The sequence below is a fragment of the Hydra vulgaris genome, chromosome 02 (assembly GCF_038396675.1).
Source record: "Hydra vulgaris chromosome 02, alternate assembly HydraT2T_AEP".
Lineage (NCBI taxonomy): Eukaryota > Metazoa > Cnidaria > Hydrozoa > Anthoathecata > Hydridae > Hydra > Hydra vulgaris.
The window spans coordinates 5,164,016-5,236,104 of record NC_088921.1 but is presented as its reverse complement, the minus strand read 5'-3'; the positions used below and the strand labels follow the sequence as shown (position 1 = coordinate 5,236,104).

The 72,089-nt window shown below is 28.7% G+C and overlaps 3 protein-coding genes across 3 annotated transcripts; 2 read left to right on the top strand and 1 right to left on the bottom strand.

Annotated features, from left to right (window-relative positions):
- The first annotated feature begins 28,188 nt into the window (after positions 1-28,188).
- Positions 28,189-29,001, top strand: LOC136075752 (ATP-dependent DNA helicase pif1-like). Its single transcript, XM_065789187.1, has one exon. It carries the CDS (start codon positions 28,189-28,191, stop codon positions 28,999-29,001), a length of 813 nt encoding a protein of 270 aa, XP_065645259.1.
- Positions 29,002-29,063: 62 nt separating this feature from the next.
- Positions 29,064-29,429, top strand: LOC136075751 (ATP-dependent DNA helicase PIF1-like). Its single transcript, XM_065789186.1, has one exon. It carries the CDS (start codon positions 29,064-29,066, stop codon positions 29,427-29,429), a length of 366 nt encoding a protein of 121 aa, XP_065645258.1.
- Positions 29,430-37,823: 8,394 nt separating this feature from the next.
- On the bottom strand, positions 37,824-57,685 carry LOC136075750 (uncharacterized). The gene is made up of 5 exons (XM_065789185.1): positions 57,130-57,685; positions 56,673-56,824; positions 40,500-40,710; positions 40,059-40,324; positions 37,824-39,986 (listed from the first exon to the last, which is right to left on the bottom strand). The coding sequence occupies exons 1-5, from the start codon at positions 57,683-57,685 to the stop codon at positions 37,824-37,826; spliced, it is 3,348 nt and encodes a 1,115-aa protein (XP_065645257.1).
- Positions 57,686-72,089: the final 14,404 nt, after the last annotated feature.

Here is a 72,089-nt window from a genome sequence, read left to right as displayed (position 1 = left end):
AAGGAAAGAAAAATGCTTTTAGATTTGTTTAAAAAATTATTTAAAAAGATTACCTAGCTGCTCAACCCACCCAGTGGGGTAAGTTGCAATAAAGAAATAATGCATTTCTGTGACTACCACTAACTCTTTTATAAAACTAAAATAAACATACATATGTATATATATATATATATATATATATATATATATATATATATATATATATATATATATATATATATATATATATATATATATATATATACAAACGTACTTACTTACTAGGCCGGATCATAACTTAAAAAAATTTGGAAAATTTCTTCGGGAATTTCCAGTAATTGGCTCTCAAATACGCTGAATGCAATGCTGCAAACCGTTTTTCGCTACTACTTTGCTATACTTTGTATTTTTACCTTTGAAGTTTTCAAATAAATTAACTTAAAAACGCTCATTTGTTACATAATTTATTGATTGAATTTATAATAAAGTTCAAATTATTTGAACATTCAAAACAATATATCATTAGCAAACGTTGATTAGAAACATTACTTAAATGCTCTTAAAGTAAGATTTTGTGTCAAAGTGAGGCATCAACTTGCGGCGCTCCAGTTGAACGCGAATATAGCCTTCACGATTTTCATGACCATAAACTTTGGATGCTGATTCAGTCACAATTTTAATCACACGTTCAACACTTTGATTGTGACATGGAAATGGCTCAATGTCAATAACTATGTCTTCAACTGACGAATACCATGCCAATATTTGTACAGTTGGAATATGTTTTGTCAGAACAGGTTCTAAGCGGGGCTGTGTTTGCCAGTCAATCAGTTCTTCATAACTAGTCGCTTGAAATCGTATTTCAGGGAGTTGAAATTTTCGATTTGGTATGTCATCTTCACGAGCACGAAGAATTCTCTTCAACGCAAGCTTACGGATCACTTGACGGTTGTCTTTGAGCATAGCCAGAATAATGCTCTCGATATGAGCCGGATATTGCGCTTCAAAACTTGCTGAACAATTATTCGATAACGCACAGGAAGAAATCGTGATGTTTCTATCATTTTATAATAGTGTGGAGCAGCATTCCAGCAGTTTGAATGTTTCTTAATGTCAAACCAAACAACCGCATATGAATTCACAATAAATTTAGCCAAAAGTATTAGTTCATTTGATGGATCTTCAGTAGATATATAGAGGCATAGAACACGGTTTGCTAGTGTCAACCACCTTGCATGGTTTAGTCGCCCAGGTGTTCTAGAATTAAATCTATCTGGTACAACACCTGTCTTCACCGCATTAACAATTTCGAAAAAGTACAGTTGATCACTGCTTAACAACTGCTTAGTGCATGTAATAGGTTCACTAACAAATATGGCAAAGCTGACTATGGGTTTCTGGACAGACATTGAAATAGACTTGCCAATTGGTCCATTAAATGAATGGGGTCCAGTTGTTGCACCATCTAAGGAGTGAAAAAGATGTCGCAAAGGAAGCTCGTTCAGATGTAAAAGACAAATGGACCAGTGCAGTGGTCAACCAAGTTCAATTTCCATTCTGCGTATAACTCCATTGTTTAAACCAGTATTAACGTTAGTTGAATCAGAACCAATACAAACAAGGTTCGTGCAATCAACAGTATCAATTATTGAATCTGCAATGGATTTGGCTGATCCACTTGTTGGCGTACAATGATCAACATACTTTGAATTTGGCTCTGATAAAATAGAAATATGTTCCGCAGAAATCACAGTCTGCCTATCCCCCTCAAGTTTTAAAGTCTGATCTTTCCTTCCATCAAAATACAATCCAGTAATTCTACAATCATCATTTTTACAGGATGTTCTCATTAGTTTTTGTTCTCTGCGATTTTGATTCCGATCCACTAGCCCCATATGTTCTATACCAAAGACAACCAGAGTTGCTGATACAATCGCGGCAACTGCTTTATCTGATATGCCAAAACCATCTGCTTGTAGAGCAATATTTTTTAAACAACGGTTTTTCAGACGAGTAGATGTGACTTCGGTATCGACATCTGATACGGAAGGGGAATAAGTATTGGTGTCAGAATTGTTGTCTGTTTCATTATCTGATTCATTATCAGATGCTTCAACGACTCTGGCACACTTAACTGCAGTCTCTACCTGTGATAATGAAAAGGATTTTCGTTTTAAACGCCTCTCAGCACGTGCGGATTCCTTCTTGTCGATTCCAGCTATTCTGCCAACACGTATAGTGCGTTGATCAGTTAGGAAGTCATGCTCAATTGCTGGCACCTTCAGAACCATTGGACAGCAACAAGACGAAAGTTCTTTGCATTTACACGAACAAATGTCAAACAATGTGTCAAGATCTTTTTCTATTTCATCTTGTTTGACTGTTGCAGACTTTGATCGAATCACTTTCTGAACATTGCCTATGTACTTCTCCAGCTGTAATTCTATGCCTCGAAGACAAATTCTAAAAAAAAGTTAGTTTATGATCCGGCCTAATATATATATATATATATATATATATATATATATATATATATATATATATATATATATATATATATATATATATATATATATATATATATATATATATATATATATATATATATATATATATATATATATATATATATATATATATATATTTATATATATTTCTAAGAGTAATACTAGCGAACTTTTTGTCGCCGTAAATAACGACGTTAAACTTTTATCTCACTTGAATCTTAAATAATATATATAAATAAATATATAGCATAGTTTTTTTTTGTGTGTGTGTAAATCATGTTTTGAATACTTTAAAAAAATCACCAATATTTTTAATAAAGTTTCATTCTCCTAAAAAAACTTCTCAAGAATAAAAAAGTTCAAATATACGAAATGCTCATATTTGTGAATCCCCTCCCCCCCCCCTCATTCCCCACAACCTCTACAACAAAAGAATGTTTGGTATCTTTACTGCGTAGAGTATGAGCGTGTCATTATTTTTTAATGAAATTTAACAGGTACATAGAAAATAGATATATAAAATTGACTAAAAAGTTAGAAAAAAAATCCATCATGTCTTCAATGTCAATTCACTTCCAGAACAGGAACGAAGTTTTTAGTAGCAATGAATTCACCAAAAACGTTAATAACTGCAAAACAAAAACAAATTGCAATTAACTTACAATACTCTACTTTTAAAATATTATTTTAAAAGTAGAGTATTTATTATTAAGTCAATCTAAAATTCTAAAAAAAATACAAAAAAAATCCTTATGCCACCTATTTTGAGCACGCGGTGAAAAAATGGTAACAAATGTTATTTTTAAAATCGGTGCCGTAAATTGCAGATACGCATGTACCAAAATATTGCACTGTTATTTTTTGTTCTTGCGTATATTGGCCTCTTAGAATCGGCCTCTAAAATGTAAAATACACGGCCGTATAATATAGTTGGCCATGTTTTTGTAATGATGTTTACAACCATTTATATTGTTTTTATATTTACATATGTTGTTCATATTGTTTACAGTTTTGCTTATGTAAAAGATTCTTTTAATAATTTTTTGCTTTTATATTTTTAAATTTTTTTTAAGGTTCCGATGATAAGATCTTAGTAATTTTCATTCGAAAACCTAGTTCCTTCTTTTCAGAGACCTAATTTACACTGTTATCACACATTAAAAATATATATTTGCAAAAGGCTTCTAATAGTTTATTTTATTGTATCACAACTTACATTGTAAACTAAAAAAAAAAAAAATATTTGTAACTTATAATTTTTAAATTTATAAATTTATAAATTTAAAAAAAAAAATTTCTAATTCATTATTTTTAGCTTACTAAAAACTCTTTAGTAAATACACTTTAATGGCATAAATAGAAAAAGGGCAGGGGAGAACGTGCTACACTTCGCTTACCTCGGCCAACAGTCCAGTAAACTTAACAAAATTAAAAAAATAAAGTCTATAAATTACGTCAAGCTATTAGGGGAAAACCGAAACTTGTTACAACTATATATATATATACATATATATACATATATATACATATATATATATATATATATATATATATATATATATATATATATATATATATGTGTGTGTGTATGTATATATATAAATATATATATATATATATATATATATATATATATATATTCCTAAAGATTCAGCAATGGTGAAATATTTAATATATATATATATATATATATATATATATATATATATATATATATATATTTATATATATATATATATATATATATATATATATATATATATATATATATATATATATATATATTATTACAAGTAATTAATTTTGTAATTACCATATATAGTACAAATCACTACAGTGATTAAAATTGTATTAGTTTGAATATGAAATTAAGCTTTAGTGCTTGTATTTATATATTTTTTTCTGTTTGTAGCTGCGGACTCAAATGAGAAGTCAATAAAAGTGCGTATTGGAAGCTTTTTAGCACAATCTAGTGATCGAGACGGAGGTCGTAAACGGCGACACGAAAGAGACGATTTTCGAAATGAAAATTCACAATCCATGGATAACAGTGTCTCTGAAATAAATAAAGCTTTTAAAATGTAGTATTTTATATTTTTATTTATCTACATATTATTTGTTTTATATTGTATTACTTTTTATTTAGTTCATTACAGTTTTTTTTATTATTTACAAATAACAAATTTCATTCAGTTTTCGTAAAATTTGTATAATCTTAATTTTTTATATAAAAAAAAAACTGATCTTGATATTAGGTGACCATAAGATAATATATTTAATTATAATAATTAAAATATCTGCTCCTATTATACAATTTAAAGTATATATACTCTAAATATATTATCTAATGTTCACCTCGTATAAAGACCAATATTTCGCTAATAATGCTAAAATCGCTAAAAAAAATTAAGATTGGACCAATTTTACAAAGGTATATAGGTTAATATCGTTAGAATGTTTGCGTTTTATTGTGCCAATATTGCGCCAATATATAAAATTATTATTGGCCATATAAATATATAAGCAATGTAGGCCAATATTGTTAAAATGTTCAATATTGACACAAATATAGCGTCAATATTGCTTGCTACATGGGTTACTATCCAATTCTATTTATTTAACCATAAAATTAAAAATTATAAACTTAATTATAATTTATAAATTTAAGTTTGATGTTACTTATATAGTTAAAAACTTGTCAATGGACAATAATAAACAAATAAAATAAAAAAATTTTAAGACGAGGAAATACTGGAGTAAACTACAATAACACAAGTAACAAAAAAAAAAAATAGGAACGTAATAACTATAATATATTTTATTATTTTAAAAAATCGAAAACTTTACAATAAATTTTTGAGAAACAGAAGTGAAGATAATGAAAAAATATACAGAAAATATAAACGGTTTTTCGAAAATCTTCTCATAAAAGCTAAAAAAAACTATTATAGTAAAGAGCTTACAAAAAACAAATTGTTTGTAAAAAAAACATGGGATGTAATTAATAATATAATGGGAAGAAACAAAATAACTACGGCTTTACTGCCTCAAAAAATAAATATCAATAAAACTGTTATTTATTGCCCTTTGAAAATCTCGAATGAGTTAAATAAATACTTTACAAACATTATCTCAAACCTTGCTAAAAAAATGATAACCACACCCAACTCATTTCAATTATATCTTAAATCGTTAAATGACGTAATACTTCACGATAGCAACTTTTCTCTTAAAGAATATGAAACAGCCTTTTCTTTTCTTAAAAAAGATAAATCACCTGGCTTTGATGACATTTCTAGTAATATAGTTATTTTAAACAAAAATTACATTTCCAGACCTTTGATCTATATTATAAATCGAACAGTCAATGAATGGTTTAAGGCTAATAAACCATTCATTGACATTACTTAATATGCTGTCCCTCAATGTAGATAAAACAAAGTATACTCTATTCCATAAAAAATCACAACAGGAAAACCTTCCCTCAAAATTACCAGATTTTACTTACACTACCCCAAGCCGCATTAGCATAGTTTAGATGGCAATGAATAAAAGAGTGGTAAAGCTGAAATAAAGTATGTTTATTTAGCATGCTTCTTATTTTAAATAGTATTCCTATACTTTTGGAAATTTTAGAGGATAAGTTTTCAATGTGTTTTTTCCATGTCAGATTTTCATCAATAAAAACCCCATTGCTTTATTTACTATTCCAATATTACATGAGCTAGTACTCAACCAACAAAACTTAAAAAAAATTTTCTCTACAAAAACATGCATGCAGACTTATATATAAGAAAAAAAAATATGAACATGCAAAACCACTAATGAAAGATATGCAAATGATGAGTATATATGAAGTTAATATTTACCAACACTTAATTTTCATGTATAAATATAATAACAGCCTGATTCCGAAAACCTTTAATAATAAATTTGCAAAAAATGTTAACAATAATTACTCACTTAGAATAAATCAATGGAATACTTATAAATTGCCTAGAATTAGGAGCAAGTATTCTGAATATGGAATAGCATACCGTGCCCCGAAATTATGGAACACATTTTAAAAAACTAAACATTTAAATACGGTAAAATCACTAAACTCCTTTAAGTTTTTAATAAAAAATGAAATTTTTAAACATTATATATAATTTTTTAATTATTCTTAATTTTTTTTGTTTTTTTGTGTTTGATTGTCTCTTAAATTTTATCTTTAAAATAATTTGTCAGTATTTATAAATGACTATTGTTAAAATTATATTGATACTATTTACTTTCTTTCTTTAAGTGTAAATATTTATGAAAGATCTTTATCTTTTTATTATATTGAAATTGTGCATTGTATTTTTAACAATCTTATCCTATTTTAAACTTGTAAAGCCCACATAGGGGCTCTATGAAAAGATTGTGGTGACTTTAGTCATCCATATCTTCTTTGAGCCCCTGCCTGTTTTTTTATAAATCAACATTTTTTTTTTGTATGTAAATTTTTCTTTGTAATTATATTTTCTTATTATACAAACAGTATATATATTTAAAAAAAAAAAAAAAATTAAGATGAGTGAGAAAAAAATGTACGAAAAAACAGAGCCTGGGTTTGCGGGAGGTGCAGTCGCACTAGGTGGAAATTTTTGGCGGGGCAGAAAACTAATTCCAAATCATTGTATTATTTCATTACTTAAGTATAATTAGTTATTGTAGACATATAATTTTTGCTTCTGTGTCACAATAAACTACTTTAGCTTCTGCGTCAAATAGAAATGAGGGGAGGGTGGGGGTAAGTTGATTTCAAAAACAAGTTGTAGAAAGTAAATACAATGTATGTATGAATGAATGTATAAATGAATGTATGTGACATCGCATCAATTAACTTGCAATTTTACCCTTTATCCAGATTTCATTGCATTCCATCAAGCTAAATAACTTCAACGATTTCGTTATGTTAATTTTTTTTTTTTTTTTTTTGATTAAGGTTTTACAATAAATTGTGTAGGCATAAACTGCCTGTCAACCTAATTATATAATACTTGACAATTACAGAGTTTGTATAACTAATAGAAAATAAAATGTGGATTAGTTGTAGAGAAGCCATTCATTTTTTAGATGATTGTCTAGAAGCAGTTTAAACGTTTTTAGAGATAACGCTGATACAATGTGATAAGGAAGAGAGTTCCATTTATTTATTATTCTTAGAGAAAAAAATTTCATACGTAAATTTAATCGCAAAGATTGTTTTTTTAGTTTATATATATGACCACGAGTAATAAATTTACTATTTCAAAAAGACTTCTGTCACTATTGTTGTTTTTGCACCATTTGTAGACGTTGATTAGGTCTGCACGAAGTAGCCTGTATTTTACAGTTGTCATAATTTAACGCCAACAATCTTTGTTCATACGGTAGATCCTGTAATCCATTGATGCGTTTCGAAGCTCTTCTTAACACATTTTCTAGTTGCCGTTTGTCTTTAAGAAGTCCAGGGTTACAGATTGATCCACAGTATTCTAGGTGAGGGCGGACTAGTGCTGAAAATATTTTTTTGAAGAATAATAAGTCTGGATATGATGTAAATGTTCTATTTATTATTCCTATTATTTGTGTGGCTTTGTTTGTTCATTACATTTAGATATTTTTTATTTATATATTTTAGTAAACTTCTCTTTAAGTTTTTGTTTAATTATATATTCTTAAGTATATATTAAATATCAAATTGCTATATAAAATATAATTAACTTTAAACAATATTTTTGTTATTTTGTTATGTTTTTTTAGTTTTTCTTATATTACTGAGATTAAATTTTAGTTGTAAATAAAATAAACATGTTGGCTTTCTACATAAATGAAACTCATTTTTTAAATGTGAAACGTATTTTTGGTTTCAAACATGTAAGTTTTTTCTACGTAAAACTTTTTTAAACCAGTAGCTTTGAAATATAATTATAAAAAATACAAATATTTCATAATTCTTAAACGGAAATTTTTCCCTTTAATAAAACGTCAAAAATTGAATACAAAAATCACATTTCAAGCAGAATCTTTAATGGATAATTTAAAAAGTTCCAACATGATCTTTTACAGCAAACTCATAAATATTCTTTGAAAGCTGCTTACCTGCAAATCTGTCTGAAGATATTTTTGTCACTACCAGTGACAGTTGCATCTAGTGAAAGAAGTTTTATTAAGTTAAAGATAACAAAAAACTATTAAAGGTCTTCAATGGGCAGAGACAGAGAACAAATTTGTCTATCATCAACAATTGAATCAACACTGACAAGCTCACTTAATTATAAAGATGTTATAAATGATTTCACATCAATGAAGGCCAGAAGAGTAAACTTAAAATGATATTTGAAAAATATTGAAACATTGTTAAATAAAAATTAGCTTGACCTTTTATTATTATTATTATTATTATTATTATTGTTATTTTTTTTTTTTGAGGATGAGGGAGGGGGAGCGCCAAATTTCAGTCTCACACCGGGCGTCGTTTTGGCTTGCTACGGTACTGCAAGAAAACACAAATTTAAATAATATAAATTCAGAAGGATAGAGTGAGAGAAAAAAATTTCCGTAAAAAAAAATAAAAAACGAAAAGAAAATTTGAAGGAAAAATAAATACCCTAGTTATCAAGTATAACACAAATATAAAACAAAACAAAAACAAAAAACAAATTGGCTTTTAAGATTTTATTAGCAGTTTTGAAGACATTAAAACGTATTTTGAAACATTGCGTATTTTGATGTACGTGTACAATTGTACTTTAAAACGTATTTTGAAACAATATCTTTGAAACTGCTATAAAGCTAATAATTAGTTAGTTTACTATTTAAAATATAAAGCTATAAAGCACTTTTTAAAATTTTGACAAAATATTTTTTTATATTTCAAAACTGTGCATTTATCTACGCTTCGAAGTCTTTTTTGAAACCTTTTCTCATAACTTCTTTTGTTGTTCTATTGTCTTGTTTATTTTCTTGTCTGTAAAATTGCATATCAATTGTTTATTGAAAATAGAGTAATTTTTTCCAAAGAAGATATTCAAACTTTTATCATTGACTTTGATAAAAATGAAGAAATTTTTTTTGATTTATTGAAAGGATTGAAACAAATTTAGGTTATCTTTATAAATTTGCACACATGAAAATAATGGAGTTTTGTGCATCTATTTATGCATATAATTGTTTAAGTAGCGAAGATTATAGCCAATAAAAAGTTGAAGAGTTGTTTATCAATGATTTGTAGCTTAACCAATAAAAATCAAAATAGTTTATTAAAGTTTCTAGTTAACCTGAATCCATTAAAAAAAACTTCCGAAGAATCTTCGTTTTTGTGTATAATTTTTGGTAAGTCCTTCTTACTTTGTTGCATTATTATAAGTCATTTTAGATAAAGTTTATCTATTTATCAAAAGTATAAGTTTATTAAAATCAAAAGTTTATAAACATTAAGTTCTTTTTAAAGGTGTTTTTTCTTTACTTCACTAAATAATAGTCTATTCTTTTTTATTTAGTACGTTTAACAATATAAGTAAATTCCTCTGTGTCACACATCTTATACAGTAGGAAATATAATTACCTTAATGAATGTTATTTTTTAAAAAAAAGTAAACTTTGACAAGTAATTTCAGAAGAAAATAAGTTAATATACAAAATGTTTGTGATAAATGCAAATTTAATCAAGAATTCAATAACATTAAAGAATTAAATAAATTAAAATAATTAACTTTATATGCTAAAAACTTAACGATGCATTCATACTATTCATTTTTTTAACTTTAAATGAGTATCCAAACAAATTTTTTAGTATTAAACATTTATCCAAGTAATTAAATTTTTTGACTTTTTAATATCGAGTTAAACTATCTTTATCTTTTAAGACTTCTGCAAGTCAATTTTGAATTGATTCAACTAATTTCTTTGTCGTATCTGTACTGATTTGAGTCTAAGCTTCTAGAAGTATGATCATTAGCTCTTCGTTTTGCTTTAGAAATTGTCACTTTTTTGATCCAGATTGGTGTTCAATTGCTATAAAATCTAGGCTTTGAGCCGGCATTTAAGTAACATAGTCTGCTTCTGGATAAAAAACACTTTTACTTTCTTTGAGGTATGCTTAGTGTCGCTTCTTGTCTGTGCAAATTCAAACATTTTGTACCTTTTAATGAGATTGCTGATGGTTCCTAATGTCATTGCGGTTGCTTTTTTTCATCAACCTAGATGTTTTACGTTGTCATTCTTTTGATTTTTTTAATTAAATGCCTATTAAGTCAAGAACAAAAATAAATAAATGAATAATTAAAAAGTTTTCTCAGTACAATAAAAAATGCCCAAACAACTTACCTAATTCGGCTTTAATAATGGCTTAATTGGACAAAGTTCAGGACAATTTGCAGGATTGTGCGTTCTTGGTATGATATTGATACTATTATTTACTTATATTTGGAGTAATGACAGGACGCTAGGTTAGGTAAAAGATTGCATTACTGTCGTGCGTATTCCACATTGGCAATAACTGCTTTTTAAAGCACTCTTTAATAAATTTTACTTTTTATTGTAGAATTAGTGACAAAACTTTTTGTTTACAATCGTCATTGACGTCTGGCTCGCCAAACCAAGCTTTTTAGGGGAATTTTTTTAGTTTTATGAAGTAAATATTAAAAATTAGCCTTTGCCTTTTTCTTGGAAACTCGCATATAAAAATGATGACCTGGAATTGTTTTGAAAATTAATTTCACATGAGTTTTATTCATTATGATTATACTTTTTTTTTCTATACAATAATTGTTTTAATTTTCCTGCATAACTTTTTGCAACTAAATTTTTTCAGCATTGAAATCTGGATCATTATACATTTTAAAGGACTTGATTTTATGCTTTTTCTTGATAGTCCGGACCATTTGTCTGTTAGCATTGCATTTTAGAGTCAAATCTTGCTCAGTAATGTTAGGATTTGCCATTATTTTTGGCTAAACATTAATCTTCATTTATTTGTTAAGGTTCAAAATGTTGCAGCTTCCACGCTTCTATTTGTTGTATTAAGCGTCAAATACTTGTTTAAAGTTTACAGTGCTTTTAGAACATCCAACAATTTTTAAAATCAATTTGAGAGGCAAATTAGGAATTTCCGCTTGAGCATGCAAAATTGTATCACGCACTTGTTGCTGTTTTGTTGTCATTTTATATAATAACAATAAAAAAATTTTTTTTTCAATATTTTAACTGATGTACTAATACATAAATAATTTTCTGTATTACTTTTTAGCGTCCTAATTATTAGAAATTAAAAGTGTCAATTTTACTTTACCCAACCTTTACTGTAATACATTATTGTTGTTTTAGATTTTAGACCAACTTTTTAGGTATTTTCTATGTATTTTTCATAATTTATAGTTGTTTGAAAGAATTTTTTTAGAAAATGAAACATAATTTAAAAACACCAAATTGTTTAGCACAAGGTTATATCTGTGTGTATTATTTCTTTAGAATATTTTCTTATTTCAAACAACAATCGTGTCTTTAAAAATCAATAAGGTTTATGTTTATGGCAAATGTCTCAGTAAATAGTTTTTTATAAATCTTATAGTTTTTTGTTGGTGATATTGCTTCTCGCTAAATGCTTATTTACGGTAGTCATGCTGAGTGCACCGTCCGCAAACTTAATGAAGCTAATGATCTTGTTATCCACTATGTAGCGCTTAACATCGTTGGCAATATAGTAGAGTGCCAAGCCTTGTGGTACTCCAGATGACTTGCTAGCCAGTTTAAACAAGTGACGTGACTTGACTTGCTACTAAGCCTAATGGCTAAGATCAATTGAAGTATCTGATTTTATTTGGCTTCTTACATCATTTTGATTGGTTATGGCCTGCTGTAACACTGTATTTAGTCTTAGATTCATTTCAATTGCTCATGTCTAAAGACTGAAAAAGTGATTTCATTGAGCCTAAACTTTGGTTTTATGTCATGACTAAACAAAAGAAATTTGTATTTAATGAGACAGACAAAAGAAGTTTCATTTTTTCATTTATTTTGTCTGATAATTAACAACAATCACAACTTAAAAATCAGTAAAAAACATTAAAAAATCATCTGAAAAGCTTCAGAAATTCAGACTTAATTCTTAGTCTAATTGATAAAATCAAGTGAAATATTTGTTTTTATTTGGCTATTTTGTTAAGTCCTTAAGTTGAAATTTTCTCGCCGCAGCGTAACATTGTTATCGTTATTATTATTATTATTGTTACACCATTTTGATTGGCTGTCTTAGGTCTAAACTAATTCAATTGATTTAGTTAAGGCCTGCTGTGACAGAGTATTCAGACTTAGATTTTTTTCAAATGCTCATTTCTAAAGACTATGACTTTATTGAGTCTAAGGTTTGATTTTATGAAATAACTGTAAATTAGTTTTTAATAAAACAGTACAAGAACAGTTTCATATTTTTGTATATTTTGTCTAATAATAAACAACAATTGCATAATAAATAGACAAAGACAGTAAAAAATCATTTGAAATAAGCTTCAGAAAAAAAATACATTTTTATACTAACCCCTCCGGATGTTTTAGAAACTCAACTTAAGAAAATGATACTAGATTTCACGAAGTAGCCACCAAAAGAATTTCTCCATAATATATTTGGTATACTGTACTTGATAATGACATCAAATATATTTCGCTGAAGGCTCTTTCCTTGCTTTTCTAAATAAGTTTCCCTGTTGTTTTTGAATTTATTGAGATGATATGGACTTTGACATTTTGAATCTCCTTTACCTCATATTAGTGACATTTTGTGGTTTTTTTCAAACACCTTGTTTGCTTTAGTAAGATTTATGTTTTGAAACTATAGGGTTGAGAGAGTATTGTAACAATTTATAAAAAACATTATTCTCATTAATTCTTGTTGTCATCTTGACCTTATGGCCATAAAGGATTGTATTTTAAAATTGTAGTTACCTATAATTGTGATTATCATATATACAATTACTCTTTGAGGCATCATTTTCTATGATCTTCTTGATCTGTGTTTTAAAAAAGTTACTAGCTCTGTTGCTTAGCCTCAACTTGTGAAAAAGATTTTAATGAACCTGAATTGCAGTGGTAGTAGTTTTTTCTAGGGTTTTATCAGCTGTTCTCACTAAACCTTGTTCTTGCCCTCAAAGAACTCAGTCGCATAACCAGCTTTTTCTGTGGTGTCTTTACTGTCCCAGATAACAAAGAAGTTGGAAAATTATACAATAAACTTGAAGGACCAGTAAAATAATGCCAAATTTAAATCTTTAATAATCTCTGAAGTTGTTATACATCAAGGCACTCGATAACTTTTTGACATTAGTTTTGTCCTCTTTGAGATGCACAGAATAAACCATCAGAATAGAAGGCCATTTGTTGTTTTAATTGCAAAGCAACATGGCTTTGAGCTTCTGGGATAAACCGTTTTCCACAGAGTTTTCAGCCTTATAAATATCTTGATTCTATGATCTTTGTTTTCTGTGGTTTGGCTAAGATATTAGCTCTAACCTTAGCCTCAGACAGGTTCTGGAAAAGATTTTTACGAATATATGCATTGCTTTTCAGTATTGGCAGTGTTTTTTGGAGTTCTATCTGCAGCTTTTACATTGCTCTTTCCAACAGAAAACTCACTTCTTTGTAGCCAGTTCTTACTTTAGTAGCGCATCTTAGTGTCACTATTGTCTTAGAGGCGAAAGATATTGAGAATTCGTTTGAAGGCCTTGATGGTTTAGTAGAATAATGCCATTTTCAAATGTTTGATGACCTCTAGTCATCATACATCAAGATACTCATGATCATCTAGGCGCTAGTCTTGTCCTCCCTGAGATGCACAGAAGAAGCCAACTGGATTGCCGACCAGTTGCTTTTATTGTAAACAACATGGTTTTGAGTCTCCAGAATGAACTGTCTATAAATAGGTACTATTTACTTGGCATGTGATACCCTTAGTTCTAAAAAACTTAAGAGCCATTTTCTAAAAAAACCAGGCAATGCTCAAAAGTGATATCTTTCAATCATTTTCAATTTTACATATTACGTTGTTTGTAATATTAAAAAGAAGCCTGTAAATTTTTTTTTTTAAATATTTCTAGTTCCTGAGCTATGGTCGGTCAAACTTTTGCCCTTTTAATACTTGGAAAGTCACTTTTGGGGTTTTGAGATTTTTAAACTAAGATTAAAAGCAATGAGACCACTGCACCCTAAGTTTCTTTTCATATTATGGAAGTATAGGTAATACTTTAAAAAAAAAAAATCAAATAATCTGAGGACAACCCTTCTTTTGTCTAAAAATCATAAGCTGAAATAACGCATTTTTGAATTTGGGGCCTACTTTAAATGCATTTATCTCGGAGCGTAAAAAGTGCCCGCGACTCATCTTATTCTTTTTTGAAAGAGTATCTCATTGTTATTTGAATGGTTTAAAGAAACTGAGAGGACATTGTTTACAAAAAACCTTATGAGTCATCAAAGTGTCAAAAAATGTTTTAATCAGCGTTCAATTATCAGCCATTATGGGAAATGGGAAAGGTCCGAAGATTGAAGATACAGATATTATATTACTTCATATTACAATTTTTTTAATGCAAAAAAAAAACTTAGGGGGTAATATTACATTGTTGAAATAATTTTACGTCAAAATGATGCTAAATCTGTTTTGTTTTGTTTTTCATTTATACCATTGTGGACTTGAAAAAATTTTTTTTCCAGTAAACATTTTTAACTTGATGTTTATTGAACATTTACTTCTGATTTATTCAGAACAGAGAATGAGCATTTTATGCTAATTGTAATTTAAAAAAAAAAAAACTTAGTTGAAAAAAGTGTGTCAGAGCAAGAGGTTGTTGTTGAAAATGTTTGCAAAGTTAATGATGCCAAGTGTGGACCATATCCTCGTTTCAATGAAAAAAGGTTATTCAAGATACAAGATCTGACTTTGGATGTCAAAGCAAACTTTGTAAAAATTAAAGTAAGAAATGCTCTTACAAGTTGTAAAAAAAAAAACCTTTAGTAGTGTAAAACGATTGTTGTTTAATTTCCTCAGTTTACATTGCATAATATCTAAGTTTTATGTTTTTAAGTTTTAAAGGCGCACCAAGAGACAGAATGGACAGAAAAGTCTCTTATAGAAAACTGAGGGTGCATATCACTTTCTGATAACGACTATATATGTCCTTACCATAGATTTAACTTTGGTAAGAATTTTTTTACAACCGTATTTCAACAACAACAAAATTTAATTACTAAACCTTTAAAATAAATATTTCTAATTTTGATTTTTGTCAAAATTTAATATATTGGCTGGGTTTCTCCAAAAAGATGCTGTCATCCAATGCATTAACTAAGTGCATTCTTATTCAAACTAAAACAAGTACTGCCACTAACGAAGAGTTAGTTGAGGATACAACTGATTTTGATTTTGAGCCTAAAGAAATTTTATTATCTGGAGAAAAGGTTGAAGGTGCTACATCTACTGGTAACAACCTATCAGAAGCACTCCACATCAGCCCTTTTAAGTTTCAGATAAAGAATAAAACGATAGCTGATCTCAGCAATGGAACCAAAAATAAATTACGAAGAAAATTTGAAAGAGCCAAGGTACAGCTTGCAAAGAGGATCGCTGAAGTTGTTGCCCCAGATCAGAGTGAAGACTTTATCTCAAATGTTTTAAATAGATCTTTGGAAACTTTAGACAATGATGCAGTACCTGATGATCTAAAAAAATTTGTTAAAATTTATGAAGAAAGTGACTCTATGGGTAAACATATTGTTCTGTGTTTAATTGAACATGAAAAATTTACTAAGAAGTTACTTATGAAAGTTTTTGGGTGCTCCAAATACAAGATAGACCAGGCACGAAAAATGAAGAATGCTAACTTAGGTATAACTATTCCTGTCTAAAGGAAATTACGCGAAATCAACTAGACTGGAAAAAAGCTGAACATTTTCTCGATTTCATACTTTACAGAAACCTCCTTCAAGATGTTGCATATGGAGTCACAAAAAGTAAACTTGACTCAAATGATGTATATAAAATATCTCGTGCAGTTTTGACAGCTAAAATTAGTCATACAATTGCATTTTATGATGAAGTTTGCAGAAGTGAGAACTACTTTCCTTTATCGGAAAGCAGTTTGTGGCAAATACTTCATGTTGTTAAACCATCTCAACGAAAATGTTTAGCGGGACTGGATGATATTACTGCTGCAGCTATGAATAGTTTCTCTATGTATCAAGATTTATCTTTGAAGTACCAGAATAGAGAGCTGTGTAATTTATTTGAACGCAGCAAATGATATTACAAAACTAATTTCCGGTTTAACTACATTGCGAGCTACCCTAATTCTATCTCCCACTGCACAGTGGGCCAGTAGGTGGACAAAATGGGAAAAATTTTAGTTGTTTAATCTTGAAAACCTATTTAATTTTAGTATCTACATATATTAGGAGAAATCTATTGATAATTTATTTATATTAAATCCCTTAGTTACCAGGACTCTAAGCATTTGAATATTCAGATAAAATTAAATAAAAAAAAAATTATAAATAAGTAATTAACGGTGACATCAACGTTGTGTTATATTTCAATTACATCTACGTTTTTGAAACAAAAAATTAGTACATGTTATTCTAGAGTATTTAGAGATAAGAAAAACCAATGTGTGAAATAAATTTGTCATAGCATGTTATCTCAGTTATACTTTGAAAATCACAGATTAAAAAAAAAAATTTCTTAAGAAACTTATTTTTTGCCGCACAATAACTAATAATTACCACAATTTGCCATGTGTTGTCTTATATTTATTTGAGCTATATGATGCTTCAATCGAGTTTTAATTGATTGCTCGTCCCCTTAAATCCCCGTTCAGATTTTATGTATGTTTTAACTTGGTTGCTATGGTACTAAATTTTGCATAGCAACAACTCATTTTTACATTAACGTTGTTTTAACAGTATTTTACTTGCGCTAAATACACAATATTGGGGGTATGTATTAAAATGAGATTCAGAATTCTTATGAGGTTTACTTTTTTTGGTTACTATGGATACCTTACTTTGCATAACATAGCAACAACATATTATCGGTAGTTGTTAGTAATTTAATTACTAACACTGACAGTAATTTAATTACTTTTACTTTTAATTACTAACACTTGTAGTAACTTAATTACTAACAAGTATTAGTAGTCCAGGCGGCATATATATTATAACATTTTACTTTTAAATACAAAATACTTGTTACAATAATTATTTAGATATGGTTTTGTTAAACTTAGACATTCATAATTTTCTCCAAAAAAACAATCTTAGTATTTCAAAACAAAATATTACTGAAGATATATTAAAATTTATTCAGCCAAAATTTGCTGATTTTAAAGACGTTGATTTTAGACATGCTGTTCAACGATTTGTTTACTTGTATAAAAAAAAAATGAAATCTGCAAACTATATTGTGAAAAATTTTGAAAAGAAGTTTGTGAACTGGCTTAATGAATATTTAATTGTCAGAAAAAAAGACAATGAACCAACTGCAAGTAGACGTGGTCAAAAACCAGTTGCATTTGATAATAGTTCTAATAAAACTAAAAAACGGCGTGTATCTTGTTTAATTGAATCTCATTCATCCAATGAATTATTTTTTGCTGCTAATAAAAACTTTAGAGATGAATCTGTTGTTATTGCTGCCAAGAATGTTTTAAATATATCAAATACAGATAAAGCAACTAAATATTCAGCAGACGAAGCACTGGCTTTAATAATTGATGCAAGTCTGACAAAAGCTTCCTATCAATTGATTAGAGGCGGAGCCTTGGAGAAAGAATATAACATCTACCCCGCTTACAATGATGTCAGAGATGCAAAATTGAAATGTTATCCTGCAAACATAACAGTGGAGGACTATTCAGCTTCAGTTCCTTTAAAAGATTTAATGACTCATACTTTGCAAAGAATCTGTGCAGTTCAGGAACCTGTGCTAAGGCACTTGATATTGAACGACAAAGCAATAAAAACAATGACACTAACGTGTAAGGCTGGTTTTGATGGTGCTACTGGCCAAAGCATTTATAAACAAGTTTTATCAGAACCCAACATTAACAGAGATTTAAAGCGTGAAGAATCATTATTTATTACTTGTCTTGTCCCATTGGATTTGACTGGATTTAACAACAGCAACGAAAAGGTGCCTATTTGGAGAAATCAAAAGTCGTCCTCCACAGCCTATTGTAGACCCATAAGATTTGCATACAAAATGGAATCCAAGGAATCTGTGATTGAAAAAGATCAGTACATTAAAAGTGAGATAGAAAGCTTGGGTATGATTTTATTAGAGGTTTGCGGATCTTCTATTGAAGTGAATTGTATTATTGAACTTACAATGATTGATGGGAAGGTTCAAACAATATTATCTGAAAAAAATAACTCATACCAATGCTGTTCAGTGTGTGGTGTCTCTCCAAAAAATATGAATAGTCTTGATATCCTTAATATAGATTATACTAACAGAGAGTTCAAATATGGTCTTTCCAGTCTTCATGCATGGATTCGATTTTTTGAGATTTTATTGCACATTGCATATAAAAAAGAAACAAGAAAGTGGCAAGCAAGATCTAAAGAACACAAAGAAAAGACATCTGTAGCTAAACAAAAGATTCAGACTGACTTTATGAACAAAATGGGACTTGTTGTTGATTTCCCTAAAAGTGGTGGTTCTGGAACAAGTAATGATGGCAATACCTCAAGGCGTGCTTTTGCAGCATATGAACAAACAGCTGAAATTCTGGGTATTGACCAAAACCTTATATTCAGATTTTACATTATCTTCGTAACTTTCTCTTCGGGATATGAAATAGGCTGCTTAAAGTTCAAGGATTATTGTTTTGACACTTTTAGACTATATGTGTCCCTTTATCCATGGTATTACATGGCTCAATCAGTTCACAAAGTATTGATACATGGACATGACATAATTAAAAGCCTTACATTATCCATCGGACTTATGTCAGAGGAAGCTCAAGAGGCTAGAAATAAAGACTTTAAATCTTATCGCAAAAATTTCAGCCGAAAAACATCCAGAAAAGCAACAAATACTGATCTTATCAATAGACTCCTAGTTTCCAGTGATCCTGTTATTTCATCATTGCGTAAATCAACATCACACCAAACAAATCATAAAGCATTTCCTTCAGATGTTTTACAATTACTTAAACAATCTTCAAACAATATTATTGTTTTATAGTTTTTTGATGTAATTTAAAATTGATAACGTTTTCTTGCACTATTTTTTGCTTTTATTATTCCTAAAACATTATTTACCTAAATACACAATTTTTATTCAATATAGGTGGGTCAAAAATCCGATAAGATATTTAAATATCAATTTACCACTTTGTAACTAAGGAAAGTACCCGGTAACTAAGCAATATAAGTATCCATAACAACTAAATTTAAAAAATTATCACTTTTGTAAGAAGTGTGATCTCATATCGGTACTCATGCGAAATTTAGTGAATATAGCACTTATAAAATATCTGCAGATAACAAAAGTAGGTATTTGCTAAGCAAAATATAGTTATCCATAGCAACGAAATAAAAAAATATTACCTTCATAAAAAGCGCAGACATCATGTTAGTACTCATACTAATTTTAGTGAATATAGCTCTAATATTAAATTAGTTATGAATTTTGTCCAGTAAAAGTGCATTCTGGCCCACTGTGCACTGCCCAATATTTGCTTTGAGTGATTTAACCGACAAGCAATTGCAATAGATTTCAATAGCACCTAATCATGAGATTTGTTATGAGTGTAAAAATTTAAACAAATCCTTAGTTGAGATAAAAAGATTAGCATCAAATAATTCAGCCGACGAGGATACTATTTATGATATCGAAATTGCTGAAAAAGATATCATTGATTATAAAAAACATTTAATGCGTGATTGTCAACAGAAAAAAGCCAAAATTTTTGCTTTTGAAAGTCTTGATGAAGAAACTGGATTTTGGTTGAAAGACTATTGCCAAAAAGTTCTACCATCCATATACAGGGAAGGTCAAAAAAAATATTTTGGAAAAAAGGAGATGTCACTGCATGTAGACATTTTCTTTATTAAGAAAAACAACATTTTCATAAAAAGGTGTATTTTACAGCTCTTTATAGGTGTGAGCAAGGTTTTTCGGAAACACTATCAATTGCCCAATTAGTTCTTCCGAAGTTTGAGCATGACCATTCAGGTGTTAATAAACTCTTTGCAAAACCTGACAATGCTTCATCGTACCATGGCAACTTTATAATGGAAGCTCTTGTTGAGCAAAAATAACCAAATACAGCTTCAGCGCTACGATTATAACGAACCTTATCGTGGCAAGGATCAGTGCGATTGAGAAGCTGCCGGAGCAAAGTCATTGATTTGTAGCTTTGTTGATGCTGGTAACAATTTGATGTGTGCAGAGGACATTTATACTGCTTTACATTACGGACATGGGCTGAAAAATTCTGCTGTTGGTGTTGCCACTATTAAGGGCAAAAGCAAGTTGAGTGGAACAAAAATAGCTAAAATAAGTCAGTATCATTCGTTTGAGTTCTTTCATAACTATATGACAATGTGGCGGTACTATGCAGTTGGCGATGGAGTTAAACGAGAATATTCTAATGTTAATTTTGATCTGCAAATGTTTTTAACACACCCATATAGCGATACTGACAAGAAAACAAGAGTTTTTAAAAGCAATATGAAGGAAAAGTTTCGCAAAGATAGATCACTAAATTTGTTTACCTTTTGCTCTGAGCCAATTTGTAATGGATCATTCCATACATCAGAAGAACTAGAAGAACACATGATGTCGGGAAGACACAATATCAGCACTTTAAAATCAAGAATGGAAACTTACATAGTTATCAACCAAACTCAGAACAGAAGATATTGGAAGAAGAATGTTCTGACATTAGCAAATATGTTAAAGGTTGGGCTTTACCAACACGCAGTACCTTCCGGTATAGTATGAGACAAAAAAATATATTATATAAACTCTTTATGGAAGGTGAAGTATCTGGAAAAAAGTTTAGCAGGTGCACCTTTTGATAAGAAAAGAGCTTCAAGTTTCAGAATACGTAACAACTCAGCAAATAAGATCACTATTTTCACGTTGGAGCAGGCTACAAAAAGACAACAGATTAAATGAACCAATAGATGTTGGTAGTACTAATGCGGATAACGAAGAAGAGACAGCAGAACAAGGTAATAATTTTTATGTCTACTTTCATTAATATATATTTTAATATTATTTTGTAATTATAAATATTTGTACAAGTGTTTGTATAAATATTTATATTTTTCCTTTTTATAGATCAAGAAGTATTAGCAAATGAAGAATTCGAAAAGGAATTTATAAGCATTGCCATTAATTTATCTGGTGCATGGCATGAAAACGATTGGATTGTCGTTATTTATATGGGCAATAGGTAACCCTGGATTATAAATGAGGTACTTCATTTTTATTCAATGTTTAAAATAAATGTTTTTCATTTAAATAAAAACATTTTTTTCTAAACATTATTTCATCATATTGAATGTGTCACTAAATTTAAACGAAGTTTTACTTTTGTCAAATGAGAATCAGATTTTTCAAACTATTTTTCAAATATAAAAAATCATTACTCATATTAGGTTCTCAGTGATGGTTACATGGTGAGCTGTATAAAGTATGTTTCTGCAATCAAGAAACTTTTTAAATGGCCAGCTTTTCCTGATGTTATAAAGTACAAAGACCGTGAAATCATTTGTGGAATTCTACCACCTCTACCGTTAAAACAGTCTGAAGACTATAAGCTTATGGATGATCAATTTGAAAAAGCCCAAAAGGCATTTCAAGCAACAATGCATTAAAATCAAAGATATAGGATATGTAAAACTGATTTATGACGCAAACAATGACATAATAAGATAAGGACATCATATAATATATTGATTAATTCTGCTGCTACATTCGGGTTTTTTTTTTAATTTATAAAAAATTTAACTTTTTGTGGTGGAGTTATTTCAACAATGAAATATTACCCCCTAAGTTTTTTTTTCGCATTAAAAAAATTGTAATATAAAGTAATATAATATCTGTATCTTCAATCTTGGGACCTTTCCCATTTCCAATAATGGCTGATAATTGAACGCTGATTAAAACATTTTTTGACACTTTGATGACTCATAAGTTTTTTTGTAAACAATATCCTCTCAGTTTCTTTAAACCATTCAAATAAAAATGAGATACTCTTTCAAAAAAGTGTAAGATAAGTCGCGGGCACTTTTTACGCTCCGAGATAAATGCATTTAAAGTAGGCCCCAAATTTAAAAATGTGTGATTTCAGCTTATGATTTTCAGACAAAGGAAGGGTTGACCTCAGGTTTTTTGATTTTCTTTTTTTAAAGTATTACCTATACTTCCATAATATGAAAAGAAACTTAGGGTGCAGTGGTCTCATTGCTTTTAATCTTAGTTTAAAAATCATAAAACCCCAAAAGTGACTTTCCAAGTATTAAAATGGCAAAAGTTTGACCGACCATAACTCAGGAACAAGAAATACTAAAAAAAAAAAAAATTACAGACTTCTTTTTTACCCTATTAGCATTACTGTATATAAAATTGAGCGTGATTAAAGAATATCACTTTTGAGCCGACAGTACTTTTGCCTGATTTTATCAGAAAATGGCTCTTAACAACAACGTTACAGAAACAATGGGCTTTCTGACTGAATAAGTTGTAAAACTTTTGATGTGTTTTCTCTGAATTGTGACTTATTTTTGTTCAACAAATTCGACTGTTTAAGCCTTGATACCTAAAGTTTAGCTATTACTACGTAAACCCTTGGTCTCTCATTAAATCATTGTCATTTTGACTAGGCAATTATGGCTTCATCTACTAAACTTTACCTGTTAAACTATAACTTGTACCTCAAATATCTCCTTTGCTGTTAAACTTCCTGAATTCTCTTGAAGATAGCAGATACTTCTTAGGGGGAGAAGAAGAGGTAGCTCAAGGCTGATATCAGATGAAGGAATATCTGAATAAATGATTAAGGCACAATTTTTATAATAGTGATGCTTTTATGTGATAAATAAAGCTAAAGTAGCAGTTGCTTGAATGGTTCATTGATTGTCACCAAATTTGTAGGGTTGCAAATGTCATGACTATACCACCCGTTGCATTGCATTTATAACTATTTATATAAATTTGACGACAGTAAATTTCACATATCAATTCTGGGTACAATATTTTTTTATAGTGCATCAATATATAAAAACTTTGTCACTTATGTATATAAATCACGGAAATTTAAAAAATTTACTATGTTATTAAACCAACACTGTTTTTGTTTATATTAACTTTTTGATGTTCTCTTTAATTTGCAAATGTTAACAAGAACAAAATAACAACACATGCATAAATTTGCAACTTTTTTATATCTAATATATATATAATTCAACACTGTTTTTATAAATTTAATAATAAACCATTAAACCAAAAGCGACTAGCATTGTTTTTTATAATTTTTTAAATTTAACAAGAATAATGTAACAGCATGGACATGATTGTATATAAATGCGTTAAATGTGGTACTAACATGCGTAAAAAAATAGGATGAAGAAAATTAATTAGGAAGGATTTTAATTTTTGTTCATAAATACTAAAAATGGCAATCCTGTATTTAAGATCTCCTTTTTCCCATTTTTTATTTAATTTAATATTTTTAACCCCTTTTTTATTTAATAGCGTTTTTTTTGTTGATAATAATAATTGCCAGCCACAGGGTCATATGACATATAGCCCCATGTTTGAAATCCAGTAAAATTTAGGTTATAGGACCTTATGAAACTCACTTTTTATGTAAAATGCTTTTTGTAACCCTTTTAGACAAAGTTATGCATTAGTCAATTCCATAATTTTTTTGAAAACCAAATTTTATGCAGAGTGGCTAATGAGTGGCGTTGAAGTCATATGAAAAAATTTTGTATTTTTTACTTTTTTAGATAGAAGTATTTGCGCCGCTTTTTATAATTTATGACTAAATTTATCGCAATTTTCAAGCATTAGAGCACATAAATTCTAATGCAACTTTCAGTTGTTGTTTTTTTTTCAACATCTTCGCTTCCAACAAGGTTGCAAGCAACCACTATAAGAGTTGGAATTTACTGGAGGGAAATAATAAATATTGTAGAGCAAGATAATGATTGACAGACGACTTAAAAGATTGCAAATCATATTATTCAGGAAAAGCAAGATGAAGGAAGCGAATTCCAAATAATTGGCGTTAGAGGAAAAAACTATGGGAATAAGAGTTTTTAGACCATTTAGGAACATTCTAAGAAAAAGTATGAGACTTGATTGAATGACAAATAATATGAGAATAAATTTTAGTAGATGGCAAAGAGACACTAGCTCTTAAGAGCAGTGCCCATTATAGGATTTGTACAAAAGAGAAAGAGAAGCAACATTACGATGATGTAATTATAATTGGAGCTTGGCTGCAAGAGCAAGTCTAACTATGTTTACAATGTAATTTAGCATCTTTTCTAAAAGAGAAAGGGCACCATTAGAAGATCCGCCCCAGATATGGCAACAATATTCCATACAAGTACAGACATGAGATTTCTAGAGATAAAAAATAAAATCTGGAGTAAAAAAGTGTCGAGCTCAATAAAGAAATGCATCCTTAGCAAAGGCTAATTTTGCAATAGATTTCATATACGGTTTCCAAGAAAGATTAGAAGTAAGAGTTAATCCTAAAAGATGAAGGGTAGATGACTCATTGAGTTCATTGCCGTTCATAAATATAGGAAGATCTAAATTATTGCGATAACGATTACTAAATAAAATTGAGTTTTATGTGAATTAAAGTTCACCAGAGACTGTGAACTCCACGCTGTTGCAGAAGTAAGTTACTTTTCAAGCTCAAATGCACCCTCCAAGCAATTAGAGAGTGCTGGCTTCTTATCATGACACGTATAAATAGTAGTATCATCAGTGAACAATGCCACCTTAGATGTGAGAATATCTGAAAGGTCTTTAATGTAATTTAAAAAGAGTATAGGGCCAAGGATTGGAACTTGAGGAACCCCTGAAGATACAGAATATAAAGAAGAGTGCTGTCCATCGAGGACAACTTTTATACAATGATTGGAAAGGAAGGATTCAATAATCTTAAAGATGTTACCAGATACATCGAAAGAAGAAAGCGTACGGAGAAGACCAGCATGTCAAACTCTATCAAAAGTTTTAGAAATGTCAAGAGCGATGGCTTTAACCTATTCATCTTTATCTTATGCACGATAAAACCTATCGATTATTACTGTTTGCAAATCAGCTGTAGAACAAGAAGATCGAAATTTATATTTATGATCAGAAAGTAAGTTATTAAGTTCAAGATGAGAGATTAAGTGTTAGACGGTAGTTAGACGAAATAGATCACTCTCCAGGATTTTATGAAAATACTAATAACAGATGCCGCTTTCAAGCAGGCTGGAAAACAAGACTCTGTTAAGCACTTATTCAATATTTTGTAAGTTTAGACTACAGATCCGGAGAAAACTTATGCAAGACTATAACAAGTATGCTCTCCGGATCACAAGCTGGAGAAGAGTCTAAACAGGAAATCACTTTATATACAAAAGCTGGAGTGATACGAGTGTCAAGCAATGGGTCAAATTATTTGACGACAAAATCAGGTAGAACGCAACTAGTGGAATCAAGAGATGATATTGATGAAAATTTATTAGCAAAAAATTCATCTTTTTATTTAGGTGAGGCGACAAATTCTGAACCATACAAGAGAGGAGGAATAACAGATTTGCACTTATTATTGAAACTGTTATATATTCTCCAGAAGTCACAAGAGCCTAATTTTTGTAATGAAATAGAGGATTTCATGACCTGATAATAGTGGGCTTTGGCATTAAGCAAAACTTTTATACAATGGTTTCTGGCAGTAATTAACAGACGTCTGTTTTCTGGAGAATTGTTTTGCTGATAGATATGGAAGTAACTGTTTCGATTGGATATTGCAGCAGCATAATGTAAGATAAACCATGGAGAAGAGTGAGATTTGACCTGGTATTGTCAAGAGAATAAAAAGATTTTATGTAAGCCTGAATTATATCCAGGTCAGACAGCAAATGATAGACCTGACTTGGTTATTCAAGTATTTAAACTCAAATTAAATAACCTTTTCAATGACATTTTTAGCACGGTGTATTAGGCAAATTTGTAATACATTTTCACGTTATTGAGTTTCAAAAGCGTGGTGTGCCATATATTTATATTTTACTTCACTTTGCAAATGATGATAAGCTTGAAACAGCACATGATTTTGAAAATTTAATATCTGCAGAAAATTCAGATCCGATTGTTAGTCAAGACCTTAATGACGTCGTTAAAACTTGCATGATTCACCGTCCATGTGGCATACTGAATCCATGCATAAAAGAAAGGGTGTGCAGCAAAAACTATTCTAATGGATTTAATGCTAACATAGTTGCAGTTCATAATGGTTATCCACACTATAGTCGTTGTGATAATGGTTTGGTTATTAATCTTAAAGGTAACAATGTAGATAACCGCTGGGTGGTACCTTACAATCCATATCAAAGAAAAATGAAGCTCACATTAATCTTGAAGCTTGCATGTCTGTAAAGGCTGTAAAGGGTCACGAGTGTGCCAATATTTTAATAAATGAAAAAATTAATCATGGTGAAGTAAACACTTTTTTAGATTGTCGTTATGTAAGTGCACCTGAAACATTGTGGCAAATTTTCGAGTATCCAATAAGTCATATGTCACACACTATTATACGCCTTAAAGTTCATCTACCTGAAAATCAATAAGTATATTTTAGAGAAGGAGCAGAACGAATGGACTTGCAGCTCAACGTGATATGCACCTAATGGCATGGTTTAAGTTAAATACTGAAAATGAAAAAGTACATTGCTATTCGTATGTAGACATTCCTTATCACTTTATATTTGATGATAAACATTGTTAATTGAAGGTTAGACAAAGGAGTGGTAATAAGGTGATAGTAAGAATGTATAAAGTTAATCCAACTGGAGAATTGTTTTTTCTTAGACTGTTACTTTTGCAAGTAATAGGTGCAACATCTTGGTAGGATGTGCGTACTGTTAATGGTATTGTACTTAAAACATTTCATGAAGCAAGAGTTTTCTACCATTCAGTGTCATCTTGCAACAAACCTTTGAAAGGTTTGTTGCAAGATGACACTGAATGGTAGAAAACTCTTTCTGAGGCGGTTTTAACAGGTATGCCAAAGCAAATTAAATAGTTGTTTTCAATTATTTTGACCTTTTGTGAACCTGACAATCCTTTGCATCTCTTGAATACATACTAAGCTTTTATGACGGAGGATTTCATTGACCGCTCAGTCCCTTTTCTAATAGCTGAACAAGCTACTTTTCATCAAATTGAAAAGATTATAAATCAACGTGGTAAAACGCTGCCTGATTGCAATCTGCCTGTTATTGATAAGTTTATGCGCCTAAATCTAGAAAATTTTGATGAAAATGTTCAACAATCTATTGACGAAGCCAACCAAATGAACTGTTCCTTAATGTCAATCAATTAAATGTATGTAATGTTATCCTTGCTGCACTGAATGAGCAAACAAGTGTAGAAAATCAACATTCTATATTGTTTTTCATGGATGGACCAGCTGGTAGTCGAAAAACCTTTACTAATAATTATTTGATTGCTGAAACCATTAGTAGGGGCTTTAAATCTGCTACAGCTGCATTGACAGGTATAGTAGCAACTCTACTAACAATTGGATCTACATTGCATGGCTTATTCAAACCTCCTGTTCCAATATTGGATAATAGCACATGTAATGTAACTCATAAATCTATACACGGGGATTTTTTAAGACTAGTTACTTTGCTTTTGCTTGATGAAACATCCATGATACCTATACATGACTTAAATGCAATTAATAGGTTGTTAAAAGATATTTGCAACAATAACTTTCCGTTTGGAGGAAAAATCATTCTTTTTGGTGGTGACTTCAGGCAAATTCTGCATGTTGTGAAAAGAGGACAACCAGCTGAAATAGTAGAATCGTGTATAAAATGTTCTTTGCATTGGCAATGGGTGCAGAAGTTTACATTAACTGAAAATATGAGAGTGCAAAATGGGGAAGGTGAATTTTTCCAATGGCTACAAAAACTTGGGAATGGAACTATACCAGTCAAAGAGAAGGATCCTTTTAAAGGATGCATTGAATTACCAAATCAGCGCATTATTAGAGAAAATCAATCAATTTATGAAAAGATTTTTGGAGATGCTGATCAAAATGATTATTCTAAACGCGTGGTTTTAACACCAACTAATGTTGATTCATTATCAATCAATAAAGAAGTACTTGAATGTCTGCCGGGTGAGGGCAAAATTTATTTAAGTGCTGATCGAATTAATACTGATGACCTTAATGAAAGAAATTTCCTGTTGAGTTTTTAAACAGCTTAACTCCTCTAGGTATGCTACCTCATTGTTTAAAATTGAAAATTGGTTGTGTAATTATGCTACTTAGAAATTTAGATCTCAAAGCTGGGCTATGCAATGGTACTCGAATGAAAGTTTGTGCTCTTCAAAATAGTTATATTGACGCAGAGGTTTTGACAGGTGTTTCCGGTGGTAAACGGGTTTTTATTCCTCGAATTCAGTTGGCTCCATTAGATTCTAATTTACCTTTTGTTCTGAAACGTCGTCAGTTTCCTGTCAGATCGGCATATTCAACGACAATTAATAAAAGTCAAGGTCAAACATTTGACAGAGTTGGTTTATATCTAAAAAAATGTTTTTCTCATGCGCAACTATATGTTGCATGTTCAAGAACTAGAGCATTTAACAGTTTGTTTTTCAAAATTGATAAACATCTCATTTAAGGTGTGGTAGGTGGAAAGTGTTACACAAATAATATTATATTTTCTAATGTTGTTAATTTATAGTCATTAGATTTTCATTTCGAAAATTTATTGTTTCTAGGTTGTGAGCACATTTTGTATTTATAACTTTATTTATTATTTTAATATTTTTTTTCATAGCTTTTGATAAATGTATCTGTCATTTAATATTGTTATAAAATGTGTTTATATGTGTTATATAAAACAATTTCTGTTTATAGTTGTATATATGTTAAAATTATGTTGTTTCCATGTTTTCAAAGTGGTTTCACTTGGTATTATGCTGAGCAAGATTGATAACCTTGCCAGCCAAGCGGTGTACTTATAGCAGAGGTGTAAGTTGGCAGCATTTAGTGTTAGGCGGTGTTGCTGCTTTAGAGCTAGGTTGTGTTGTCTAGCCTTTTTTTAAATATTCTGGAAACACATAATGTCTGTTAATGTTTAGCGTAATGTGTATGAGAGAGTATGCAACCTTGATCTTTAAATCTAGGACGTTTTAATGTCCTAAATTTGAAGTAATTGAATAACTAATATTGAAATTAAAGCATATATACCTTTATGTATTTATATGTTTAGTAAAAAGATAAATATAGTAAACTTAAAATTAGTTTTATAGTTTCGTCTTTCATATTTTAATTTTTTTTTTTTTTTTTAATTTATTTATTTTGCCGTTTAATAACCTTTACAATTTACAAGGTTTATAAATAAAAAAAAACTGGCGGGGCAAGTAGAAGACATTATTTTGTCTTATCACCGAGCCCCAATCGTACGTATTTACAATAGCCGGATAATATATTTATACTTTACAAACTATTTATTCAAAATTATAAATGTAAAAATAAATAACAATTAGTTTAAGAAATACTTCAAGAACAATATTCATGTTAAGAGTAATAATCAAGTTAACAAGAAAAACTGAAAAAAAGTAAAAAAGAAAATCAAAAAATAAATAAATTAATTAAAGAGCACGTATTTTCAAGAGCCACACTATATACGTACATTATACAAAGTATTTGTTGAAGAATATGAAAATAAAATTTATAACAATTTGTAATAAAGTAATATTTAAATAAAAAACAAAATATTCAAAATAAAAGAGTACTTAATTTAAAAAAAACCGTTTTAAGTATGTATATTTCTAACCAATTTAATTAAAAGTAAAATAAATAACAACTCATTAATAGTTAAGTAAAATGTTGAAAAACTAAGATTTCACCAATAACTATTAAGATTAGAGGAAACACCATAACTCAAATAATGAAAAAACTAACAAACAAAAATTGATAAATTGATAAATTCTGATACATATTTTATATAATTGATTTTTAGTTTAAAAGAGGCATTTAAAATCGGATATATTAAAATCCATATGTAATAACACCTGTTTCGATTCTTTTTTAAACTGATGTATACTAACTTTTTCCGTATTTGCAATATTAGGAAACTTTTTCCACAAATAGGGTCCACGATATTGAATTGAATATGTAATTTGTTTTGAATTATATTAAGGGACAATGTAGTTATTATTTGAAAATTTTGTCGGATATTTATGCTCTACTTTTTCAAAATAGGACTGAAATATTTTAGGAGATAGTCCCATTTTTGTTTTATACATAAACATTAAAACTTGATGTAAGTTTATTTTATAAACATTTAATGCGCCCAGTATACGCAGAAGAGGCTCGCATGGTACAATTTTATCAGCTCCAAATAATATTCTGCAGGCATGTTTTTGTTTACTGTACAACTTTTTTAATTTTGTATGATTTGTACTTGCCCATGCAATATTACAATAAATCAAATGACAATGAATGAAAGAAAAATATAAACTTTTTAAAGATTTATTATTTAGAAATGGTTTGGCCCTACATATCATGGCAATATTTTTTGATAACTTTTTCTCAATGCTTTTTATATGATCACTCCAACGTAAATGTTCATCTAATATTACGCCCAAAAAGTTAACTGAAGTTTCTCTTTTAATGTTAGCGTTATTGATTATTAGATTTGGGAGTTTAATGGGAATATTTTCTAATTTATTTATTTTATGAAATAAAATAAATTTGGTTTTCTCCACATTTAGAGACAGTTTATTACTTATAAACCATTCATTAACCTTACCCAACTCTTCGTTAGCTGTTTTAAAAAGTGTTTTAATATCTCTGTGAGAATAAAAAAGATTGGAGTCATCTGCAAAAAAAATACAGTTTAAAAAGTGTGTTGCTAGATTTAAATCATTTATATATACTAAGAATAATAAGGGTTCTAAAATAGAGCCCTGGGGGACACCACAAGTTACAGCATATGGAGTTGTTTGTTTATGCGCATATCGGATGAATTGTATTCTATTGGTCAAATAGCTTTTGAACCAAAGTAACTTATTATTTTTTACTCCATAATATTCAAGTTTTTTTATAAGTATGTTATGGTTTACAGTATCAAAATCCTTTGACAGATCAATGAAAACTCCTAATGTAAAGTAGTTAGTACTAAATGCGTTTGTTATTTGATTGACTATATCAATCACTGCATGTTCAGTGGAACATTTTTTCTTAAAACCAATTTGGTTTGTTATTTTTGCTAGATTACAGGATCAAGGGTGTAAATATTCTATTGTTATGTGTTATTGTTGTGATGTTTTGTGTTGATAGACTGTTTGGCTTACCTTCAGGTTGGTGTCTATTGTTAAAAATGAATAAACGGTAGTTTCATTATTGGAACTTACTGCTTTTATTTTTTTACTAAAAGCCAAGACAACATTTTGCTAAAAATGCAATTTATATTTTTAATTGATTTTTTTTTAATTTTTTTTTATTTTTAATCCTTTTGTACTTTGAAACAGATTTTATAGTTACTTTTTCGATAAATGTTTATATTAACTGCCATGTGAACCTCGGTTACTATAAATAGGTAAATCAATTTTGAGTCTTTATGAGGTGTTTGTTTTTGTTTTTTTATAATTTAATTTTTTTTTTTTTTTTGTTTTTTTGTTATTATGGTATCATAATTCCATTTTCTTTTTTTCTTAAGATTTACGATTAACGCATTTATACATTTTATAAAAAAAAACCTGATTTCCTTTTATTGTAAATTTTTGTCAGTTAAAATGATATAAATATATGCAATTAGTTCAATTTATTTAAAAATTTTTTTAATTTTATGCCTAATAATTTGTTGTACGTAGCTCAAGGGATGTTTTTAAAGGAGGGTCGCTACTAAAAACATACTAAAAACCATTAAAAACATTGAAAATATTGTAGTTTTGCACATTTGTCAAATATCGAGAAACTTAAATTTAATAACGGGTTTAACTAATTAATTAGCTTAGTTTGCATTTGCGACAATTTTAAAAAAAGAAAAAATTCTTATATATGTTAAATTTTTATATATACTAAAAAGAAAATATTCTTAAAAATGTAAATCATTGTTTTACATTTTATTATTTTGGTAAAAGGTCTTCATCAAAAACGTGATTACTTTAAAAAATGATTTTATTCTCCTGGACTCCATTAAGGCAAAAACTTGGAAGGGAGGTTCTTTACTAGTGTCAAAATATTTAAGAGAATTAAATTCCGATTAACAAAAAGAATTTTTAGTAAATGATAGCAAATTACCGTTTACTAAAAACTATTGAAACAAAGAGGCCATTTAAACAATGTAAAAATGGTCTGTGTTGGACAGACTAAACAAGATCCGCGTGCGGTCAGCTTAGTTTACAAACATGAAATTATGTCACGTTAAAAACTATTAACGTAACTTTTAAAAGTCAATTTAAAACATTTTTGATAGCTAAATGTGATACTACATTGTAAGTATAAATGTGATAGTATAGTAAAAAAAAACTATTTTCAGATTTTTTGGCTCATAAAATGGATTTAAGACTTAATTGATTGCGGTTAAACCGCAATAAATAACGATTGGAAGGCAATATGGCCAAGACGGAATATACGACATAAATATGAAATTTGCATTTTACTCATTCACAGAAAATGGAGTTCAGACCAATTGGCTCTTATGGACAGATACGTTTAATGCACATATTAGTAAATAAATAAAAACTTTAAATTGTGGAAAACAGCCACTATAAATTAAGTAACAGACCGATAATAACCCATATTACGGGTTGCTTTCTGCTAGTCTAAATAAATGTTTTTCGGGTGGCGTTTAGCTTTTGAAAATCGTATATCATTATATAAAGGATAGATATGGCAGCCCTTTTCATCAGCGCCATTTTGTAAAAGCTGGTATGTTAACTTTGATATACCACCATCAACAATCATTGCTAGACCTTCATCCTGTGAATACCTTTTGAATTTGAACGGATTTGTCATCTAAAATTTCTGCCATTTTTTTGGCAGTCTCGTACTTAAACTCATTCCCATGTTTTACCTTTGTTGCATGAAGTAATTCAACGCCAGATAAAGTGTTAATAACATTGTTAAGCTTTCTTTTCTTTGTTCTGTCGCATGTGTTTTTAAAGGAGCAACAGGGTTTTCCAACTTCAGTAACTGAAGGGTTTGGCGTAATGTACGTAAACTGAAAATCTTGAGCAAGCCAATTTTCATTGTTTTTTTCAAAATAAATAATATCATTGTTTGCAGCTATCCAATTTTTACGATATACTTTTTTAAAGTTTTTAAACTCAGAGGCTTTAAATTTTATTTCAACTGAAGCTAGGAGAGTTAATACTGATGAAAAAAATGATTTATCATTAGGAACTAATTTATTTTGTCTTATAAGTGTGTGAATATCACAAATTTTTATGTTATAGCTAAAATAAAAAACAAAAATAGTATTGTTTAAACAGTACAATGTGTATTGACTTGTATTAGTGAAAAAATAACATGTATTTTTATTTGGGTGAATAAAAAACATGACGTTTTAAATAAGTATTTCGATTTCAAGCGAATAATACGACTTAAAACTTGTACTTTTAAAATGTCAAATAAACTCAAAAGGGGAAATTAGAGGCATATAGTTCTAATAAGTCATAGACATGTTGCATATACTAGCTCAAGCGCTCGATATAGGTTCTCATAGATTCCCTAACTTTTCTGACACTTTTAAACAACAAGGTAAGTTTATCACACTGTTATAAACTTACCTTGTTGTTATAAAGCCAGTTTATAAATGTGTTATAAATGTTGATCTTTCCTTTATATTATTTTCGTAAAGTTATATTATTAAATAATTAAAATATAAAATCGAATTGCGCATAAACGTACTTTTTTCAAAGTTACTGTTAACTAAAGTAACGCATAAAAATAAAAAAAATTTACGCTTTTTTGTAAAAATAAAGTAATTTATAAAACATTGAACCGCAATTGATTTTTGTGGTTTTTATATAGACTATTATACTCAAACAAATTTCTTAATAAGAAAATAGAGTATTACAACTATGTTTTATGAATAGTTTTTAAAATAATAAATTTTTATTTTTGAAGTTTTGTCTATCAGCTGGCTCACTGTGCGCTGTGTAAAATTTTCACTCGACATTATTTACTTGAATAACAATGAATAAAAGTAATTTCGTTCACTAGTTTAAGTCGGTTACTTATACTCAAACTTTATTTAAACAAAATTTTTAAGAATTATTACAATGTAGAGCAGATCAATATAGCACGGCTGTTTCAAAGAGTAGTTTTGTCACTAGCGCTTAGCTTGAAAATCAAATTGAACAGAAATACTGTAATATTGTAATACTATTATAAGTAAATTTATCTTAAAAGCTTGTAGGGATTTTTGAGAGTAGATTTTATCAGCAATAAGCATGATGTATTAATCTTTATTTTATAACGTTTATGTTATTATTTACAAAAAACTGCAAAAATATGTAGGTACTTAGCTCAAGGCCACAAGCAGAACACTATAAATACAAGTTGTTACAATCTTTTCACAGTAAAGAGTATGACAGCTGTCAAACACAAAAAAATTATGTCAAAACTAAGTAGACACCCCAGTCTTGAATTTGGCTTTGTCTTTAGGTAGTGCATACAAGTTTATTACATTAAGTGCACATTAGTAAGGGTTTACAAGATTACAACATGTTCTCTCATTTAATGAGACATATTTTTAAATATGTATGCACTTAAAAGGCCAAATAGATGAGAATGAAAGTTATTATTATCTGTCTCATCTACAAGTTTTAAAAATAATTATTAATTTAAAAACAGCAACAAGTTCACAACATGTTACATCAATACTAGTTTACAACATTTATATTGTCTTGCCAATTTTGAATAACTTAGTTGTCATGATAATGTTTATTATGATTTTTTTAAGTACAAAATTGTCTGAGCAATCCTTGAATTTTATAACAGCTATTTTGTTTAAAAAATTTACTTATGATACCTTAGCAATTATAATAGAAATACTAAAACAAATCTTATATTTTATTAATTTATTAAACATATAATTTTAAACATTTGTTCAACAACCAGAGTGATAAATTATACTGCATAGAGCAACATATTAAGCATTAGAGTAAAATATATATAGTATAACACTTTATAAAGTATAAATATTTATACATTAAAGAGTGTTCATTCAATCAACCCATAATCATTTAGGTGATCACTAGGATTGTTGATAAATGTTAAAAAGTTTATCACACGATACGCTATGTCAGTATAATCTTGTAAAACTGAAATGACACATTTACAATAAATATTATCTATAGTAAATAAATAATCTATACTGTCCTACATATTAAAATAAACAGTAACTCCAAAATTTCCATTCTGAGATATTCTTAAAAAACAAAAAATGTCTTTTTGCTGTGTATTACAAATAATAATTAATTTCTCAGCGTGTTTTAGGCAAAAAAGAACACGAGTTACTGTTACTCATTTTCTGCCCTACCTATAATTTTGTAAGTAGAGTACTATATATATAATATATATATATATATATATATATATATATATATATATATATATATATATATATATATATATATATATATATATATATATATATATATACATATATACATATATATATATATATATATATATATATTTATATATAACGGGAGGTTACTAAATATCCGGACAAACTTTCATGAGCAATTACTCCTACGGTTTTTATGGTAGAGATTAAATAAAACTATCATTAAAAAGAGTTTTTAGTTATTTATTTATTTTAATTAAGTTTGTCTTCAACCAGTCTGTTTCTTCGGATTCGCGAGACCCAAAAAGTGAAAATACAAGGTTAAGGTCAATTTTTTCAGGCAAAGCTTTATTCTGGTTTGTAGTTGCTTCACGTCTTTTGCTTGTCAGTTACTCTCATACACTTTGCATTTAAAAATATAGTCCCATAAGTCCATATTAAAAATATAGGCCCATAAGTCTTCTATTGGGCACCACTCCGGTACGGCTAACGGATTGTCAACTTTTTTGATAAAATTGATGTTATGAGTCTCATATCAGTTGGTCACGGTTTTGGCATAATGCAATGACGCCAGGTCCGGCCAAAACATATAATTAACAACGGCATGATGAGCGTTGATGAATGGCACTAATCTTCTCTTTATACAATTAATTTCATAGATGGCTTTATTGAATGCAAGGCCGCTGGGGACAAAAAATGGCTTTGAAATACCTTTGTCAGAAGCGGCCAGGCAGACACGCATATATATATATATATATATATATATATATATATATATATATATATATATATATATATATATATATATATATATATATATATATATATATATATATATATATATATATATATATATATATATATATATATATATATATTTACGCTTAGTCATTTGGAATATTAATAGGTGTTAAACTTAATGCGTAATAATTACAGTTAATAGAAATGAGAAAAGGTAATAGTAATAGTAATAGTAATAGTATATGAGTTGCAAATAGGATACATATCCTATTAAAGTCATATAATGACTATAGGCAACTATCAATTGAACTGTCAAGCATTCGTTTAAATTCGTTAGTCGAGGAACAGTTAACTGTTGCATCATTGAGTGCATTCCAATGCTTAGCAACACGATTACTAAAAAAATGATATCGTGGATCGCAATTTCTGTTAAATTCGCGTACAAACTGTTCTCGTTGACCACATCGAGCTGGACGTATAATTGGTTCATTGTGCCAATTAATGATGGTAAGACCTTTTTCAATTTTAAACTTTTGAATCAAGTCACCTCTTATTCTACGATCCTCCAGTTTTTGAATTTGAAATAAGATACATCTATCTGTGTAACAAAGATGTTTGCATATAGTTGGGACTTTTGTGGATCGTCTTTGAATTTTCTCAACAATCTTTATATCTTTCATTAAATAAGGTGACCAAGCACTGATTGCATATTCCAGGTTAGGTCTGACATATGTTTTGTATAACTTAGTCCATAACATTAAATCCCTTGATATAAATGTGTTTTTTTAACATATTAAGCATTCTGTTAGCTTTATTACTAGCATGAATAACTTGATTAAAATATTTAGCATTACTTGAAACAAATATACCAAGATCTTTTTCTACATCTGATTTTTCTAAATCGTAATTTAAATAGTTGGTTGTATCTTGAAGTGAATAGTTTGAGCGTGGGTTGTTACTTGCCATATGCATAACTTTACATTTTTCTAGGTTCAGCTTTATCAACCAAACTTTTGTCCATTCAGTGATTTTATTTAAATCAATTTGAATGTCAGTGGTATCATTAGGAATATTTTTTACTCGTAGCTCATTCATTAGTTTCGAATCATCTGCATATAGTTTACTGACACATTTTAAATTGTCTGGCAAGTCATTGATGTAAATTATAAAAAGTATTGGGCCTAAAACTGAGCCGTGTGGGACACCGCTAGTAACGTGAGCCCAATCAGATACGTGTTCTCCAAGTACTACTCTCTGTTTTCTATCAGTGAGAAAGTCTTCAATCCAATCAAGAAGGTCTCCAACTATTCCATAAGCTTTAAGCTTGATGATTAATAATTTGTGAGAGATTGTGTCAAAAGCTTTTGAAAAGTCCAGATATACCACATCTACTGCATTTTTGTTAGCTAAGCATTTTGTAATATAATCATTGGATTCTAATAAGTTTGTAACACATGCTTTATTCTTTACAAAACCATGTTGAGATTGAGATATTAAATTTAGTTTTGAGAGATGATTTACAATGTCATTGGTTACTAAGCTTTCCATTAATTTACATGGAATAGATCTAAGAGAAACTGGTCTATAATTACTTGGTTCATTGGTATCACCTTTTTTAAATAGTGGAGTAACATTTGCATTGCGCCATGCATGAGGAATCGATCTTTCTGATAGTGATTTGTTGTATATAATTGTTAGAGGTAAAGATAGTACATTAGCACATTGTTTTAATATCATTGGGTGGACATTGTCCGGTCCGGTTGTTTTATTTGGATTTAAATTTTTTAATTTATTTTTGATCTCATCTATTGAAAAATGAAGGCTTGATAAACGCTCAGTTGTACGATTTGAAAGTAGTGGAGAATCTTTGTTAACTGAATTATTGTTGAAGACTGATTTGAATTGATCATTTAATGTGTCAGCAATGAATCTACCATCGGTCCCAGTAACTCCATAATTATTCCGAATTGATTTGATGCTTTGTTTGATTTTGCGTGAACTGTTAACATAACTAAACAAACGTTTGGGATTTTTTGTATCAAAAGCTAAACTATGTTCAAATTTTTTAATAGTTAATCTTTTTTGTACTTGTAAAGAAGATTTTAGTTTTTTGTATTGTTCGACAAGCTCAGGTATTTTCCACTTTGAAGATTGATTTTTACGCCATAATCTATTTTTTTTATTTATGAGGATTACAAGTGTACGATTGAGCCAAAGAGGTTTGTTTTTATTTTTACATATCACTTTTGGTACAAACATATTTGTTATGTAGTTACAATGATTCAAAAATAAGTTGTAACTCTCATTTATAGTTAAGTTGCTTAACTCTTTTAACCAGTCTATATTTTGAAAACATTTAATGATAGAATTGAAATCACTTTTATGGTAATTGTACTTGAATGTTAAATAACTAGTTTTATCTTTATTACTTGATAAATCATAATTAAATTTTAGTATCAAATGGCCTTGACTAGCTAATCCAAGTGGTGGTAAATTTTCTATGTATTTGATTCGGTCTGATGATTCAGTTATGACCAGGTCCAATATATTTTTTGGCATTTTATTTTTTTGGATGAATGTTGGAAATGTTACATTTTGAATGATGTTTATATTGTTAATAAGATCTACAACTCTAGCACCAATGCTGTTTTTATTACCATTAACTTGGACAGAACCATCTTCATACCATTTGATGTATGGAAAATTGAAATCCCCACATATGAGTATACCGGTATATATTTTTCTGTTTAACTCTATTTTTGCTGTTTGTATACTTTGAATTATTTCATCGTCAGCTTGGTTTGACCTTTCAATGTTAGTGTTATTTGATTTTTCGTCATTATAAATAATTTTTGATTTTAACGGTGGACGATAAATACAGCCAAGCTTAATAGTTTCGTTTCCATACTTGATAAGGCACCAAATTTATTCAGATTTCGTAACATTAATTGAAGAGTTTTTTATTTCAAATGATGATACATTGTCATGAACATATATTGCTACACCACCGCCATTATTTGTGTTTGAAATATTGTCGTTTCTGTTAAATTTGTGTAAATAATAATTTTCAATACTCACTAAAGAATCTTCTTTGAACCAAGTTTCATTGATAAATATAATATGAGGTTTGTACGTTGAGGCTAATAATGATAATTTATCTACTTTATCTGAATTTAATGAGGTAGCATTTGTATAAAGGCATTTTAATTGGTTATTATTTTCATCGTTTAATGTTTTTTGATTTGCTTGACATATATTGTTTTTATTACTTTTTGAAAATGTATATTTGTTAGTGTATTTTTTATGTTTTTTTGAGCATAGTATTAATCTGCCACTACTCTTATTGGGATGGGTGGTAATCAATTCGTCTAAGTTCTCCATTTATGATTCCGAAGTAGAACTTTTTTCCATTTCTCTCACCGAAGCGAAGCCTCTCTTCAGAACCATTTACTACATTAGGAAGTTCTTTATTTTTATTATTTCTTTCTTCTCTTAGTGTACGTTCAAATGCTCGCTCAGTTGGTGTCTTGTCTTTGTTTAAATATACTTTTTTGTACTTTTCGAATCTTTTTAGATTTTTTGCATTTAAAAGAACACATTTTTTAGTTTCTTGATCAAGTAATTCTACCTTCTAGTAAGGTAAAGTTTTTTAAAAGAACGCATTTTTTTAAAAGAACTTTTTAAAAGAAATTTTTTAAAAGAAATTTTTTAAAAGAAATTTTTTAAAAAGAAATTTTTTAAAAGAAACTTTTTAAAAGAAATTTTTTAAAAGAACACATTTAAAAGAACACATTTTTTAGTTTCTTGATCAAGTAATTCTAACTTCTAGTAAGGTAAAGTCATCTTTTTAATAATTACTGTTAAAACATTACTTTTTAACACCAATTTAATAAAATAACAAAGCTGATTTAATAATTATTTTAGACGATTATAACATAAACAATTAGCGATAAAAATTTTAGTATACATCAAAAGTAGGTAGCGCAAAACGGAAAATATATGCATATTTTCCGTTTTTCGCTAAGCCAAAAACCTTCTTGTTAAGCCAAAAACCTTCTTGGTTTAAATAACTTTACCAATCTATTTTTAATGCATGCTAAAAATTGCTATTGCACTAAAACTCTAATCACATAAACTGACTTTTATTAACAAGTTGTTAATAAAAAAAGACAACATTTTGACCAACGTGACATATTTTGTATAAGTTATTTATGTATATAATTATAAAGATTTCAATTCTATACATATAAAATTAATATAGAATATATCTGTATGAATAGAATGAAACTTTACAAATAATATACATACATCATATCTTATATCAATATTATAGAATATAACAGTATAAATAGAACAAAAATGTATAGATGATACACATACATCTCTTCTTATATCAATATTATGAATTTGTAATAATAAATAATGTTATATTTATCATAACAATATGAAATAATACTTTAAATTATAACAATAAATTTATAACTATAGATTTATTTGTAATGACAAAACAAATATAAGATAGGTATCTATAACTTTTTATAAATTCTAATGTAAATGTAAACTTCTTTAACCATATATTTATTTTGAATGAAGGTAAATATAAGATTATGTTATAAAATTTATATTAGAATTACTAATAGAAAAACTCGCCATTGTAATTTATTATTTTTCAAACTTAATAAACAAGTTGGTTAGCGATCTTTAACACCCGTCCGAAGTAGGTAGCAAAAATTTTTAAAATTGCAGACCTAGAATAGCTTTTTCATCGTTATGTGTACCCAAGAGAAATAACCTACTTTTGTTGAATGTTGACTACTTTTGCAAAACAACGCAACAAACAAACCTTTTAATTAAGATTTTGATTAGGCCTTAGTATTTAAAATGTATTAGTTGTTTTTAATAATAATATTTATGTTAAAATAGTAACAAATAACCTAGCAGTTACTACAAAAAAAAGTTAACTTAGTTTACATAAATACTGTAAGGCTCGTGGTAAATTCTAAGTTTAAGAAATTCAATTTTAGTCGAGTCTGATGCAGGTTTTTTATTATTTAACTTTTAATTAAAGAAATAGGTTATAAACGTTTTATAATTTATTTTTCTTTCTTAGACATCCTTATTATCAATATATTTAAAAAATTTTGTGAATATGATGGTAAATATGTTTCGTAAATATAACTTGTATATTTGATCTCTCTTTGTCCTTCTTTGTTACTCTTTAAAATATAAAGAGAAACAAAGAGAGAGAGAGAGAGAGAGAGAGAGAGAGAGAGAGAGAAAGAGCGAGAGATAACATAAATTAATATATATATATATATATATATATATATATATATATATATATATATGTATATAAATATATATATATATATATATATATATATATATATACATATATATATATATATATATATATATATATATTTATATATATAAATATATAAATATATATATATATATATATATATAAATATATATATATATATATGTATATAAATATATATATATATATATATATATATATATACATATATATATATATATATATATATATATATATATATATATATATATATATATATATATATATATATATACATACATATATATATATATATATATATATGCAATATTGGACAAAACATTTGCAACCAACAACGAACAATGCTAAAAAGTGTTCCTAATTTTACATGTCTTAAAAATGATACGAATTATACTACCACAGCAAACACTTCAGGAGTCTGGATTCATAGCATGCCATGACATGAGCAATCAGCTAAAAGATGACAGCACACAGGCAGAATTTTGTTGACAAGTGCCATTTTGCAGCGGACAAAACATGTGCAACTTTTTTGGTTTGTTTCATTTTCTTAAGTCTGGTCCGTGTCAACGTCACGAAAGTTTTTTAATAATTAAAGGAAGAATCCAGAAGTTTCCAGAAGCATGCAGAAGCTTCCAGAAGTTTCCGGAAGAAGAATCTGGAAGCATCCAGTAACATCCGAATGTATCTAGAAGCATTCCGAAGCATCCAGACGCATCTAGAGGCTTCAAGAAGCATCGAAAAGAAGCATCTAGAATCTTCCAGAACAGGTTCGCACAGGTTCATTTTACCATATAAGAGACATGTAAATCGACATGTAATTCAGTCAGTATATGGAAGTCATTCAGTCAATATTATCAAGACAGTTTATCGAAGTGAGTTTTATCAAAGTGTTTCATCCAAGAACATCAATACAAGAAGTGAAATACAACAAGTGTTTTATTACATCAATACAGTCTACATCCAACAAAGACGTTGTGTTCCACAGAGCATTATTGTATCATCACAAGGTAAATGTAACACGGTAAGCCTTGAGAAACGTGATTATTTATTTTTATTATTTTTATGACTTCAAGTGCAAAAATGGCTACCGACAGTCTTGGATTGGAACTAAAAAAGAAATTTATTGGCGATTACGTAAATGGAATGTCACAAAAAAGTATTTGTGATAAATACCGCGTGAAAAAATGGATCGTATCATGACTATGTTTCAAAATCGTTCTACGAGGAATTTGGAAGCAGATAACAAAGGTGGAAGACCACGTTCCACCACTTCTAGAGAGGATTCTATGATCGTCAGATCCGTCAAGAAGGATCCCTGGATATCGTCAGTCAAGATACAAAAGCAATTAGAGCTGCCTGTATTGGACTGAACAATTAGACAAGGTGCTGTTGAAGCCGGATTGTTTTCTTGACGCCCTGCAATAAAACTGCTGATTTCACCAAAAAACTAGAAGAAAAGACTCCTGTTTGCTACATCTCATATTGACCGGAATGTGTAGAAATGGCGAACTGTCCTGTTCAGTGATGTTCGAAGTTCAATATCATTGGGAGCGATGGCATTTGTCGTGTACGTCGACCGGCCGGAAAACGCCTCGATTTACGTTACTGCCATAAGACCGTGAAGAATGGTGGAGGCAATGTAATGGTCTGGGGGTATTTTTCTGCTAACGGCCTAGGTCCAATACATCGAAACGATGGAATAATGGACCGTTTCATGTATAAAAATATCCTGAAAGATGTTATGTTACCTCATGCTGAATGGAATATGCCAATAAAATGGGTTTTTTAGCAAGACAACGATCCGAAACACACTGCAAAAGTAGTCAAGCAGTGGTTTCAAGACAACCACCTATCGGTGATGGATTGGCCGCCTCAATCTCCGGATCTCAACCCAATCGAGAACCTGTGGGAGATCGTCAACCGCAGAATTATTCATGAAGGTGTTCGTAATAAGGATCAACTATTTGAACAAATCCAAAAGGCCTGGGCAGCGTTTCCACAAAGTTTTATTGATCACCTAATCGAATCTATGCCTCGAAGATGCAAGGCTGTGATCAACAACAATGGATTCGCCAAGAAATATTGATAGCGTAATACAGTTTGGTCAACATATTGTCGTGTTGCACTTGTTTTGTCCAGAAGGAAATCAACATTTTTTAATACTTTTGATTAATTTATTAATTTTCGTGTACAAATAATGAACTTTGGGATGAATAAAAGTTGAAGAACTTTGTCTCTAAACAGTTACATAGTTATTTCTCAAAATTGAAAAAATGCAGCACTTTTATATAAAGAAACTAAATTAGCATTATTTGGTTGCACTCGTTTTGTCCGATACTATATATATATATATATATATATATATATATATATATATATATATATATATATATATATATATATATATATATATATATATATATATATATATATATATATATATATATATATATATATATATATGTATATATTAATAAATGATCTTAGTGTGATTCTATGAACATTGAGGGGAGCGATGAAAAAGAGAATCTTTAGGAGGGCAAAACAGGAGGGCGGTAAAATGCTTATATAATTGTTTTTTTTCAACAATTTGATTTACCATCAGTAGGTATTTAAATATTTACCTCCAACATGGCTGAAGAAACCACTAATTAGAGTTGGAAGTTACTAGAAGAGAAAAAAAGAAAATTGTAGAGCAAGACAAAGATTGACAGACAACTTTAAGGATTGCAAATTAAATGAATCAGGATAGAAAGATGACGGAAACGAACTCCAAAGAATTAATGTTTGGGGAAAACATCAAGACGAATAAGAGTTTCGTCTAAGAATTTAAGATTTATAGAGATAGATAATAGCATTCAAATTTTTAAAGTGTCGAGCTCGAAAGAGATGCATTATTAGCAGATGCTAATTTTGCAATAAGTTTGATACATGGTTTCCAACATAAGTCGGAAGTAAAAATTAATCCTTGAAGTTTACCAGCCACTGTGAGCCCCATGCTATAGCAGAAGCGAGATCATTTTGAAGCTCAAATGCTCCCTCCAAATATTCAGAGAGTTTTGACTTCTTATCATGACAAGAATAAATGATACATCAGTGAACAATGCCACCTTAGGTGTAAGATTATCTGGAAGATCGTTAATAAAAATTAAAATGAGTATAGGGCCAAGGACCTAATCTGGAGGAACCCCTGAAGCTAGAATAATAAATAAGAATAAGCCAGATTTTATTAAAAGCTTAAGAAATGTAAAAAGCAATGGCCTTATCCTTCCCACCTATATTTAATGCACGATAAAACCTATCGGTTATTACTGTTAGCAAATCAGCTGTAGAACGAGAAGATTAAAATCCATATTGACAATCAGAAAGTAAGTGATTACATTCAAAGTGAGAGATTAAGTGTTTGTTAATTAAAGATTCAAAAATCTTGTTTATAATACAAAGAAGACTAATGGGACGGTAGTTAGACGAATCAGATCGCTCTCCAGAATGTTTGAAAATTGGAATAACAGATATGACACGAATATCAAGCGATGGATGAACATATTCGACGGGTATATCAAGTAGAACGCAACTAGTGGAATCAAGAAATGATGTTCATGAAAAGGTCATAGCAAACAATTCAGTTTTGTCTTTTGGTGAGATAACAAAGTCTAAACCATACAAGAGATGTGGAGTAACAGGTTTGCCCTTATTATTGATACTATTAAAGATTCAAGAAGAAGAAAGGTAAAATTTGTGGGCTTTAATGCCTGCAAAGGTACTGACACCAGAGCCAAGCTATTTAAAGTGATGGGCATTAATGTCACCGACAACAACAATATTGGCTGATGAATAAAAAGAAAGGGCTTGGTCTATACGATCTGAAATAACATCAAAATGAGTGCACCCCTGAGATGAATAAAAGTGATGTAGAACAAAAAGAAAGACAATAGAGTGAAGTGGTGCTAAATGAAAGAACATAAAGGAATAGACTGCGGATTCAAACCTAGTTTTTCGACGAATGGGTGAATATTGAGGAATGTAAATGCCCAGACCAAGCATGTGATAATTGGAATCTTTACGATTTAAACGAAGATAACCATCAACACTAAGATCACAGGATGAGACAGCTGAAATCAAATCAGTCTCACAAAGAGCAAATAGGTTTTATGAAATTTACAAGAAATGAGACTCATCAGAAGAAAAGTTACTTCGATGACAATGAATATTATTGAATGATAGGTTTAGAGAACTTGATGATGATGGTTTTATTGTTTAACAGTTTTTGGTACCTTATTCATTTTTAAATTTGTTAAAGAACTTGACTCAGAGCATAGACAGTACTCAGTACACTGTTTAACAGACCAGCAATCCCCTCATTACTAATAATAAACTCTAAGCCGTAACAAAGGGCTTCAGGTGTGGCCTTGGCAATGCACATCAAAAGTACAAACAAGGACACCATCCATACGCAACATGGCACTCTTAAGTCTTTGATATTATTCAGCGGAATATGGAATCAGCCTCTCTGAGAGTTACCACAAATTTTGGAAACCTGACAACCAGCCAGCCTTAGAACAATAAAACTGAGTTTTAGAGTTGTACCCTCATTAGGAGATATTAGATCGAGTTGCCTATTCATAAAAACAGATTCACAAGTAAAACCCATGCATTGAGTAAAGAAGATCAGCAACGAACATCCAATACTAAAAACAATGTATTATAAATACATGTGCGCTAGCCTAATAGATGAAGAAGGAATGCGATGCTGGTCAAAAGATAGAGTCTGTTTACCCTTTAAGTCTCTGCCTAGGAGGTCTTTTACATGACAGTAGTTGGATGCATTTAACATCTGCCCAAGATGTGAATTTTTATCGAGACACCATCTTTAGACTTCACAAAACCAAGAGCCCTAAGGTCAAGTATGTTTAAAGTCGTAGTTGGTATCTCCTTGCCTTTGCCTAAAAAGGCGTATGCTACTAGAAAGCGGGATTTCAGATTGTACTAGGTTAAATGTTATCCGTAGCAGGATAACCTATATATATACATATACCTGTATATATGTATATATATATATATTTATATATTTACATATATATATATATATATATATATATATATATTTACATATATATATATATACATATATATATATATATATATATATATATATATATATATATATATATATATATATATATATATATATATATATATATATATATATATATATATATATATATATATATATATATATATACAATGAAAAAGGTATGTCAAGCAAAAAAAACAATAATTGAATTTTTGAAATTTGAAAAAAGATTTATTTCTTTTAAATAAACAAAGAAATGATAAAAAAGCACTAGAGGCCTATCACTATTTTCATCAGTAGTGCTATTTTTAATGCTTTTATCAAAATTCTTTTATGTAACTGTAGAAAGTTAGATAATAGAAAAATTAAATTGCTATATTGTAACTATGAGTTACCATTGTAACATTTTTTTAAAAAAGGACGTCTCAATTAAATGTGCCATGTTTTTATTTATGTAAATGACTTTCACATGACAACAAATATTTTTCACTTTTTAGTTTAAGGAAAACAAAGAGTTGGAAAAAAGGTTCTATAGTTTTATTGTGCAATCTCTGGCATTCAAATACATAATTGTCAAATTGATCTGTAGAATTTCCTGTTCTGCAACTGGAAATATGACCATTAGTACGGTTTCTTAAGAAACCTATAATGGTAACTTATAGTTACAATATAGCAATTTAATTATTCTATTATCTAACTTTCTACAGTTACATAAAAGAATTTTGATAAAAGCATTAAACATAGCACTACTGATGAAAATAGTGAAAGGCCTCTAGTGCTTTTTTATCATTTATATGTTTATTTAAAAGAAATAAATCTTTTTTCAAATTTCAAAAATTTAATTATTGTTTTTTTTGCTTGGCCTACCTTTTTCCATTGTATTGTTTATTATCAATTTGGTAGTTTTATTTATGCTTTAATATTAATTAAAGCATAAATAAAAGACAGTAATGTCCTCCATATATTAATGATTTCATAAACAAGCCATCTGGTCCGGCAGATTTTATCTTTTTTTGCTTATGCAAAGCGTTAGTAACACCTACAATAGTAACTCTAACAGGTATGTCTAGTAATGAAGAATGCGGTAACTCCTTGAATAACAGCAACATGATTGGTTGCCTTTAAATTACTATTTTCATACACACTGTTCCAATACCTTAAAGGATTGCCATTACTGGTATTCTTTGTACATCTATCAGCTTTAATATGCTCAGCATAACTTTTACAGTACTTAAAAGGAAGATTAAATAGTGCCTGAGTATTTTTTTTTTTCACAAATAATTCTATGTTTAGGTTTTCCATCAATTACGTATTATTTGAATGCATCCCTAGTAATTAGACCCGTTAGACCAATTAGACCCACGAAATAGAAATAGGATGTTCGTCTTGTTGAAAATATGTAAAAAATGAATACCATAAGATATATAAGCTGGATATAAAGTGAATACCATGGAGTAGAATGAGTATTGACTAAATACTGAAGTAGCGGTTGTAGGAGACTCATTTATCATCAGGTGGTTATGTAGGAGGCTCATTTATCACCAAAGAAACAAATGAGATCACCAAGGAATTTTGCAAAGGAAATCACAAAAAGAATATCAGGACTTCTACAAAGAAAATCACAAAAAGAATAATCAGCTTTAGAATAGTACCTAATGTGATTATAGAATGAGCCTAAAGAAGAAGTTTGAGTGCGTACAATATTTTTATATATATAATTTATATGGTGTAGCACTTGCCGAAAGAGAAAATGATCCGATAGATGATGATAATGATCGTCATCATCATCATCATCATCTGGTTATCTTCTTTTTTGGCAAGTGCTAAGCAAAAGCTAAGTCAAAAAAATCTCTTTTTTAAAAGTATCTTTCATCCAATATTGGTGATTTTATACTTTATTATTGCTTAAACAACTAAAGTTTTCTTTAATATTGTTTTCTTGCTTCATGTTAGTTAGCACTTTTTAGTTTAGATTTACAATTAACTTTTTGGAATATTTTTGTTAGTAGTTTTAGTCTTGTTTTAAGATAAATTTCTTAGATTCTTTTTTTGTTAGTATTTTTAGTTTTATTTTGAGAATCTCTTGAACTATTTTTGCTGACAAGTTTTTATTTTAAGGTTATCATTCTACATTTTTTTTTGTTAGTATTTTTTGTTTTCATTTTGAAAATCCCTAGAATTATTTTTGTTGGCAAATTTTTATTTTAAGATTATCATCCTTGATTCTTTTTTTTGTTTGTATTTTTTAGTTTTATTTTGAGAATCTCTCGACTTATTTATGTTAGCAAGTCTTCATTTTAAGATTATCTTTTTAGATTTATTTTTGTGTTAATATTTCATAGTTTTATTTTAAGAATATCATTTTGAACTATAGTGGGAGCCCACTTCATAATTTCTAAAAAATAAGGTCCTTAAATAAAAAGGTAAAGTTTTTAAACATTAGACTAAACACTTAAACATAAGACTAAAAACTCGTGTTCAGTCTTGTGTTTAAAAACTCAAGCTTAATTTACTTAGTCGATAGGATTTAGTGGTAGAAATGGTTACGTTAACGTTACTGATAACTGCAGAAAATGTTGTATTGAATTTATTTTAATTTTAGAAATACATTATTACCCCAATAAATTATTTAATTTCGTTTTTATAATTGAAATAAAACTTGGTATTTAAACTTCTGATTAAATATTTTGACATCGATACATCATAGAAATATAGCTCACAATATATAATAGGAAGAAAATAAAATACTGAAACATTAAGAGAATAATAAAATAATCAAACAAATAAATAATGAAACATTTAGAAAAGTTAAATTTGGGCTCCTCATATTAATAACAACATATTTTCCTTAAGTTGGTGATGATTAATGTAAAATATAATATTTTTTTTTAGTTGATGCATCAACTACAAAAAGTGCTTTAATTTAAATACTAGGTAAAATGCGAAATTGAACTGCGCACCATTGGTTTATAAGTATTTTATATTGTAACAGCATTTTTAGCCGTTTTTAAACAATAATCATGACTATAAACATGACTACACTGCGCCAACCAAAACCCTCAGTCGATGTATTTACATTTACCTGAATGCTCTCTCTAATAGTCAGTAAATGCATTTACACTTAATAACATATACATTACAAATATATTCATATTTATTTGTATTAAAATTAATAATATAGTCATGGTCCTAAAAATATAATATAGTGGTTTGCACAAAAGTTCGCATTTCACTAGTTGGTACTTTGGATTTTGCCGACATCCTTATATTCAACAAATATTAAAAAATATAAGGGAGCACTTGCACCCTTAATCCGTATGCACCTTTGATCCTATAGCGTTATCTCCATTCTTACAAAACCTTTAAAAAAGGGCTGATAGCCAGCGTGTTATAGGTTTCGAATAATTATTTTACAACGGAAACCTCACTTGCCTAAGTTGCAAATCGAGCTTTAGTATTATTAATGATTTAGATAATACTAAGATTAAAAAATAAGATAAAAACTGTGTTTCTGAAACTTCAAATAAAAATTTGTGACATTTATTAGCCTTTTATCGACAACAAACTGGAAATCTGTTTTAAAACAAAAGGTGTTAATGAAGGCTATGATAAATATTATCATATATTTGAATGTCACTACAATAAAGCATTCCCAATAACAACTAAATTTATTAAAACAAAAACTCTACAAAATCCCTGGATAACACCCCCGTAATCATAAAATTTTAAAAAAAAAAGCAACGATTGTATGAGAAGTTCATTAAAAAAAGAACTTTTAAAAATGAAACAAACTATAAAAACTATAATCGTCTTTTTGTGACGATTGTAAAGCGCTCAAAAAGACTTTACTATAGTAGCCAATTACTAAGATACAAAAATGATATACAAAAAACTTGGAATATAACAAAAGAGGTTATAGGTAAAGAAGATATGAATATTAGTCGTTTACCAAAAAAACTAATTAGTAATAACTGTGAAATTATTAACGACGTAATAATTGTTTATTCGTTTAACCATGCATTTGTTACCTCAGGTCCAAGTTTAGCATCAAAAATAAATAAAATTAAACTTGCTTCAAGTCATACCTAAACTCTAATAATAATAGAATGGACAATAATATGCTAACAAAATTGCTTGATGCTATGTACTTACTTAAACCAAATAAAGGTAATGGAGTTGATGATGTAAGCAGTAATGTAGTAATTAAATCAATGTCTTATTTAAAAATTCCGCTTTTGCATATATTTACGCTCTCTTTAAAGCAAAGAATCTTTCCCGATAAACTTAAAGGTGCAAGGGTAATACCTATACTAAAATCAGGAGATGAGACTAGTGTCTCCAATTACAAGTTTATCTCCATACTATCATGCTTTTCAAAATTATTAGAACACATTATGTATAAAAGATTGTATTACTTTTTAGATGTAAACAATTTTCTCTATAGTAAGCAATTTGGATTTAAAAAGAGCCACTCTACAGATCAGGCTACTGTTCATCTTTTTCAAGATATCTTTAAATCATTTGATGAAAATAAATATACATTAGGTGTATTTATTTATCTCAGTAAGGCTTTTGACACTGTCGGTCATTACATTTTTTTAACAAAGTTAGAAAACTATGGTATTAAACATAAAAATTGCGTGGTTTAAAAGCTATTTGTCAAATAGAAAACAATAAATTTCTTATAATGAAGGTAAACAACCTATATGAACATAACATGTGGGGTTCCTCAGGGATCTATAATAGGGACACTCCTATTTCTCATTTTTATTAATGATTTAAGCAAAGCTTGTACTGAACTAGATACAATTTTATTTGCAGATGACACTACTTTATGCACATAATGATATAAATATTCTGTTTTTGTTAGTAAACAAAGAGCTATTAAATCTTACTGAATAGTTTAATGCAAACAAATTATCTCTAAATGTAACCAAAACAAAATTTTTTTTTTTCTATCGTTTTCATGACCGAGATAAAACTCCTTTGAAACTTCCAAAACTTTGTATTGCCAATCAGGAAAAAAAAAGAGAAACCACTATAAAATTTCTCGGCGTGCTTCTGGATGAAAATGTGACGTTGAGAGATCACATACATTGTCTCGAAAATACAATCTCAAGGATTATAGGCCTGCTATCCAGAGCTAAGCCTTTTTTAAATCCAACTTGCTTAAAGCTTTTATATTTCTCGTTCATTCATTGCCATCTTAATTATGCAAATATTGCTTGGTGCAGTACAAATAAAAATAAAATAAAAAACTATTTAACAAACAAAAGCATTCTATCAGAATCATTTCCAATGTGGGCCGTTATACACACTCCCAAGCATTATTTGTTAATTTAAATATAATGAATGTTTATCAATTAAATGTCTATCAAATTCTTATATTTATGTTAAAAATTAATAATAATATATCTCCTAAAATATTTTACCCATTATTCAAAATAAATCAGAATAGATATCTAACGAGATTTTCAAATAACAGTTATATTTAACCCGAAAGTTACTTTGCGGCGACCGAATTTTCAATTTCTGCTAGTGGGCCAAAATTATGAAACAAAATATTAACGAATGAACTTAAAACAATTTCTACGCTTAATGAGTTTAAGAATAAATTGAAGCAAAAACAACTGATGAACGACGTAGCGCTCAGCTTTTTCTGAAGTTTTAATGATTGCTACTGTTAAACTTACCCAATAATTAGAGGTTTGTCATTATGACAAACTTATGACAATCTTAGAAAAAAATTGTGCTACTTGTTATTGCTTAAATTAAAGTTTTTTTAAAAAAATTAAAAAAAAAAAATTATGGTTTATAAGAATTTTTCACATATTTCAAGGTATATGCTAGTGTAAAAGAAAAGCTTCAGGATTATGCGTATTTGCTTTCTTGCTTTTTTGTAATATAGTATCTTTGTACTTATCCTTTTTTTTTTCTTTTTTTTTTTAATTTTTCTCAACCAATGCAAAAAGAGAAAGTGGAAGTAGGACTTTTGGACCGATGATTTTTATTTTATTAAGTCTTTAGAAAAACGTTTTATATTATATTGTGTTACGCTTTTTAATTTTTGTTGACTTATATTTAAGATATAGACTTAGGGGCTTAGTGATAAGACCAATTATGTCTTATTCTTGCCCCTGCTATTTGTATTTATATTATGCTTTACGACTTTAATAAATTTTTTTGGCAAAAAAAAAAAATAATAAATAAATAGAATATGCAAATTCTGAAAATGATTATTTTTTTAAAAGATAGTATTTTCCAGTTTCTCGATTTTAATTCGGGGCGGGATTTATCATTCACCATCAAAGGCGGAGACTGATCTTGCTTTTTTTGGTGTTTGAGATGGAGTAAAATCCAAACATTTATATGGTTATGCTTCCATTAAATAAAGATGCTTTGCAAATGCTAAAATAAAATAAATATAAATAAAAATAATATCCAAATAAATTTAACCCCCTACCTCATATGTGAGGACAAGGAGTTTTCAAAATATTTTTATACTATTCTTAACTAAATTCAAATTCAACCATAAATTTGAAATTTCATGAAATAATCTTTTAGCGTTCAAAAATTATAGCGAGATAAAAATTGTAACCCCCTCAAATTGAGGGTGATTCAAACTTTTATTAGACATAATTTTTGAACACTAAGAGATTATTGCATATAATTTGAAATTCATTGATGAATATGTTTTTAGTTGATAAAAGAAAAAACAGATTTTGGTAATTTGTTGCCCTCACATTTGAGGTAAGGGGGAGGGTTTTTTTTTGGGGTATTTTTTTTTACCGGTAATCTTCGCAATTTTTTGTAAAGCATCTTTAAATGACGTAAGTATAAAAAGATTAATGTTTGGAGTTCCATGTATGGAAGTTATCTCTCAGGTACAGGTTCAGCCCTTGCAACAAGGGAGGGTTTGAGAGCTAAGAAATAGTTTAAAAGCTAGATGAAATTAAGACTGTTATAGTTTAGATAAATCAACAACCTTTACACAATAAAACATAGTCTAGTTACTAAGTTCTGTACAATTATATTAAAGTTATAAATATCTTAATACTTGCCTTTAAAATAAATATAGCTTCTTCGCAAGAAGGGTGTGTGAGGGGGGAGGGGGCTTACTACCTTGATTTTCCCCCTCAACGCACTCTTGATTGAAACCAAACTCAAATAATAAAAGTAAGTAAGTAAAATGCCTTACATTTTATTTTTCTTATTTAAAACTAGTATTAGATGCATGTATGTGTGTAAGGAAACAAAATGATCATTGTAAATTTATTTACATTTATTATAAACTTAAAATTGCTAAATTTGTTTATTTTGGAAAAACGCCCACAAAAGAATTTTTAAAAAACATGTTGATTTGGTACAAGATACCAGTGTAGTAAACTATTTTTATTTATTTAAAATTTATTTCTTGAAAAAAAAGGTGTAAATTGTAAAATGTAAAAAAATATTTAATTTTCTTCTGTTTCCATTCATAGTCAATTTCTTTTACTTAAAAAAACACATTCCGCGGGGCTTTTTTGCTTTTATACAATAGAGTTTAGATTTTATAAAAGGATTTTATTTTGGATTAAAGAAAAAAAAAGGAATTAAACCTAAACAATAAATTAGGAAAAACGAACCTTTTCTATTCGTCTATTATTAATAAAGTGAGTTCGGTAATGCAACCGGGGTAGTTTTTATATTGCGACAACTACTGTTTAAAACCCAAATTCCCCGCAAAAAGATTAATGTCAAAAGATAAGTAATTGCTTTTTTAGACATTTGATATGGCATATATTACATCCATCAAGAAAAATAACTTTAAGAAAATTTTATGTAACGTTTTTTTCAAAATCAAAGTCGACGATTGCACAATAATATATTGTAATAAGTTACCATGAACTCAAAAACTTAAAATCGCCATGATGATATGAAAAACCTCAAAGTTTAGGTAAGTTGATTTTTTCCGTTTATAGCTTGATTTAAAAGGAATGTATAAAAAAAACGTATCCGAATCATTTTTTGATGATCCCCATGCATATATACCTTTTTTTTTTAGATTTTTAGGTAATGCAACCTTTTTCTAATTTATATGTTTTCAAATAACATTTGGTGCCAACGGATAGAGGTTTGTATATCTTTAATTTTTCGTTTTTGGATTCTTTTTCTACTCGATGTAACATGTTGGAAGAAAAATGAAGACCTCGTCTTTTGCTGTCACGGTATTGATCGACTAAACGAAGAATTCTACCTTTGGCGTTGTCAGCATCTTCAGGAGCTATTCCACTTGTTACTCTTTCTTTTTCGTTTAGTTTTTGTTTTATACCTTCGATATAAAAACTCCAATTTTTTTTTTTGAAGTTCTCCTTGTTTTCTTAATTTTTGATAAAGTTGTTTTAACCGTCCTATTGTCGATTCGGCCAACTAAGCTTTTCCATAATTTTTAGAACTAAAATGATAAATGTTTTGTTCATAACACCATTCTTCCATTTTGTTATTAAAGAATTCTCCACCTTGATCAGTTTGTAAGTAGATAAAAGTTTTATCGTCTCTTTTAATATCTTCAAAAAAATGTTAAAAACTGCTAAGCACTTTTATGGCACTTTTTTTACAGGTCACTCTCAAATAAACTTTTTTAGACACTTCATCTACCTCAACTAAACAAATTCAGGACGATGAGGAGCGAAATTTAAATTAAAACTGTTCATTTCAGCCAAATTAGCTTGAAAATATTGACGAGGTCTATCGTATGAAAATTGACGAGTTTTGTAAACATAGGGTTTCCTAGTTGCTTGTTTTTTACCATTGACGTCGGTTGTTTTTTTAAAAAGTAAGGTCACATGTGACCAAGCTGTTATGAGACCGTTCCATTTGGCATAGATAGAACTTTCTAAAAGCGTTCTTAATTGTTCATAAAATTTTAAATCGGTTGGATTTTTTTTTTAAGTGTCAAATTGAAGCAAAACTTTTTTAATTTTAGGTGTGTCTGTCAAAGCAAACAAACGACTTTATAATTTGGTCAGTTGATCTTCTACAAGGTTATCAATAGCATCTCTCAAGACGTTGTCCGTTTCTTTAAAAAAAATTTTTTATAGGTAGTTTTTCCTCGTTCTTTATCCTCCGCCATTTTTTTCATTGATCTCGTTTCTAATGGTTTTCTTTTTAATCCTAATTTTAATCGTTCTTTTGTAGTTATGCTAGTTTCACTAACATCAGTTGAAGCACTAGCCACAGTTGGTTCTGAGGTACTAATTGTTTCAGGTAAAGCAGTAGCACCTAATAATTCGAGAGAAGTTTCTGGTGGTTCAGTAGATTCAGTTTTAATTGTTTCAGTAGTTTCTTCTTTTTTAGTTTCTATCGGTGCTAAATAGGAATCAGATGCTCATGTTCGTTGTTCCTTTTGGGGTGTAGGAATATGTAATAATGAAGAGCTTGTTAATGGATGAGTGAATAAATTTTTTTTTAAATTGGTAAGTAGTTTTAAAGATTCGGCGAAATTTTTAATATTAATAGAATCCATATCAAAAAATATTTTATAAGATAATAAAAGTGAATTTAAACGAGCAAGTTGAGAATTGTACAACCCATTATCATCAACAATTCAAGTAAACTTTTTTCTTTGATTGTGTTTTCCGTGTTGTAAAATTGATTTGAATTAGATTTAATACTTTCCAATAAACCCAACATTCCTCCTTTAGCACAAGTTTGCTCTACATCTTCTTTTAAAATGACTATATCTGTTACATCTCTAAAAGGTAATGAAGGTACATGATTGAAAAAAGTTTCAAATGTTGAAAAGAGCATATTTTTACCAATAGCTCTGATGGCTAATGCGCTCTCGTCATAACTATTTTTCATTTGATCGTAAATATCTTTATTGGATAATAAATAACTGTTGTTTTGAATATATTCTCTCAAAATGTCAAATTTAACACCTCGAAACATTTCGCCATATTGTATACATCTTTGATTAATAATGTCTTTTCTTTCTAATAATATTTCAAAAGCTCTTTTTCCAGCAAACCTTTTATCGGTTATGGATTTGCTTTCTATAAAACCAGAAGTCATGACAGAGCAAGGATCACGAAATAGAGCACCAGCGTATACACTTTCGGATGTTAATTTAGTTTCGTTTCGGAAAGGTATGTTGTATCTTTTAATAAAACTCCATAATTTGGCAAAAGTAAGTTGTCTTATTTGGTAATAATCGACTGCTATTCTCATGGTGCCTACAGAGTGAGAAGAGGTAAGTAAAGTTAAAAATTCGCTAGCGTAAAAAAAATATTATTTTGGATCGTTTATTTTTTCAAAAGCAGTGTTTGTAACATTGTTATTGATACTCGCTATGGATTCCTTTACGTCTACAACATTGGCTTGATATAAAATATAAATTTTTAAGTTGTTCAAAGTGGCTTTTTCGTTTCTTGGTTTATAAACGCGTAAAGAAATTTGATGAGATCCAAATCTATAAATGACTTGATTTTTACACATATCGATGAGATATTTAGGTAAGTTGGGGATTTTTTTTATAGCTTCGTTTTTGTAAAATTCTTGTAAAACTACGTTTGGATTGGGTGTTTCAAGAAAAATTAAAAATTTTCTAAGAGGTGTCAAAACATAAATTTTTTTATGACTCGATGGAATGGTGTTTAAAGTAGTAGAACGTGGTATAGCACTTAATGTACATTGAATAGAGGTGGGAGGCGTATTAGTTAGAGGGTTGTCGTGAATAGAAAATTTTCTTAAATTTCTCATCATTCTTAACGATTTGCTTATATTTATTTGTTTAATTTTATCATTAAATTCGCTTTGTTTATTCAAATTTAAAATGGTTTTAAAAGCGTAAGCATCACCTCCCACGTTGAGATAAGTTTTCCAATTTTCTTGATCGCTTATTAAGTTGGTAGCCAAATCACTGTTTTGCATAGTATCTAGAGGTAGTAAACTATTTAATTTTTGTTGAAAGCTAACTTCGCCAGCAATTTGATTTTTGATATTAATGCGATCTGCATAATTAAGAGAAGAAGGTAAATCATATCTCTCAATAAGCTGAGACAAATCTGATCTGTTTGAATATTCAGATTCTAGGTTTACTTCTGAGTTTTCTTGTTCATCCATTTGCAATAAATTTTTATTAAAAACATCTATGTTAAACGCATTTTTGGCCAATATTTTACGTAAAGTTTATAAAGGAGACTCGTTATAAGGTCTATATCTATTCATGTTTCATAAAAAAACAAACTATTTTGAAAATAGAGTTCTTTTTGATAATAATCAACGTCAAACTGTTGTCTTAATAAATTGATCACAGTTTTTGTAGGTTCTATAGTGTCGAATGAGATTAAGTTAATAGAATAATAATTTATAATTTCATGATAAAGTTTAAAACGAGTAGAGTTGAAATATTCTTTTAAAACGTCGTAATTGCTATAAACAAAGTCTGATATAGCTTGATTTTTATCTTTCATTTTTCTTTTATCATGAGGACTTTTCCGTTTTCGTTAAACTTTGGATAACGATATAAATATTCTTTGACAAAGAGTTTAATTTCTATACAAACGAATTCTTGAAAAGCGTTTTTTAATTGTTGTCTTTTGTGATCTGATAAAAGCTCACATTTTAACATTTTTACAGCGTTAAAATGTGTTGAAGTTTCTTTCATCCATATTTTAATTTCGTTTTCGTCAATGTCTTTTCTTCTATTCATTTTTGGGATAAAAATTTGTCCTCGAACAGACAATATTTTTCTCATGGCTTGACGTTTACTCGTTTTGTTTGTAGGATTGCATAATTCGTAATCATTTTGTAAATTTCGTAAAAATTCTTCACTTTCCCAATCATTCAGAATCAGAACTGGGTCCACTGTCTGAAGATTCGTTTAAAGATTCGTCTGAAGATTCGCACAATCCATATGGATTTTGTCTTTTAATTTCTTCGAGTAGTTGTGTTGCTCTTTCGCTTTCACTCAGTTTTCTTTTTTTTAGCGGATTTTTTTTTTCTTATTTATATCGTTTTTATCTTCTTCCTCGAGTTTATTCTTCTTCTCTTGAATATAATTAATATGATGAGATTTGAGATAATAATGATTTTTTAAGTTTTGCGCCTTGACATAAGGAAAGGATTGAAAACTGACAATTTTTTTGTTAACGCTCATGTCTTTATAATCAAAGTCCAATTTACCTTGAGCGTCTACTGTAATAAATACTCTTTGTTCTTTACTCATAATCTGTGTTCTTAAGCGTGCAACCGAACAGTTTCTTTAAAATAAAGCCAAATGTCCGTGTTGATTGGAAGTTTCTTTATTTAACAAATTGCTTATAACGTGGTCATGCATTTTGCCAATAAAAGGAAAATCATTTTTAAATATTTTTTCAATCTCGCTATTGTTATCAAAAGAAATAAAATATTTGTAATAAGAAACTAAATTGTTCCAACATTGACTGGCTTTAGAAGGGATTGAATGAAAGATGGTGTTGGTGCCTACTCCGTGTTGAGACCCACTGGAACAAGCGCTAGTATACTGTTGACTTTTTAAGCAAAAAGCAATAATATTGTCGAATAAAAGTATCGTTTTTAATAGACGATGATCACTATTTTAAATACCTAATATATCTTCTGAAAAACTAATAGCTCTCTGTATTACCGAATCTAAATTTTCTGGACTGTTAACTGTTATAATATCGTAAGCTTCCAAATTATTTTTAGAAGATTCGATAATGTTTTTCCATGTTTTGTGTTGAGATTCACTAGGTTCTCTCATTTGTACCACAAACAACATTTCAGCATCAGGAAATTTTCCACAATGTAATAGTTCTTTCGCCATGGTCGATTTTCCGCTGACGTAGGTCCTGTAATAATTGAATTTTCAGGATACACATCTTGAGTAGGTTTAAAAATATTGAATTTAACTTGCGAATTGCTTTCTTCGTCTTTGAGTTCAGTTTCTTTCGATGTTCCTTTTAAATAAAAACTGTGAAAACCTTTCTCGTTTAATATTTCAGTTATAGATCTGTCATCTTTTTTTTCTAAAGGTTGCTCTGTTAGTTTTTCGCAGACTCTACTTTTTGTTCAATAGATTTTTCTTCTTTTTCTTCCATTTTATTATTAATAAAAAAACAATAAAAAATTTTTTAATTTATATATGCTTAAAAAATTTTTTTTTACAAAAAACGGTCTAAAATAATTTTTTTAATGTCTATTCTTGGTATATTATCCATCGCATAAAGTAAATGTTCTTTTATTCTGTTGCAATTCCATATTTTCAACATTTGAAAGCATTTGAACCTTTTTCTTCAATATATTTATAATCCGAATCAATTAAATCGAGTTGAATTTTATCCACTTTCAAATATCTTTCACATGTTTTCCAATCTCAATCTTTTTGCGATTTCTATTAATAATATACTGTCAATCATTTTTCTTTATCTAAATAACAAGTAAATCGTCTTTCTAACAATTTATTTAAATATTTAAGAAAAGATTCAGTAGAACCAGTTAAAATTTTTTTGGGGATTAATTGAGTGCTGTATGGAGTAATTAAAATTATACGAGAAGTACGAGATTGTCCTGTATGTTGTAAAAATGTTTTTTTGAATTTTCCTGTAAATAAAAATGATTTAAGCCAATTTCTTTTAATTTGTTTTCAAGTTGTTGGGTTGTTAATGTCTGATTAAAAAAATTAAATTCCATTATTTTTCTTTATCTAATAGACAAGTGCAATTATAATGTATTCTATTAAAATTTTCACAATGTACACAATCCTCTGGATAACATCCTACATGACAAGCAAAACGTAAATAATCAATAAAACATTCAGTACAACAAGTTAAAAATTCTTCAGGAATTAAATCCCGTCCGTTTAGAGTGATGAGAATCAAACGCGAAGTATAAAAATCTTTTTTATTTTTAAAATAATAAACTTCGATTTCTGTATTTTCTACTAAATGAAAATTTTTAAAACCAATTTCTTTTAATTTGTTTTCAAGTTGATGAGTTGTTAATTTTTGATCAAAAAAATGAAACTCCATTTTTTTACTTATAAAAAAGTTTTTTTTACAACTATGTATTCTTTTTAATATCATATAATAAAGGCATCAAAACTTTTCGATTAAATATCGCCATGGTTTGATAACGTTCTGATTGTTTTATAATATTTTTTTCAATTTCAAGTAAATTTCGGATGTGTTCATCGCTACAAAATTTTTCCATATCGGGTAGAACTTTTAAATTAGCTTCTCGTATCGGTTGTAAAAGATAATGATCTCGACTTTCAGTCATGACTCTGTCATCAAAAACATAATTTTTTTGTTTAAACCTTTTGAAAAAATCAATAACGTGTATTTCTATTTTAACTTGTATGTAATTGACACTCATTCTATTTTGTTCAATAGGTTGTTTTTCTTTTACCACTGGAAAAGGGAGTTCTCTAAACAATCTTTTAGCTGCAAAAGTATCAAAACCGTTGACATAATTTAAAAATAAGAGTTTAGAATTGGGTACTCCTTTAGCTTTATTTTTGTAATAATTTTCTTTTTCTTCGTCTCCGTTGAAACTGTGAACGCTATTACATTTAGGTCCCATGGCAAAAGCTTGAGCAATGTAATAGGAAGGTGGTATTTCGTTTTGAAAATGATCTGTTTCTTTAGCGTAAAGAGTGGAATAGAAACAGTTATTTTTTTTATAATTGGAATAATCCATCCAATGATAACCAATTTTTGAAAAATAAATCCATTCTTCTACTTTTTCGCGAAACCTTAAGGAAAGTGTGTTGTTTCAATTTTTCTTTTGTGTATTAAAAAAACAACCAGAATCAGTATCTGTTACTACTAAATGTTTTTCAGCTCCATGACTTCTTAATACTTGACCCAATTCCCAACTACAACGTCCCACGTCGAGTTTTGCATAAGACAAAATTTGTGAAGCCACAATACGTAAAGATTTATTAATTAATTTACATTTTTCGCTGGTAGTTAAAATGAGAGCGTTTTATGATCTTTTGTTTTTAAAAGTTCAAAGACGTCTTTCATTTCTTGATGATTGTTTTCGTCGTGAAGTAAAATACTCTTTGTTTTGACATCACTAATCAAATTGAGAGGATTTTCTTTAAAATTATCGTCATACATAAAACCAGCAGACTCGTAATAGTCTAAACATACTTTTTTTCTAAAATGTCCAACTTTTATCTAGTGATCCGTTGTATAATAAATTTGAAAATGAAAAGGGAGTAATAATTTAATATTTTCATCAGTTTGTCCTTCTCGAATTAAAACCTCGCAAATAATTCAAAAATTTTCAATGATGTTTTGAAAAGCTTTTTCTTCGTGATTCATAAAAACAGTATTTAGTTTTTGTGCAATTTGTTGACTTAATGTTCCGTAGTGTCCGTTAATTTGTAATTTGCAAGAAGCGTCGACTACTTTGTCGTCTTTTTTAATAGCTTCTTTTCTTTTTTCCATATTTTCATTTACCATTTTTATAAATTTTTTCAACAGCACAACCGCAACACGTCGTTAACCATATTAAAGTGTCTAAAAATTCACAAGTTTCATGCGAACTTAATTTCATAACTAATTAATGGTTTTGTCTTTTTCTATAGTATATTTTCCATTATTTTTTAGATAACGTTTAGATACTATTTCAGCAGGAGAATAGTTATGTAATGATATTATTTCTTTTTCCACCATAGGTGAAAAACTCCCACACGATCTTGATATTCTGGTTTCATGATAATTTGACAATGAACTAAAGCGCAGGTTGAAAAATCGTTTAAATTAAGGCGATGATGTTTTTGAATAACATTGTCTAAAATGTCGCATTCCAAATCAAAAGGATATTTCATATGGAAAGGTAAAGGTTTTAATTGAGCTCCACCGTATTGACCATTTTTGTCCATAAAAAATAAACAACCTCTTAATAAGTTATTATTTAAATTTAGTTCTTTTATTTTAGATTTAAAATAGCCTGTATCGATGGCGTTTTTTTGTGTACCGTTGGTTGACATACCACCTCGAATATTCTTTTCAATCATTTTTTGATCTTCGTTGGTCGGAGGAAATTGAATGGGAATTAAACTTTTTGCAGAATTTAATTTACTTGTAAAACTAAAAATGCTAACCCTAACCCTGACATGATTAAGATTATGAAATTTTGTAAATTCAAATGTTCTTTCATCAAAATCAATCATAACAGAACCTAATACTACTGTATCTAGCACAGTATAAATATGTAATAAAGATTTTAAAGTTTTTAAATTTAAAAAATTCCAAAATTTTTGAACGCCTTCATAAGCCTCTTTGATTTTTTTAATTTCTTCTTATAAATTCTTAGACTTCATTAAATCGTTTTGAGCAAATAATTCAATAGGTGGAATTGTTTTATATTCAATGTTTAAAAGTTCGTCTGTTATTTGCGAGTAAGGAAATAATGTTTTTTTAATAAAACAATTTTTAAAATCTTGATTGTCAATTAAATTATTAATTTCAGGATGAAAAGCTCGCAAAAATAGGACAAGATAAATGTTGACTATATCTTCCTAAACTTTCGTTGCAATAATCATGAGCTAATCCATACACTTGTCTTGAAAAATGATCGTGATCAATAACTAAATAATCTTCAAATGCGTTTAGTAAAGCATTGCATTTATTTAAAACTTTTTCTCTATTTTTTCCATCTTGAATAAAATCTAATAGTATAAACTTCTTTTCAAATTGTTGATTAAAAGAAAACAACATGCAATGATACCATAATTCGTAGACAGGTTGCTTTTCTCATGAGAAACATAAAAATATGTTATCAGTATTTTGACTGCATGCTTCATTGATACATTTGCGAAATATTTTGATTAAAAAATATGGATCTTCTAGCAACTCAATGTTGTCATTATCAAAGTATAATTTTAATTGATTTTCAATCATGATGAGTGAAGCCAATTGTTTCATATTGTCAACAAGATCATCACTGTTTATTCTCACATAATCACTTAACAAACCGTTAGTAGCAGGCAGGTATTCAAATTTTTCCCACCGTCTGCAACAAATATAATACAAACATGATACTTTGAATAAAGCTTGTTTTATTTTTTCAGAATCATTGTTGAATAAATAGTTTTGCACATTCAAAGGTAGCATAAATAATTCCAAACGACCTACTCTTTGAAACATATTAATAACTTGAATTCGTTTGTCATTATAAACACGAAATTCTTTATGATTTAATCTTTCTATTTCTTGAGGAGTCATGCAAGAAAATTTGTTTTTATAAATCTCAGATTGACGAATTTTATCTGCTGGATATCTGCAAATAGTACATAAAGGATTATCTTCTTGCCATATTAAAATTCTTTCTTCTAATGTTATATTTAAATTTTGAAAACGAGGTCAACATATTTCATAAGCAAATCGAATTAAAGTATCTGCTAACGCAATCAAATCATAAACTCTCAATTCCATTTTTAATTTTTCTATATTTTCATGAGCAGAATTTAATTTTTCCCACAATATACGTCTATGTGTTTTGTGAAGTAAAAAAACGCCTGGTTGAAAATATTGAGGTAAACACATCAAAGGATTTCTTTCTAAACTTTCAATAGTATTTTCATAATAAAAAATCCATTGTGTGATAACGTGTCCTTGTTCATCCAAACCAAAACATTCTCTTGCTATTTTTTCATGAATACATTGAATTACAATGCTATGGCAATGATAGCTCAGTTCGGATAAAGGTTTTACTTTTGAAGTAGCGTTCCCTTCTGACTTTGTAATACTTGTTTCACAATCAAAACTCATTAAAAAAGGAAATATGTTTCTACTTGTGCACATGAATGATTTTTGTGGATTATAGTGAGTAATACAAATTTAACAGGTTTATAATAACCTTTACATTCATGTTTGGCTGTAGCAAATTTTTGCCCACATTCTGAACATTGAAAAAGAAGGCGTGAACGATGTGAAATATTATTTAATAACGAAAAAAGATTTTAAAGAAAATTTTCTTCCGTGGATTAATCTTTGTGAAGTATTAAATCTTTCACTTCACGACGATATCGATTTCATTGAAGAGATTTAAGAATGGACTCGTTGTTTAAATCTCAAGTGGTTGATGATCAACTACCATGGAAAAAATTTTGGTTACCAAAACCTTTTTTTAACCAAAAATTTTTATAACCTCGATGAATTATAAAACTTTATAATACGAAAAAAATGTTTAATATCTTAATTAAAATATGAACAATAGTTATAAAATAATAAATGAAATATTTAATATATTATTTTATAAATAAATATGTTTTAAAATGTACGATTTAATTTTATTAATATTTTAAAATTTTTCATTAATTTTCTAAATTATTTAAAGGAGTATTTTGTATTTAAGGATCAAACTATATTATAAATAAATAATTTTAATAATTATAATATATATAATTATTAGTTTTAATAATTATATAACTATTGTATTATTAATATATATAATTTTTATTAAATAACTTTATTAGTAATAATTCTAATATGATTATATTTTTTCAAAACCTTTTTGAAATTTTTGTTATTGTTTTTTGTTAATTATATTTTTATTTCATTGTTCATGAAATATATAATCATAATTTAGATAAATAAAAACTGGATAAATTTTCGTTATATTTTATTTAATGATTTAACTTTAAATACTTTTTAGAAGTTTTAAAACTCTAAAATTATTTGTAACGTTATGCAGAAAATTTTTTGTTTAATGTTTTTTGTATTTATTTTTATGTAATCTTTTAGATATTTAATTTTGCAATGAAAAATTAAAATTATATTTGTTTTCGATTTACACTATATAAGTTTATGTTTATGTCAATTATTTTTAGAAGTTTAAGTTTGCGTCCATCTTTGTTTCTTTCAAAAAAACTTTTCATTTGTGTTTCTTTTGTTCTCAACATAAAAATAAAATTCGGAAGTTTTGTAGAATTTTTCGTCGAAGTTAATTTGTTCGAAATATAAATTTTCAATTAAATAGCGTTTGTTGTTAGGCCTAATTGATATTTAATTATTTTTTTAAATCTTTTTTAAATCAACAGTTATGACCATAAATAATGAGAGTCGGTTGCGGTTAAAGGTGGGGTGGAATAATAAATTATAATGGTTCCATTGAACAAGGTAATTAAAAGGGTGGGATAGGTAATTCGATTAACAGGTGGTATTAAAGGTGGTAATAATGGTGTGTTAGTTAGTGGTAGGAGGTAAAAGAATTTTATAATTTTTGTAAATAAACAAGGTGGTACTAAGGGTGAGATGTGTACACCGGGTGATGATTATTTATAATGGTTTAATTTAGCAAGATTGGTTAATGGGTCTAAAATATCTGGGTCAAAAAACATTTGAGTTATAAGGGTGGTAATGGTGTGTAATTGAATACAAGTGGTAATGATGTTGGTATGGGGTAAAGAGACTTTATATGTTTTCGTAAATGACAAAGTGATAAGTAATAATAAACTAAGGGTAGATAGATACGTGGTTCTCAATAACAGATATTAAGGTTTGATGGGAGAGGTATCAATGGTATATTTTTTTTTTACCGGTGACTTTTTAATTCCGAGTTGTTCTATAACAGTTATTAAGGTTTGGTGGGAGAGGTGTCAATGGTATATTTTTTTTAACGGTGACTTTTTAATTCCGAGTTGTTAAATATTGGGGTTTTAAGTGGCAAAAAAAAATCTTAAATCATGTAAATGAAAATAATGATATTTTTTTTAGTTTCTAGGCTACTTTGTAGGATTCGTTAACTTTAAAGGATAAAATTTCGATTATAAAGGAATAAACCTTGCGATTTTCTTATTGTTTACAAAATTCGGATCGATCGTATGCTAATAAAAGATGCCGTTGTTTTTCAATATTTTTAAATTTAATACCGTGCTTTCATAGCGCAATGTGACTAATAAATCAGATATAGCAATTGCGTTGATAAACTATCGATAACTATATGACAAGAGCATTCATAAGACAATGTGTTATGTGATGATGAATCTCCTGATATACAAACTTTATAAACTTGCAGTTTAATAACGATATTTATTTTTACTCCCATTTAAGGTTCCCTTAGAAAAAAACTATTTTTTTTATAGTAATTGCGAATTGTTTTCATATCAATTTTTCAATACTAGAATTAAATACGAATTTAAAAATTTTAATTTTATAACAAAATGGGCATTTTTTAAAGCTGAATCAGCATTTTTTTGCTATTTTTTGAGCAAATTTAGGAAAGACTTGGGACCCAATAATTTTAAAACAACTAATGTATATAATATTAAATTTGGTATAATGATAAATTACATATATATAAAGGGAATGAGCGGAAAAAAAGATCTATATATAAAAGCTGAAAAACTCATAATGGCGTTCAACGTAAAAAATTACTCTTTTGCAACCCTCCATCTAGATATAAAATTAAAATAAATTCAATCAAATAAAGAATAAGTGGTTTCTTTCCGCTCAGTTTCTAGGTATATGTTTGAAGGGTGTTTCCTAAAAATTTCAAGTGATAAAGTTTAATATTCATGAAAATATAAGGTTTGAAAAACTTAAAATCGCATAAAAATCATATTTCGTTAAATATTCAATTTAAAAAACTAAATACAAAAAAAATAACGCAAATTTAAAATCCACCAGAAAAATAACTTTCCTTGGCTTTTTCTTGGTCAAATTTACCCTTTTTAGCAGCCCTTATATTTTTTCTTCTGATTTTTCCTTTTTCGTTGGTCTTTTTAGCGCTCTTAACAATGCATTCTTTATTTCTATTAACAGATAATTGGTCAAAACAGTAACCATTTGAAATTCCAAAATATTTAAAAACAGGAGTCACACCAAAACTACCATTATTAAAGTCTAATACAGCTGAATTTGTCCCTATTTCTAACACTGATCTCCTAAGGTAAACATTTTTTGGACATTTATTCCATATGATATTATTAAAAGCTTCCTTTGAATTTTGTGTTTCACTATGGAGACATTTTCGGAGTAGTTCCTCATCAGACAGCAAAACAAATGCTAATAAAAGCGGGTTATGAATCCATAACCCTAGATTAATACTAGGTTTGTAATCACTGTTTTCTTTGTATTTACACCGGCTATCTTTGCCAACAGGACAAAATCTATGACGGTACTCAGAACTTTCAAAGTTAGTACAATGCCAAAGAATAGCACCAGTGGCTTTTTTCATTGCATACAGATTGTTTTTATTATCTCTTATAGCCCTGCCAAAATAATTTTGCATTGAATTGATGGTCTTTTCTGTAAACTTTTCTTTACCTGACAAAGGAGTTGATGTTCCTTTATATTTTTTTACAATGTTTCGAAATCGAGTACGAGGCGTTTTTGAACATGCCCAATACACTCTAATTTTTGGGGAACAATATTACCATGTTCTTTATATGATTAACTGGAAACTATCTCAGAGTAAGATGAATAACCTCCATCTCCTAAATATTCAATATAAATTAGACCATTCTTTTTTATTGATCTTGAAAAGATTTCTACAGCCCCAGCAACATCCATAGCACTTGATGATTTTAAGTGATTAGTTTCACATTCATCGCTTTTAGAATGTTCTGCTTTCCATTGATCATAATCGTAGTCAGAATTATTTTTTCTTTTTTTCCAAACAGAACACTTTTTGCAACTTTTTGACATAACATGAACGTCAACGCATCTACCACGGTTTAATGCTGTTACGACTCCATTCAATGATGAAAACCCACTTTTTTTGCCAGGTGCTATCAACAGAAACTCGACAATTAGTTGGTTTAGTTTTATCATTAAAGGTGGTTTTTATATCAGATACCTTCCTTTTTATATCAGATACCTTCCTGCATACTAGTACTAGCAGCTTCATAATCGGCTTTACACAATGAGTTATTGAGAGCATGGTAAGTTGTTTCTTTGATCGAAAACATATTCAGACATCTACTAACATTTTTCATTGATTTATGGCCTTTTTCAACTTCACGAAATGCCATTTTTGCTAAAACATTGATTTCGAATTTATGGCAACCCTGTATATTTTCAGATTGTGCACATTCTGGTGAAGTAAAAGATCAAATGCTATAAGGGCAGTCGTAACAATTTAAATTCAGTTTGTGTGCATAGTCTATTCGAAAAGAAAGTTTATCAATAAGTTCAAGGTTTTTTAAATGGCATTCAGGACAACATAAAAAGGAGTTCAAAAAATCTTTTAGTAAAGTAAAATTTATAATCAAGTTATAATTATCTGAATCTATATTCCTTTTTTTATCTAGAGATTCATCTACTAACTTTCTTTTTTTGATTTTTCGACTACGTAAGTTATCAGGAACATCTTCTGTTTATTGCTAACACAAAAAATCTTTTTACGTTTGGTTGCTTTAATTTTATTTTTTTGATTGCCCATTATATAGATGCACTTAAAGTACACTCAGTTAAAATTATTATTGAAATTGTTATTATTTAGAAACAATATTTATTGAAAACAAAATAAAAATACATTTATAAAGCATAACAAACATAGCATTTTCAAACAGGCAAAATATATCTCTGCAAACCACACTAACTTTGTTTTCATTAACTTTCTCCTGTTTCATTAATTAATTCCGTGCACATTTGAGTAATTTACAGAACATATAGTGCTTTAGAATCAGAGCAAAAAAAAAATTAAATGACCACTTATTTTGGTCAATTTGTCAAATATATATATATACAAAATATGTTGCTAAGGCGTTGTTAGGGGCGTTTTTAAAGTACCCATATTCTAAAACCCAAATTTTTCATGTATATACTTCAAATGACCTATCAAACAATATATATCATTGGAAAGAGTATAGAATGGCATTTAATATATATATATATATATATATATATATATATATATATATATATATATATATATATATATATATATATATATATACCATTTTGATTTTTTTTTATATCGTATTTTTTTTCTAGGGGAACCACCTTAACAATAATCTGAAAACAATTTATTTTCATCAATTTTATTAAAAAAAAATTTTTCTGTCTATCAATTTTTTTTTTAACTAAAATAATTATGTTACAATTATAATTTGTGATTATAAGATTTACATTTCATACAAAAATGTTTCTTTAGTGGTTTTAAAAAATCGTTAACATTTGTATCTGCATCAGAAAGTTCGTAACACGAGTTGTCTGTATTCTTCTGTCTGGTATTAATAATTACTATACTTATCAGCAATAATCTGCGCAAAATACTCTTCTGGATGCAAGTTTACCACATCAATATAGTGATTTAGAATCATTTTTTAAATCAAAAGTTTCTTGCATGTCAATTATAAATAAAACTTACGAAAAATTCAGTGTCCGCCATAATGCAAAACTTCGACCTTAAATGTCTTCTTGAGCCTGCCAAGCACTTGGTTGTCAACTGATGCAGCCACGCAGATTTGTTTTTAACTTTAAGGCGCTAGTCATAAAAAGGCCTAGGTCTCGTTCAGATGACGTGCATGATAGCTGATGCAGTTGGCCTACCAAGTTATTTCTTGTATAAATTGCAGCCAATTTTTGTTGTTGCTTTGCCCTGTGCGCCTGACTTTGTCATGGTTTATTTCGAGAAATTTAATTATTTTACAGTTGCCTGCATACATTTTAAAGCGGTGTCCTATTTTGTTTGGCAAATCGTTAATGTAGATAAGGAAAAGAAGTAGTCAAAGAACAGATCCTTGTGGCAAACCGCTCGATACTGTTTTCCAATCGAATTTATTGTTATCAATGGTTACGCGTTGTAGGAGGTTGGTTTGTCAGCTTTTGATCCATTTATGCAAGTTTTCGGACACTCCGTAGGGTTTGAAATTATGCTGCAGACGACGGTGCGTTACTTTATCGAATGCTTTATCAAAGTCTGTGAATAAGATATCGGTTGCGAGCAACTTAAGTCAAGATGTCGGTAGTTTCGAGTAGGTTTGTGACGCAACCTTTTCCCTTTCAGAACCCGTGTTAATCAGAGCTGATGAGTTTATTTTTTTCAAGTGGTCAGTAAAGTGTCTGTGTACAAGTCGTTCCATTACCTTGTGAGGGACAGAAGTGCGTGAGATAGGTCGATAGTTTGAGGAGAAGTTGCAATTAAACAACATAAGGTGGTTCTTATGTAATCAAAACTTTTTATTCATTAATTTTTTGAATAGTAGGTACAGAATGTGTAAAAAAAAATATTTTTTCGAACTCCAAAAATATATTGATGATCACATAGAGGCCTATAGAGTCAAAATAACCCCAAAAAATAGAGTTTACTCAAAACACGATTTCTCATGACTAAAAACTTATTTTACTTTCAAACTTGGTATACTTGTGTGTGCTACCTGTATCTAGTGCGTAAATTTTTTTTTATTAAAAGATTTTGTTTCTAGTAAAAGTTATGCGTCAAAACAACTGTGTTTTCGAAAAATCTGCTACTAAGCCTCTAATCTTAGTTTCCTAACCACGACTTACAAAAAATAAATTTATTTGAAAAAAAATCAGGCATTAGCAGTACACTGGATGAATAAGCCCTGAAAATTTCAAGTAGTTATTACTATTAATTCAAAATTTATGATGTTTATCGTGAGACAATTTTCTTAAAAAACAATATGGTAGAAAATCGAAAAACAAGA

Coding starts and splice junctions, on each gene's coding strand:
- LOC136075752 (XM_065789187.1), top strand. CDS start 28,189: ATGGATGGACCAGCTGGTAGTCGAAAAACCTTTACTAATAATTATTTG.
- LOC136075751 (XM_065789186.1), top strand. CDS start 29,064: ATGCTACTTAGAAATTTAGATCTCAAAGCTGGGCTATGCAATGGTACT.
- LOC136075750 (XM_065789185.1), bottom strand. CDS start 57,685: ATGAGAATAGCAGTCGATTATTACCAAATAAGACAACTTACTTTTGCC. Junction 56,825..57,129: donor AATGTTGGGTTTATTGGAAA/GTATTAAATCTA, acceptor ATTCCTATTTAG/CACCGATAGAAACTAAAAAA. Junction 40,711..56,672: donor TGGCTAGTGCTTCAACTGAT/GTTAGTGAAACT, acceptor TTACCTTACTAG/AAGGTAGAATTACTTGATCA.